The sequence below is a fragment of the Megalobrama amblycephala genome, linkage group LG4 (genome assembly GCF_018812025.1).
Source record: "Megalobrama amblycephala isolate DHTTF-2021 linkage group LG4, ASM1881202v1, whole genome shotgun sequence".
Classification (NCBI taxonomy): Eukaryota; Metazoa; Chordata; class Actinopteri; order Cypriniformes; family Xenocyprididae; genus Megalobrama; species Megalobrama amblycephala.
This window is the reverse complement of record NC_063047.1, coordinates 55461866-55533954: the sequence shown is the minus strand read 5'-3', so window position 1 is coordinate 55533954 and position 72089 is coordinate 55461866. Positions and strand designations below refer to the sequence as shown.

Genomic DNA, 72089 nt, shown 5'->3' with positions numbered 1-72089 from the left:
GCATTGTTTAAGAATTGAGATATGCTGCAAACTTGTAGCTCAACTGACCGCCCCAGCATATTATAAGTGGCTAATGCACAATAAATACAACATAACATCACAAACAAATGTCATAACCTATTAAAAGATTTTTCAAATTATTATAGACATTTTCATATCATTTTATATATTTTTATTTCACCGCGTGTATTTATGAAAATTAGTAGCCTTAGTGTTACATGCTTTGTCAATGTTAAGATTATTTTTTATATTCCAATAAAAATACTGCAGGCTTTCTTCAGGTTATCACTTTATTAAAATTAAGCAAAACGAACGGTTTACTTTCATGAGCCGTCACGTATTTGCGAGCTTGTAGCGGGAATCTCAAGTGAGAACGAGAACTTTAAAGCTTACGGCTGTTTCTCAATTCCAAGAACGCAGAGAACGGACTTGCGTTCTCGTGGAGTCCGGACTTGCCAGGCGACCTTGAAAGAACGAACTCGGAAGGACACAAGGACACAGAACACATCATTTGAGAATTGAGATGTGCTGCGATTTTGTTGCTCAACTGACCGTCCCAGCTTATTATAAGTGGCTAATGCACAATAAATACAACATAACATCACAAACAAATGTCATGACCTATTAAAAGATTTCTTTATTATTATAGACATTGTTTTCATATAATTTTATATCCGTTTATTTCACCGCGTGTATTTATGAAATGAGTAGCCTTTGTGTTACATGCTTTGTCAATCTTAAGATTATTTGTTTATATTCCAATAAAAATACTGCAGGCTTTCTTCAGGTCACTTTATTAAAATTAAGCAAAACAAACGGTTTACTTTCACGAGCCGTCGCGTTTTTGCGAGCTTGTAGCGGGAATCTCATAAGTGAGAATGATAACTTTAAAGCTTGCAGGCTTCCGTATGTCGACCACCCGCAGCGTCTTCTGGGATTTTTAACGGTTCGATTCTCAAGTTTGCATTTGATGCATCCTCAATATCAAGAACACATCTGGGTACTTTCATGTGTTCTCTGTTCTTGCGTTCTTGAGTATTGGAACGAACTTCGACTGTTGATGATGACGTAGAGCAAGAACACAAGGACGCAAGATCGCTGAAGAACGCATATTGAGAAACAGCTACAGCTTCCGTATTATGGCGTTCGGACGAGGTCAATAATATGATGTTGTAACATGCACTAAGACGCAGATGAGGCGTAGACGTCGCGCAGACGTCACGTAAATCACGTGTGGCAGTGAAGTGTCGAGTCAGACGTTCACGCGTGATTCACGTGTAGCAGTGAAGTTATTTATTTATTTTTCTGCTAACACGTATCAGAACACGGTCCTCACACGGCTGCGTCTGACTTTTTTTTTTTTTTTTTTTTTTTTGTCAGTTTTTAGTGCAACTTTTTCCCGGCAAACTCAGGCTACGTCCACACGAAGCCGGAGCTTACCCTAAACCGATATTTTTTTTTCCTCATCTCAAAAAATATCTGCGTCCACATGAAACCACTGAAACGACTCAAAACGATGTAGTATACATGCCAGACCATTATGTGGCGCTGTAATTCTGCCGCAGAAATGCACTTAAAGCAGCGAAGAAGACTTGGAGCATGCGCATAAACCTTGCGCGCTGAATACAAACTTTAGCAAAGCTTAGAAATAACACTTTATTTTGGTTCAGTAGCTTCTGCAGCATGAACGCAAGCATGTAGAGTCTGCTATTGCTGTTGTTGGTGCTGTTTTGTGGTGTTAGCGCGCCTGACTAGGGTCGACACGTGGGGTGATGACATCATTGTTTCAGAAAATATACGGATTGCCCCGTCCACACGACAACGCCAAGCCGGCGTTTTCAAATTTTTCCACTCTGGGACCCGGTTTCAAAAAATACCAGTTTCACCTTTCGAAAACGCCGGATCCGTGTGGACGAAACGCCTATCCGATAAAAAATTTGTGCGGTTTCACCGAAACGCATCTCCATGTGGACGGGGCCTCAATATACATTAATTATGTGCATATTAAATATACATATATTAATATATAACAATTTAGACTTTTTTTTTTTTTTTTTGTAAAATTGTAAAAGTATAAAGATAACATAAAAAGTATAAAGCCTAAAAGCAATGTTTTAGCGAAGTTTGTGTTGCTTATAGGTATACTCATGTCGTTTAGTTTTATGAAATCCATTTTGAAATTTTTTACATTTGGGGGTTATTGTGTTTTTATCTTTTTACATTTTTAATGTAGCCTACACGCTTGATGGCCAACCCATCGATCGCAATCAGCTGCTAGATCTGAGACTTTTGCTGTAAAATAATAATAAAATACATGGAAAAATGCATTATGCCTGATAAATGTTCAGTTTTTCAAGCACCTCTCTTCTTATATTTTACATTTAAAATATAAATTAGGATTCTAATATTATTTTATCATGTTTTCCTTTCTTTTTTAAAAAGAAAATGTTAACTTTTATTCAGCAATAATGTTAAATTGATAAGATTTCTATATTTTGAATAATAATCTGCCAGTATTCATCAATCAATCCTGTAAAAATATCACAGAAAAATATTAAGCAGCACAATTTTTTCCGACGTTGACACTGAAGGATCATGCATCAAAGAAGACTGGAGTAATGATGCTGAGAACTCAGCTTTGCATCTCAGAAATAAATATAAAGTATATTAAAATAGAAAACCATTATTTTAAATTGTAACAATATTATAATAACAATATTAACCAGATCCCGCCCCTTCAATATATAAATAAATAAAACCTTATATAAATGATTCACCAATTTTATTTGTTTGTTTATTTATTTATTTGTCGTGTCCTCGATCCTTATCGTTGCGTGAAATGAATCGTTAATGGATGCGTGAAATGAAAATAGAGCTAAACAACGACGCTGGCACTCGCTCACCAATAGATGGCGTCGTTGGCCCATGTTTAATTCATTTTATCCGACAACAGAAATAAATGATTGGGTGCTTATAAAAGTATGTAAATAAATAAATAGTTTCAGTAGCCACAAGAAGAAAAGAAAACAGATAAGTTAACAAAGAAGTCATGAATAGAAGTAAAAACTACTGGCAAGAATTCTAGCAGCTGCATTATGGACTAACTTTAACTTGTTTATTGAAGATGCAGGACAACCAGATATCGTTGAGAAAACCTAAGATAAGTTTTTTTTTAAGCTTTATGATCAGTGGATTGTGTACCAAACAAGCAAAGATTAATTAAATAGGCTAGAGCCAAAGACACAAGCAGCACGTGAAGTGATCCATCATCTCTTTTAGTTAGAGCACATGAATGAATATGAAAGGTTATTTTGTTTATGTGTGATGTTAATGATGTTAAAACATGGAAGAATTGAAAGAGAACCCCTGGCTCTAAAATTTTAATTCTCAACAGGTGTCCTGACATTTTATCCTACCATTCAGATTTTCCGACCAGGGTTTACTGCGCATGCGCACATTAATATCGCGTCCTTTTTCTGATGCTAAACAACAATGTATCTGCATTACTGTGAGGGAAGGGTTGGGGTAGGTGTAAACTTCAATAAAAACGCAATTGGTATAAAAAAATATTTATTGTTGCTTCCATGTACCAGAAAGACAATAATGAGATGTTCTATTTTCTTCCACCACATTCTCAGTTTTAACTCTTTTTCTCTCAGATATTTCTAATGTCTCATTTGTGTCTATTCTTATTTCTCCTAAGGAATTTTAGGAGAAACATCTGAAACAGTTTTGATTCTAAAATGAGAGATACATGAAGTCCTTGTGTGTTGATGGTGATTGGCCTGGTGACAGTCTTCAGAGTGTTGAATGATTTGAGAGTGAGTTAGGTAACAACAAGTATTATTTAGTATTTTATTTATTTATATGTATGAAGGTAGTTGTTTTCATGAAGGTTTGTTTTGTAGGTTTCTTTTAAAGAAGAACCATCTGGTTGATTATTCTTCTCTTTCTTAAATCCAGTTAATTTAAATGTATTTTATTAGATGTAAATGTTCATTCAAGTAATTAATAAAGGGTTTTTATTTTGCAGGACTAGCATGATTATTGTTGCTATTTATTTTTATTTTGTGGTGAATTACCCTAATTTTCATTTGGATATTGTGTATTCATATTATTGTATATTTTTGACTGATATTGTTTTCTTCTTTTCCTTTAGTTGTTTTCCATCTTGCTTCCATGACAGCTGCAGGGTCTCCTCCATGGGTGTGACTGGCACTGGTGAGATGGTGGGGATTATTCTTTGGTTCCTGGTGATTTGTTTATCCTTTTGCGTACTGTGAATTTTGTGCTGCATTTGGCTGCATTGCAAATAGTGGCTATATATTTTTCTATACACGTATAGTTGTGCCCTGTTGGAGCCCTGTGGCTTGTCATGAATTTGTTTTGTTTTTTTCTCTCCTTTGCTGAATAAGATTTGTACTCGTGATTTTTAAACATGAATTGCTTTTATATAAAATTTGGTATTTATGAATGTGAATAAAACTGCTTCTACAAGCAATAACATTTTCACTACAGTCTGTGACCAGTTACACTGGTATTTCCTGGTTTTTGTACCTACAATTGAGATTAGCAATTAAAGCCCATGGAGTCCCTTGGGATTCTCCCCTGCCTGTTCACCCGCTGAATCTGTGGATTAATCCAGGAACGTCATGCACTGGACTGGTACCTAGAATATATGCACAATTAATCTCAATACATGATAAAGCTCTGGGAGTGATTGAATAATGGAATCATGACCTTAAGGAGAGAGGCATGGAATGGGACTGGGGGGATGTATGGAACAATCCCTGCGTTCCATTCGGAAGGGCTCATCCCTATGAAAGCTTCGAAGGGATGAAGGGTGTAGGGGTCAACAAAACTCTTCTTTTGGAACGCACTTCAGTGTCATCTTAACGAGACAATCAAAGAGGAGTAGATTGTGCAAGCTGTGCCCTTTGTTTAACGTTAGTTTGTTTATTTATTTATTTTAGGTTTATCGCACCATGTATATTGTACATTTGTATTTTAAACATTTGAATGGACTGATAAAGGGAGCTGTAAAGTATTTTTGTTGAAGTACAATGTCGTTTTGACCATAATAATATACCAAATCTAACTCGTATAAATATTACAGTAGTATAGAAAAATATATACATTTATAGGTAAAATCGAACTCAAACTCCGAACCTCCTGTACCCATTCTGTGACGTCAAACAACTTCCCTGTGCAAAGGATCATGGGTGTCACGATCACCTGTGAGAGTGCCCTTTAGCCAGTAGAAGGCACTCCGTCCCGGACTGTCATTTCCACCTGCCTCATGGACTACATTCCCCATACACACTTCCCGGACTAATCACCACTCATCATTGCACCCAGCTGTTGTGTATTTGGTCATTAGTGTCTGTCTATTTATACCTGCTTTGTCTCTGCCTTTGTTATGGTGTCTTCACGAATGTTCCTGATTTCTCTGTTTTGGTTTTCTTTGTGTTTTTCTTGTTTTGTGTTCGGACTGTTACTGTGGATTTTGACCCTTGCCTGTTTCTGGATTTACGCTTTGGATTACCCCATTAAATTACTGCAAATGGATCTTGCCGTTTCGTTTCTGTGATTTTACGTGACAGAAGACACCATCACATTAAGGATCCAGCAGGATGGGAATCCAGATCACTCCCCCGGCTACTATAAAGGAGCGAATGGATCGCCTAGAAAATTTGATCACCCTTAAACAACGGGGGAATCAGGTGGGTGGATTGGCACAATTATTTTGGACCCTGGCGGTAGGGCTGGGTTACAATGATGCGGCTTTAATCGACCTTTTTAATGATTGTCTGGACAACTCATTACCTCTGTGGGAGATGGAGAGACTGGGAGACCTGGACTTTTGGGGGTTCGTCCACTATCTTGAATGTCGGAGTGAGGGGCCCGCACCGAGTCAACTAGAGCATGCTCCAGCCAGTGAATCCCTCCCTGAAGTCACAGAGGAGGTGGGCACTGAGCCTCTGCTTCACCCCGGTAAAGGGAGGAGGAGGAGAAGGAAGAAGGCTTCCTTCATCCCTCAAGGCCCGGAGGCCTCTCCAGCCATTGAGTCCGCTCCAGAGCCCGCTCCAGTCAGTGAGTCCACTCCAGAGCCCGCTCCAGTCAGTGAGTCCACTCCAGAGTCCGCTCCAGCCCGTGAATCTGCTCCAGAGCCCGCTCCAGCCTGTGAGGTCGCTCCAGAGTCCACAGAGGAGGTGGGAACAGGTTCACCGCCTAACTCACGGAGAAGGAAGAGGAGGAGGAGAAAGGCTTCAGTCAGTTCTCAAGGCCTGGAGGTCTTCCCGGAGCCCGCTCCAGTCAGTGAGTCCACTCCAGAGCCCTCTCCAGCCAGTGAGTCCACTCCAGAGCCCGCTCCAGCCAGTGAGTCCGCTCCAGAGCCCGCTCCAGCCAGTGAGTCCGCTCCAGAGCCCGCTCCAGCCAGTGAGTCCGCTCCAGAGCCCGCTCCAGCCAGTGAGTACGCTCCAGAGCCCGCTCCAGCCAGTGAGTACACTCCAGAGCCCGCTCCAGCCAGTGAGTACACTCCAGAGCCCGCTCCAGCCAGTGAGTACACTCCAGAGCCCGCTCCAGCCAGTGAGTCCACTCCAGAGCCCGCTCCAGCCAGTGAATCCACTCCAGAGCCCGCTCCAGTCAGAGAGTCCACTCCAGAGCCCGCTCCAGTCAGTGAATCCACTCCAGAGGCCGCTTCAGTTAGTGAGTCCACTCCAGAGCCTGCTTCAGTTAGTGAGTCCACTTCAGAGCCTGCTCCAGTCAGTGAGTCCGCTCCAGTCAGTGAGTCCGCTCCAGCCAGTGGGTCTACTACAGAGCCCGCTCCAGTCAGTGAGTCCGCTCCAGTCAGTGAGTCTACTACAGAGCCCGCTCCAGCCAGTGAGTCCGCTCCAGCCAGTGAGTCCGCTCCAGTACGGCATGCTCTCCCTATCAGTCCGGTGATGGCCAAGAGGGCTGTCCTCACGTTCTATGTTTTGGCGGTCTTGCGTGCCTGGAGGATGCTCTCAGAACAGCCTCAGCCTGAGCCCGCTGCCGTCCCAGAGCAGCCCCAGCCTGAGCCCGCTGCCGTCCCAGAGCAGCCCCAGCCTGAGCCCGCTGCCGTCCCAGAGCAGCCCCAGCCTGAGCCCGCTGCCGTCCCAGAGCAGCCCCAGCCTGAGCCCGCTGCCGTCCCAGAGCAGCCCCAGCCTGAGCACGCTGCCGTCCCAGAGCAGCCCCAGCCTGAGCACGCTGCCGTCCCAGAGCAGCCCCAGCCTGAGCACGCTGCCGTCCCAGAGCAGCCCCAGCCTGAGCACGCTGCCGTCCCAGAGCAGCCCCAGCCTGAGCACGCTGCCGTCCCAGAGCAGCCCCAGCCTGAGCACGCTGCCGTCCCAGAGCAGCCCCAGCCTGAGCACGCTGCCGTCCCAGAGCAGCCCCAGCCTGAGCACGCTGCCGTCCCTGAGCAGCTCCAGTCTGAACACGTTGCCGTCCCAGAGCAGTTCCAGTCTGAGCCCGCTGCCGTCCCTGAGTCCTCCGCTCTCCCTGATACGGCCACGGAGACCATTATCGAGCTGTCCGCTCCCCTTGATACGGCCACGGAGGCCGTCACTGAGCTGGTCGCTCTCCCTGATACGGCCACGGAGGCCGTCACCGAGCTGCTCGTTCTCCCTGATACGGCCACGAAGCACCCTTGGCCAGCCCTGTCGCCGCCGTCCAAGCCTACTGCCCTGCCGCCGCCCAAGCCTTCTGCCCTGCCGCCACCGCCCAGATCTTCTGTCCTGCCGCCATCATCCAAGCCGTCTGCCCTGCCGCCGTCGTCCAGGCTTCCTGCCCTGCTGCCACTGCCCCGGCCGTTGGAACCGCTGAAACCCGCCTGGTCAGTTCCTCCAGCGCCGCCCTGGCAACCAGCCAGGACTCCAGACCCCAGGGAACCCGCCTGGTCAGTTCCTCCAGTGCCGCCCTGGCATTCAGCCAGGACCCCGACCCTCTGGTCCTGGCCCACCATCCCTCCCCCTGATCCTCCTCCGGTCCACCTCCCTCCTGAGTTTTGGGAGTTTTTTTGTGTTTTTGTTTTGTTTGTCTGGTGGAGCGTCTGGTAGCCGCTCCTTTGAGGGGGGGTAATGTCACGATCACCTGTGAGAGTGCCCTTTAGCCAGTAGAGGGCACTCCGTCCCGGACTGTCATTTCCACCTGCCTCATGGACTACATTCCCCATACACACTTCCCGGACTAATCACCACTCATCATTGCACCCAGCTGTTGTGTATTTGGTCATTAGTGTCTGTCTATTTATACCTGCTTTGTCTCTGCCTTTGTTATGGTGTCTTCACGAATGTTCCTGATTTCTCTGTTTTGGTTTTCTTTGTGTTTTTCTTGTTTTGTGTTCGGACTGTTACTGTGGATTTTGACCCTTGCCTGTTTCTGGATTTACGCTTTGGATTACCCCATTAAATTACTGCAAATGGATCTTGCCGTTTCGTTTCTGTGATTTTACGTGACAATGGGAGCCCGAAGTGTCCATCAGTTGTACCCTTTGAAATCCTTCATTCCGAAGGGCCCTTTGAAGTGGCCCGTTTTGAGCACTTTGGTTTGGAACGACCCTTCAATATGGCAGCCATGACTGTTTTCACTATGAAGTGCCCTTCGGAGGGCGATATATCCTGTTTGGAACGCACCGAAAGTATTTCTTTCTTCAAAGAATCCTGTGCATCAGTTGATTCGTTTTAAGTTTGTGCAGAAATGTTATCATTCCCCATACAGATGTTTTGATTTGAAGCTCACAGATACCCCAGTTTGTACAAAATGTAATTTGAATACGGTTGGCACTTACCTGCATATATTCTGGGATTGCCCAGATGTCTCTAATCTTTGGTCCCAAGTGGCAGTATTTCTTTAAGATATTTTGGAGTTTCCAATTCCTAAACTGCTTACCCTATTTTTATTTAATAATGATTCTTCATTTAGAATTAATACTAATTTGGCTTCTAAGAAAATTATATTTGCAGGTTTAACTGCCGCAAAAAAAAAAAAAAAAAAAAAAACTATAATGCATTCTCCTGGACCCCCTTCAATAAAAGAAGGGTTTAACTATTTCAGAGATATTGTTCTTATAGAAAGATGATTGGCTGTCATTCATAAAGCACGTAGCTCCACTTTAGATGTTTGGGATAAAATTGTTGTTGCACTCTTGAAACCACCTGTTTTTTTCACAGGTTTAGTATATAATCTAAATGGGTCTTAACAACAACATTATTGCAATTGTATTTTATCTATGTATTTATGTAATTATCTTTTTTTATATATATTTATGTAATTGTTTTCTTTTTTCAAGGCTTTGGCAATTGTATATAGTTTGAAAAGTGATGTTTATTTTATATACGTGAGTATACCATTTGGTCACCAGGGCACCATACAGACTTTATCAAAAAATTTACTGATTTTCTATCGGAGTTAGTACTGGCTGTGAATAAAGTCTATTGGAGTTAGACAACACGTGTCAGGTCCCACTCATTGTCGTAATCATACTTTAGAGCTAAGATTGTCACATGGAATTGATATTGATGCCATTGAAATTCTGCAGCAGAGTGACGACATCTCAGATCATTATCTAGTCTCATGTATACTACATTTAGCCAAGGCTGCAAAACCACCTCTCTGCCACAAATATGGTAGAACTATCACTTCTACCACAAAAGATTGCTTTATAAATGATTTTCCTGATCAATTTCATCTCCTTAACATACCAGATAGCTTAGAAGAACTCAATGTTAAAACAGAAACTATTGACTCTCTCTTTTCCAGCACACTAGACTCAGTTGCTCCTTTGCGCTTAAAGAAGATTAAGGAAATTAGTCCAATGCCATGGTACAACGAGCACACTCAGGCCCTGAAGAGAGTAGCCAGAAAAATGGAGCGCGGCTGGAAGAAAACAAAACTAGAGGTTTTTCGCATTTTGTGGAGAGAGAGAGAGAGAGAGAGAGAGAGAGCATGATTACATACAGAAAGGCCTTAAAAACAGCTAGATTTGTTTATTTTTCAAATATCTTAGAAGAAAACAAACACAACCCTAAGTATTTATTTGATACAGAGGCTAAATTAACGAGTAATAAAGCTTCAATTTCTGATGTTTACAAATAGCACAGCAGTAATGACTTTATGAACTTCTTTACTTGCAAGATTGATCAAATTTGAGAGAAAATTATAACCAAGCAAACCGTCTACTACAGTATCGCCTCAGACAGTGCATTGTAGTATCCCTGAGGAAAAATTCCATTAATTCGTTGCTATAGGAGAGGAAGATTTGTCTAAACTTGTTAAATCATCAAACTACTAAACTACTAAAATACACGACAACATGTATGTTAGACCCTGTACCGACTAAGCTATTGAAAGAGATGCTTCCAGAGGTCATAGATCCTCTTCTTAATATCGCTAATTCATCTTTGTCACTAGGATACATACCAAAAGCTTTTAAGCTGGCTATTATCAAACTTCTTGTTTAAAAACCACAACTTGATCCTAGAGAATACAGGCTGATCTCGAATCTACCCTTTCTGTCAAAAATACTAGAAAAGGCAGTATCATCACAACTATCTTCCTTCTTAGAAAGAAATGGTATCTGTGAGGATTTCCAGTCAGGATTTAGACCGTACCATAGTACTGAGACGGCTCTCATTAGAGTTACAAATGATTTACTCTTATCATCAGATCACGGTTGCATCGCTCTACTAGTGTTACTATATCTCAGTGCTGCTTTTGACACTATCGACCACAACATTCTTTTGAATAGACTCGAAAATTATGTTGGCATTAGTGGAATTGAATTGGCATGGTTCGAATCATACTTATCTGACCGTTATCAGTTTGTATCAGTAACGAATAGATGTCACATCGATCACAAGTTCAGTATGGAGTACCGCAAGGCTCAGTACTAGGACCGTTGCTTTTCACTCTGTACATGCTACTCTTGGGTGCTCTATATTTCTTCGCACCCTGACGAAACCTACCAATTCATAAAACGAATGGAATGCATAGCTGATATAAAAAATTGGGTGACTACTAATTTCCTACTGAATTCAGAAAAAAAACAGAGATTCTAATTATTGGACCAAAAACCTCTTGTACGTAATAACCTAGAATACAGTCTAACACTTGATGGCTGTTCTGTATTATACTTTTTTTAAATTCTTTTTTTAAAATTGAGTTTTCCAAAATAATTAGCATAGACAAAAGTGAATAAGTGAAGCACTGACAAAATAAAATGTAAAAAATATGTAGTAATAATAATAATAATAATATATATATATATATATATATATATATATATATATATATATATATAGCTCAAGAAGACAACTTTATATATATATATATATATATATATATATATATATATATATATATATATATATATATAAGTTGTCTTCTTGAGCAGTGTGGTCAAGTTCAGAATTACAATATAATCATGTGAGCATTTAAGGATTCATAGCAGACTTTTAGTCAATACCAAGACAGTTCAAGATTGTCCACAACTTCTGGAATGATTTAGATTTACCTTTTAACATATTCCCAATCTTTTCCAGCAATATAGTTTCTTTCTTAGGATTATCCAGTCCTTAATTAGGGGTGGTTCAGTACCTACCCATTTATTCATAATTAATTATCTCCCTAACATCACTAAAGTTTTAAAGAAATCTGAGTATTCCAAACAAGAGAAGGTAAATCCTGACTGAAGCACATCCATTCTGCGTCTGCGTAAGATGAAATGCCTTTCCGTACCAGCAGGTGGCAGTAGCTGAACAACCAATCAGAATGATCAGATGGGCTGACGGACCGACGAGCTCCGACGCCAATTCAACATGTCGAATCGGCCAAAAAAAAAACTGACGAGGACCAACTTCAGCCGGCTTGGTGTGTTCCTGCCTTAAGAAAATCTGAGCAAAAATTAAAGAAGAAATCAGAGCTATTCAGTGTAAGATTAGCATGTCTAGTCTGGACAAAATGTCTTATCTGCAAGTATTTAAAAAAATCATATTATACTTTAAGTGTAACTCATTAAACGAAATGAAGACACCCTTGTGGAATAAGTCGTATATCCTGCATATTCCCACATGACTCCAGTTACTTAATTGAGAGCCCATATTAGTATGATGAAATTTTGTGTTACCAGTCTGTGTGGATATGATGGGCAAGCTCTGATTATACTTGAGAGTTCTGATCTGTGTCCATGTTTTGACAACTCTAATAATGAGTGGGTTTCCTTTTACCTTGTCAGGGATTAGCGTTTCCTGGTCTAACAAATTAACCAGAGACTGGATTACAGAATTGTTGTTCTACATCTACCCACAGAGCATCTTCAGGTTGTATGTATCCAACCTAGGAGGATCCTAGCCTGTATTGCCAATACATAGTATTTAAAGTTTGGAAGTGACCATCCACCTGTATCAGTGGGCAATTGTAAAGTTTGTAGTTTAACTTTAGGCCGCTTACTGGCCCAAATAAATTTAGACATAGCGGTAACACTTTATAATAACGTTCAGTTATAAGTCATTTATAAATTATTAGTTAATGATTAACAAATCATTTACAAAACATGAATAAACATTTATAAATGATTGATAAGTGATATACTAATATTTTATGAATGTTTTATAAATTCAGTTATAAGTCATTTATAAATTATTTGTTAATTATGAACAAATCATTTACAAAACGGCTATACGTTCATAAATGATTAATAAATGATATGTTAACATTTTATGAATGTTTTATTAGTTCAGTTATGAGACACTTATAAGTTATTAGTTATTGATGAACAAATCATTTACAAAACATTACAATATACGTTCATAAATGATTAACAAGTGTTATGCTAACAATTTACAAATGTGTTGTAAGTTATCTTAAATAAATCAAACAGATCATTATGGTTTATAAGTTATTAGTCAAGACATTATTTATAACTTATAATAACTGAAGTATTTATGACAAAATTGTTTTAGTATCATTATCTCAATAAACAATTGTTAATCATGAACAAATTAAGAACAAACCATTAGTAAATGCTCAGTATATGATTTATTGATGAAGTTGTAAGCTGGTCTGTGTTCAAAAGCACAAACATGCAGGTATGCTAAAGCACTATTTTTAAGAAGAGTAATTTATTTGTTTTGAAGTGGATAAACATTTATAAATGCCTTACAGTCAGGTGATTCCAGTGGATTATATTAAATCCTTTCACTCATCAGCACAGACTTGTGTTTTGTGTGGAGTGTGTGGGGTCTAGTGATGAAGTCAACCTCTGATCCAGATTTACCTTTCACTGAAGCTCACATCAGGTGCACAGAGTTAAACACTCCATGTGTGTCAGAGAAGACAGCTGTTTATACCCTCACCAGTCAGCACTTACACTGCTGTACACACTACAAAGTGTTCAACACCTGTTATAGATGATGTGTAAACGCATGAATAAATCATTTACAAAGTTTTCTGCATCCCCTATTCTAAAGTGTAAACTATTCTTCACTTGTAAATGTGTTATATATCATTTATAGACCTTTCTTACCTGTTACAAATTATTTGTATATGTATACAAGTCATTTATAACACTTTCTGCATACCCTATTCTAAAGTGTAAACTACTCATCACTTGTAAATGTGTTACACATCATTTGCAGATGTTCCTGTTACATTATCATCTCACTCCATCACTTTACCCAAGCCTAAAATGTACATTATTTAAAAAATAAAAAAATAAAAAAATCAACACTCTGCCACCGTTTAACCAGCATTTAATCATTTAATTTTTATCTTGCTTTTCATGGAACAGCTCCTCACCATAACATGAAAACGCAACATAAACTGATAATAAACGTAGTCCATTATTTCGTGCATTATTTTCATTAGTCTTCAGAAGTCGTACGATGCCATCGTGTCAAGTCAAGTCAAGTCACCTTTATTTATATAGCACTTTTTACAATGCAGATTGTGTCAAAGCAGCTTTACATTGATAACTGGTACATAATTTGGCTGCACAGCAGCTCTTAAATAATAGTGTCAATGCAGGCAGATCAGAAGCACTGTTGAATAAATGTCAAGAATTCTATTGAATAACAAATGCCAAGTGTCCCCAACTAAGCAAGCCAAAGGCGACAGCGGCAAGGAACCCAAACTCCATCAGGTGACATCAGGTGGCAAACAAGTGGCAAATAGGTGTTAAAATGGAGAAAAAAAAACCTTGGGAGAAACCAGGCTTAGTCGGGGGGCCAGTTCTCCTCTGGCGAACAGTGCTTTGTTACAATCAGGTTGCTATCATAAGTCTGATAGGATTGCAACAATCAAAGTATTTATTTCAGTTCCATCCAGTTGAGGATCGTATTCATCACGCCGGTATGGAAGGTCTGTTGAGGAACTGTGCTACTGGCTGTCGTGTCGATGAGGCCTTCACAATGGATGATCCAGTTGACTCGATCTCTGCTGATACTTCAGGGCTGCGTTGTGGTCGTGTCCAGTTGAGGATCGTATTCATCACGCCGGTATGGACGGTCTGTTGAGGAACTGTGGCACTGGCTGTCGTGTTGATGAGGCCTTCACAATGGATGATCTCATTGACTCGATCTCTGCTGATACTTCAGGGCTGCGTTGTGGTCGTGTCAAGGCGCAGGTCCTTGGTCTCAGCTGGATACGGCCCAGATCCGGTTGACTACGGTAAACCTTGGGATAAACAGAAAGACTAATATTAGCGTAGATGCCATTCTTTTTCTGATGTAACGAGTACATCTGGTGTTATAGGAAGTGTTCCCGGTTCCGGCTGACCTAATTTATGCAGCCTAATAATCCTTTAACGGATTTGAAAATATAAATTGATAATGTGTTATGTGTATGCCAGGTTAAAGAGATGTGTTTTTAGTCTAGATTTAAACTGACAGAGTGTGTCTGCTTCCCGAACAATGCTAGGAAGATTGTTCCAGAGTTTAGGTGCCAAATAGGAGAAGGATCTACCGCCTGCAGTTGATTTTGATATTCTAGGTATTATCAGCTGGCCTGAATTCTGAGATCGCAATAAACATGAAGGACTATAATGTATTAAGAGCTCACTTAGGTACTGGGGAGCTAAACCATTTAGTGCTTTGTAAGTAATTAGCAAGATTTTAAAATCTATACGATGTTTAACAGGAAGCCAATGCAGTGATGACAGAACTGGGCTAATATGGTCATACTTCCTAGTTCTAGTAAGAACTCTAGCTGCTGCATTTTGTACGAGCTGTAGTTTATTTATCAAGCGAGCAGAACAACCACCCAGTAGAGCGTTACAGTAGTCTAGCCTTGAGGTCATAAACGCATGAACTAACTGTTCTGCATTTTTCATTGAGAGCATATGTCATAGTTTAGATATATTTTTCAGATGGAAGAATGCAGTTTTACAAATGCTAGTAACATGGCCTTCAAATGAAAGATTGGTATCAAAGAGCACACCCAGGTTCCTAGCTGACAACGAAGACTTAACAGAGCAGCCATCAAGTGTTAGACAGTATTCTAGATTATTGCGTGAAGAAGTTTTCGGTCCAAAAATTAGAATCTCTGTTTTTCCTGAATTTAGTAGTAGGAAATTACTGGTCATCCAGTTTTTTATATCAGATATACATTCTGTTAATTTAGCGAATTGGTGATTTTCATCAGGGCGCAAAGAAATATAGAGCTGAGTATCATCAGCGTAACAATGAAAACTAATGCCATGCTTCCTAATGATATCTCCCAAGGGTAGCATGTACAGAGTAAAAAGCAACGGTCCTAGTACTGAGCCTTGCGGTACTCCATATTTAACTTGTGATTGATATGACATCTCATCGTTTACTACTACAAACTGATAACGGTCAGATAAGTATGATTTGAACCATGCCAATGCAATTCCACTAATGCCAACATAATTTTCGAGTCTGTTTAGAAGAATATTGTGATCAATAGTGTCAAATGCAGCACTAAGATCCAGTAACACTAATAGAGAGATACAACCACGATCTGATGATAAGAGCAAATCATTAGTAACTCTAATGAGAGCAGTCTCAGTACTATGGTATGGTCTAAATCCTGACTGGAAATCTTCACAGATACTATTTCTTTCTAAAAAGGAACATAGTTGTGATGAAACTGCCTTTTCTGGTATTTTTGACAGGAAAGTGAGATTTGAGATCGGCCTGTAATTGACTAATTCTCTAGGATCAAGTTGTGGTTTTTTAATAAGAGGTTTAATAACAGCCAGCTTAAAGGTTTTTGGTACGTATCCTAGTGATAAAGATGAATTAACAATATTAAGAAGAGGATCTATGACCCCTGGAAGCATCTCTTTCAATAGCTTAGTCGGTATAGGGTCTAACATACATGTGGATGATTTTGATGATTTAACAAGTTTAGACAATTCTTCCTCTCCTAAAGCAGTAAATGAATTGAATTTTTCTTTAGGGACACTACAATGCACTGTCTGACACAAGACTGTAGTAGACGGTTGCATGGTTATAATTTTTTCTCTAATATTATCAATCTTGCAAGTAAAGAAGTTCATAAAGTCATTACTGTTGTGCTCTTTGGAAACATCAGAAGTTGAAGCTTTATTTCTTGTTAATTTAGCCACTGTATCAAATAAATACCTAGAGTTGTGTTTATTTTCTTCTAAAAGTTTTGAAAAATAGGCAGATCTAGCAGTTTTTAAGGCCTTTCTGTACTCAGTCATTTTCTCTCTCCACGAAATGCGAAATACTTCTAGTTTTGTTTTCTTCCAGCTATGCTCCATTTTTCTAACTGCTGTTTTTAGGGCCCGAGTGTGCTCATTGTACCATGGTGTTGGATTAATTTCCTTAATCTTTTTTAAACACAAAGGAGCAACTGAGTCTAATGTGCTGGAAAAGAGAGAGTCAATAGTTTCTGTTGCAATATCGAGGTCTTCTAAGCTGTCTGGTATGCTAAGGCGATGAAACTGATCAGGAAGATTATTTATAAAGCAATCTTTAGTGGTAGAAGTGATGGTTCTACCATATTTATGGCAGGGAGGCAGTTTAGCCACTTTCACTAAATGTAATATACACGAGACTAGATAATGATCTGAGATGTCGTCACTCTGCTGCAGAATTTCAACGGCATCAATATCGATTCCATGTGACAATATTAGATCTAAAGTATGATTACGACAATGAGTGGGTCCTGACACGTGTTGTCTAACACCAATAGAGTTTAGAATGTCTGTAAATGCCAATCCTAATGAGTCTTTTTTATTATCTACATGGATATTAAAATCACCAACAACAAGGACTTTATCTGCAGCTAGTACTAATTCTGATAGAAAATCTGCAATCTCTTTGATAAAGTCTGTATTGTGCCCTGGTGGCCTGTAAACAGTAGCCAACACAAATGTCAACTTACATAATGTTACGTAAAGCACCATCACTTCGAAGAAATTATATTTGAAAGACTTCTGTCTGATACTGTAAATATTACTATAAATTACAGCAAATTAGACCCTTTTCCTTTCTGTCGAGGATTGTGTCGATAATCATAACCTTGAGGACTAGACTCATTTAAAGTAGTGTAATCGTCCGGTTTTAGCCAGGTTTCTGTCAAACACAGCACATCTAGATTATTGTCTGTGATAATATCGTTTACAATAAGTGCTTTTGAAGAGAGTGATCTAATATTTAACAACCCAAGCTTTATCATTTGTTTATCATTATTATTTCGATTTTTTATTTGTTGAATATCAATTAAATTTTTACCATTAAATGGGTTTGGAAGTTTTTTGTTTTTATTAATTCGGGGTACAGACACAGTCTCTATTTGATAATATCTAGGTTCTATGTGTTGGGAATTATCTGACTTCTGTAACGTGAGGCAGCTAGCAGACGGTCGGTTTAGCCAGTCTGTCTGCTTCCTGTCCTGGGCCCCAGTTTGTCATGTTTTAATTCTGAGACTATGTGCCATATTACTAGAGAGAAGAGTAGCACCATCCCGGGACGGATACCATCTCGTTTCAACAGGTCAGGTCTGCCCCAAAAGCTTTTCCAATTGTCTATGAAACCTATATTATTCTGCGGACACCACTTAGACAGCCAGCCATTGAGTGATGATAATCTGCTAACTATCTCATCACTCCTACGAACAGGAAGGGGACCAGAGCAAATTACTTCTCCTGACATTGTATTTGCGAGTTCACACACCTCTTTAATGTTAATTTTAGTGATCTCCGACTGGCGAAGTCGAACATCATTTGTGCCGACGTGAATAATAATTTTAGAATATTTACGATTAGCATTAGCCAGCACTTTTAAATTTGCTTTGATGTCAGGTGCTCTGGCTCCCGGCAAACATGTGACTATGGTGGCTGGTGTCTCTATTTTCACGTTCCGTGTAATAGAATCGCTAATAACTAGGGCACTTTCAACAGGATTCTCAGTGGGTGCGTCACTGAGTGGGGAGAACCTGTTTGAAGTTCTTAATGGAACAGAAGAGTGGTGTTTTCCGCGGCTAGGCCGCCTCACCGTTACCCAAGTGCCCTGCTGCGCGGGCTTTACAGCCGGAACCGAACAATGTACAGAGTTCACTAAGCTAGTCGCATCCAAAACAGTATCTGAAGCCCCTGCATTCTTACTATCCTCGATTAAAGTTTGGATGCGTGTCTCTAATTCTGAGATTCTCTCTGTCAGCCTGACTATTTCCCTACATTTATGACATGTAAATCCCTCGTCGCTGACAGAGAGAGCTACACTGAACATGTGACAGACTGAACACGAGATAACAGTGGGAAAGGATGACATGACTCACCGTGTTTGTAGACTGATCCGAGTTACCACTGTAGACTGATCCGAGTTACCACAGCTGTTTGATGAACGAGTTGAAAAGGAGCGCGCGAGACTAAGTTAACAAGCGAGATGCAAACGCGTTGTGACAGCGATTTAGATTCAAAGATTACAGGCTAGCGACGTCAGATTAATGTGGTAGGCAATAATAATAATATAAGCAACAATGAATAAAAGTAAGAGATTCAATAAAAGTAAGAGAAAACAAAGCTATACGGAGACGCAAACACCAGCAGCGAGGCAGAGGCAGCGAGGCAGACAGGAGCAATCGAGCCAAGCAACACTTGGGTCTTGGGGGGCAGCAGCTGACGAAGCGGAGGAAAAGATTCTTATAACGTAATATAACCATTATACATTAATAATCATATCAATCCGCCGTTTCATAACTTTCAATTAAAAATTGGCGCGTCTAACAATACGACAGGTTTGCGGCAGTAACGTCAAACCTCGCTCCTTATTGGCTGTCACATGTGATTTGCGACTACCATAGAGTGTTTGCGACATGCCGAATTTGAGTTGCTGTGTTGAGTTAGATCAGCGCGACGCTTAAAAGGATGGAAATGCAGATCAGAGGAATGTTTGCAGCGATTAAACACTTTAATTTCATTCTGTTACTCACACAAAATTATGATTTGCTGTCATTTCGCTGGTAATGTAGCACACGTGTCGTTTTGTCTGTTCTGTATACTGCTTTTTGTAATGTTTTAAATAAATTATTGTGACTAACGTACATTTATCTACCTGTTACACTAACGTTACGTATATTGTCAAAATGGTTATGCTTAAGGTAATAGGGTGGAATAGGGAGCTTAAAATTATACTTTTTATACAACAGTATATTAACTAAGATAACAGTCACTGTAAATATATCTGTATTGCGTTTTTATTTTTGTGAAGTGGCTAAAAAGTGGTCATGTTTAGGTATAAGGGGTGAGTTAGGGGCTCAAAGTAAAATATAGTATATAGTAATAGTAAAATATATTTGCATAAAATATCATAATTTTAATATAAAAATATATAATTTAAATATCGGGATTCGTATAGATTTTTTATGTAGCACACATGGTTAAAATGAAAACACCCTAGACATGTTTGTTAAGATCTTTATTTTGTTTGTTTTACTTAGAAGCAGTAACATGGAAGGTGCAAATTCCATGGTGACTGCTGGTAATGTGGAACACTCAATAAGGTGGTGAAATCAAGAAATGTGTGAATATTAATGTATGTGTTTCGTTTCTGTGTCTTACCGGTTCCTGGAAAGCCCAAAAAGGAGTGGCCCGTGAACAGGAAACCAGCTTTATGGCATCCTGAAGGGGAGGAGTTAGTCAATCAAGGATGTGTGGATTACAATGTCTTTTACATGTATACTTTGATGAATTATTATGGAGAGAAGCCTTTTGTTAAAGGAAAACTTTATCTTGGGTGTGACTTGTGATGTTGAAAGTCTATGTGAAGTGTGAAATGTCCTGATTAACAAATGGAGTGTTGGGATTGGTCCATTTGAATACTAAGGGAGGGGGCCAAGAGTATAAAAGACGAGGGGAAATGCTTGAACAAGAGGACTGGTGTTTGTTGGGACTGTAGCCAACGGTTTAGTCTTTTGTTTTTTGTTATGTCTTGAGTTGTACTTTAAGTAGTTTTTTTTTATTATTTGTTTTTTGTTGTTGTTTATTTTTCCCCCCTGTGTTAAACTTGCCCAATCCATTGGACATGTTGCCTTGGCTTCTGCTGTGTATAGACACTTGAAACTTGTGGATCCTGAAAATAAAAGAACTTTCCATGGATTTTTTCTGGAGTTTTGCCACTTCTTTTGCTGTCAGTTAGCCACTGTATCGACCATCTTACCACATTTTTATATCCTGTAACTGAAAGATATACTTTGCATATGGCAAATAAATGGTAAATTTACAAATTGCAGTTTGTACATAATTTATAAAGAAGGGTATGCAGAAAGTGTTATAAATGACTAATAATTTATAACAGGTAAGAAAGGTCTATAAATGATATGTAACACATTTACATGTGAAGAATAGTTTACACTAGAATAGGGGATGCAGAAAGCTTTGTAAATGATTTATTCATGCGTTTACACATCATCTATAACAGGTGTTGAACACTTTGTAGTGTGTACAGCAGTGTAAGTGCTGACTGGTGAGGGTATAGACAGCTGTCTTCTCTGACACACATGGAGGGTTTAACTCTGTGCACCTGATGTGAGCTTCAGTGAAAGGTAAATCTGGATCAGAGGTTGACTTCATCACTAGACCCCACACACTCCACACAAAACACAAGTCTGTGCTGATGAGTGAGAGGATTTAATATAATCGACTAGAATCACCTGACTGTAAGGTATTTATAAATGTTTATCCACTTCAAAACAAATAAATTACTCTTCTTAAAAATAGTGCTTTAGCATACCTGCATGTTTGTGGTTTTGAACACAGACCAGCTTACAACTTCATCAATAAATCATATACTGATCATTTACTAATGATAATTTACTAATAATCATTAACTAATCACTGATCATTAACTAATAAATTATAAATGACTTATAGCCAAATTAATAAAACATTCATAAAACGTTAGTATATCACTTATTAATCATATATGAATGTATATTCATGTTTTGTAAATGATTTGTTGAACAGTATCTAATAATTTATAAATGACCTATAACGGAATTAATAAAGCATTCATAAAATATTAACATATCACTTATCAATCATTTATAAACATATAATCATGTTTTGTAAATGATTAGTTCACCATTAACTAATAATTTACAAGTGACTTATAACTGAACGTTATTATAAAGTGTTACCCATTTTTGGGAAGATAATCATTTTCATAAGGTTTATTCTTCTTGAGAAAGAAACGTACTCGGTTACATACGTAACCTCAGTTCCCTGAGATACGAGAAAGAGTACTGCATCTCTAGACACATATGGGGAAATCTCCTTTTTCTCCGATTACTGAAGCCTTATTTCATTACGCAGTGAAACTGCATGTCCATTGGTTCAGGCAGTGGAATAAAACAAACCAATGGCGGCGCGGCGGAGCAGCCCACCAGAGCCCGCCAAAATGGGCAGGGTATCTAGCTATATAAGCAGGCATTCTGGCATAGGATCCTCAGGTCATTTAGACTGAAGCAATGACTCTGAGCCGTGCAGTGTCATAACACAGCTGGCTACAAAGTACTTGTTTCCGTATCTCAGGGAACCAAGGTTACGTACGTAACCAAGTATGTTCCCTTTCGATACTACACTCAATAAGGGCCCAGAAAGATCAAGCCTAAGGGCGAAACCACATAAAAAGGGGCTTGGACAATGTTGGAGTCCCTGTGGACAATCAGGCTGAACTTAAGGTTGAGTCGTGCCCTGTACGATCGTTCCTATAGGAAGCTACACAGCCTGGGCACCAGGGGGATCCAGAATGCGTAACAGTAGGGCTGATGCCCCAGAAGGGCAACCCGGAGTGTTCAGGTTGGCGCAGATATGGGAGAGCTAGCTCCTCTGAAGTAAAACTACATATGAGACGGGCTCAGCTGAGGTTGTCTTCAATTATGCAGAAAGGACCCATGCATGCACTGCAGGGACATCTAGGTTATAGAACCTAGCGAAAGTGAACGGCGAGGACCAACCGGCCACCGCACAGATATCGCCAATGGAAACACCACTGGACCAAGCCCAAGATGAGGCCATACCTCTAATGGAATGGGCTTGTACTCCAATGGGACATTGCAGCCCATAGAAGAGTAACAAGGAGCGATTGCGTCAACAATCCAACAAAAGAGTCTTTGCTTTGTGACCAGAAGCCCTTTAATGTGGCCGCCGAAGCACACAGAGTTGTTCTGACTGTCTGAAGGAGGCGGAATGCTCTATATAAGTTGTCAATGCCCTGACTGAGAGTGTTATAACCTGTGCTCTGAACAAAGTAGAGAGCACTTTGGGTACGTAGCCATGTCTTGGTTTCAAGTCAACCTTGGAGTCATTGGGCCCAAACTCAAGGCAGGTTGAGCTCAAAGAGAGCCTGTAAGTCGCCTACTTGCTTAACCGATGCTAAAGCTAGCAGAAGTGCGGTCTTAAGCAACAGGGCCCGAAGGTCAGCAGATTGCAGTGGCTTGAAGGGAGGGCCCTTGAGAGCCCTTAGGACCAGGGAAAGGTCCCAGGTAGGAATGGTAAGAGGGCGAAGCGGGTTGAGCCTCCTGGAACCTCTCAGAAACCGAACAACTGAGATGTTCCTTCCTACTGACTGGCCGGCAATGGGAGCATGAAATACTGCTATGGCTGCCACGTACACTTTGAGCGTGGAGGGGGTGAGGCTCTTATCCAAATGCTCCTGAAGGAAAGACAGTATCGACGAATCGTCACAAGAGGTTGGGTCTTCATTCCGAGCTGTGCACCAGGCGGAGAAGACCGAACTTTTAAGGGCATATAGGCATCTTGTAGATGGACCTCTAGCCTGAGAGATAGTGTTTAGTATGCTCTCGGGGAGGTCCACAGGCTCCCATCGAGAGACCAAAGATCCTGCCTCAGGGGAATGGACCACGGGGCTGCTACAAGCAGCTGAGATAGCTCCGAGAACTAAGGTTGGTTCCTCCAAAGCGGGGCCACAAGAAGCACTTTGTGCTTGTGTTCCCTGATGCGTCTGATGACCTGAGGGATCAGAGCGATCGGGGAAAGGCATAAAGGAGGAGGCTTGGCCAATCGTGGGCCAAGTGAGAGTGAGAGTTGTCTTCTGAAGCGAAGAGGTTGACCTCTGCCTTCCCGAAGATTTTGCAAATTTCGTGAACCGTTTGGGGGTGAAGTGTCCACTCCTCTGAGGGGACATTGCTCCGGGACAGCATGTCTGCTCCCTGGTTCAGTTTTCCCAGAACATGCGATGCTCTCAGTGAACGCAGGTTGAGCTGTGCCCATTCCAAGAGGTGCTTCACCAGGGTGAAGAGGCACTTCGATGATAAGCCCCCCTTGGCGATTTATGTAGGACACCACTGTCATGCTGTCCGACCAGACTAAGACGTGGTGACCTCTCAGGTCTGGCAGGAAGGTCTGAAAGGTTGACAAACTGCTAGCATTTCTAGTCAGTTGATGTATAGCTGACTTTCCTCGTCCGACCAGGAGCCGAAGTCCGGTCTGCCCTCTCACAGAGCTCCCCAACCCATGTTGGACGCACCTGTCGAGACCACCTTCTTTCTGGAGACTGTTCCTAGGCACACCTCAGTTGAACCAGTTGTGGTTCTTCCAGGGGGCCAGGGCCGCTAAGGTCTGGCTCACCCTGATGCCCAGAAGGCCGTGCCGCCAAGCATGAGATGGAACCTGAGGATTCAGCCAGTACTGTAGAGACAGAGGCCATAATGCTGAATGGACAGAGTGTACTCTGGTGAGACTGTAGCCTTCATCTGTGTGTTATTAGCTTAGCCTCTGACTGGACTAAGACAAGCCAGTTGTTGAGGTAATTCAGGATGCAGATTTCCATCTGTCTCAGAGAAGAAAGAGCCGTGTTCATACACTCCGTACATTGATACGCTACTCCCTCGAAGGCAAATCTCAAGAATTGTCTGTGATGGGGGGTTATCAGGATGGGAAAGTATGCGTCTTTCAGATCCAGTGAGGATCTGTTTCAGTGTAGTCATCCTGAAAGTCCGGATGGGACTGAGGCCGCCATCCTTTTTGGGGATGAGGAAGTAGCGGCTGTAGAAGCCTGACTCGCTCTGGGCTGAGGGAACCATTTCTATGGCTCCTTTCGCCAGCAAAGTCATCACTTCAGAGTGGAGGAAGTGTGCAACCTTTGCTCTCACTGAGGTGAGAACCATGGTGTGGAGTGCTGAAGCTGTTTGGCCGGCCGATGAGTAGGTCCGTCCAGTGAGAGCTGAGATGGTCCTACACGGCTTGGATGGGAGGGTGGTCTTCGCTTTCCATCCGATGGCAGCAGGCGGGCAGAGGTGCGCGGTCACTGATTTACCAGTGAAGGCCGAGCTCCTCAACAGCCTTGAAGAGGATGCAAATAGATTGGCATCCATCCCAGCTCTGGCGTCGATGGGCTCTAAGGACCGTAAGGGGGCGGGATCTTCAGCAGGGCCCGTGCACTCCTCTATGTCGGAAGCTGCTAGTGACATGCTGTCAACTACAGGGTCATCCTCCGATCTGCCGAATGAGAAAAGGACAGGCGATGGCTCTCTTTGTGGAGAGAGTGAGGCACACTGGAGCTGGGCTGATGTGAGCTCACTCATATCCAGGTGCTGAGTGCCTCTGAGAAAACTTACGGAAAAAAATTAAACTGGCGCCACGTTCGTTCCGTAAGTTAAATAGGGAAGGCGTAGGACATACAGCGTAAGCTTTTTGAAGAATGCGGAAAGTGGAAGCACATGCAAGACAATAATTTGTATTTATAAAGCATATACAGTTGTATTTTTTTTCGAAAATGACCGATCGTTTCGATAGATAAGACCCTTATTCCTCGCCTGGTATTGTTTAAAGCCCTTTGAAGCTGTACTGAAACTGTAATTTTGACCTTCAACTGTCTAGAGGCCATTGAAGTCCACTATAAGGAGAATAATCCTGGAATGTTTTCATCAAAAACCTTAATTTCTTTTCAAATGAAGAAAGACATGAACATCTTGGATGACGTGGGGGTGAGTAAATTATCAGGAAAATTTTATTTAAAAGTGGACTAATCCTTTAAGTTTCCATATCCATGATAATTATGAAATATCCATGGTAATTAGGTCGAGCTGGTAACATAGTAACAATTACAGGTGCATGGTCTAATTTCTCAGCTAATCTTATCATCTGATTTGAAAAGAATATATAATCAATGCGTGAAGCAGTTTGATGTGAGTAGGAATAAAAATGTATAAGCCTTAACAGTAGGATTTAAAAATCTCCATGTATCATTCAGACCAAGCTCCTGACATGAGGTTTTAATAATATTAGCAGTTTTAGGGGCTATGTTAGCTGCTGGTGATTTATCCATATCTGGGTTAAGCTAACAGTTAAAGCCCCCTCAGGATTACATTGTTTAGGCACGCTATTTTATTATAAACCTGGGAAAAATAATCTTCATCGTATGTATTTGGAGCGTATATATTTGTAAATATAAATGTATATAGGAATTGTTTCATCTTTCTCTTAATAGATTTATTATATCTCTCAGCTTTTGGCATGGAACATCAGCTGATAAGCTGGATAAATGTGGGTTATTTGACGTCTTTGTACGTAAACTTAGTCTTCTCTTTTGTTGTGCTGTATGGGTAGGAATGGGAATAGGATGTGAAGAGTTTAAAACTTGTACCAATTTTTTGTAACTTTTTTACCAATTTATTGTAATTTTTTTCAAACTTTCAATAAATAGAGTATTTAAAAAAAAAAGTTCTCATAAACACAGTCGGTTATGTCTTAAGTGAACAAAAACAGTTGCCAAAGAAAACACATGACTTGATCCTTGCAGCTCTTAAAGTGACAGCAGCCTTTAATTCCTGCTGCCATCTCTAAAATAACATTAATAAAACAACAAAAGACAGAGAGAAAATTTAACCCTGTTCTTGACTGAATAACTTTTGTAACTATATTTGTATTTTATTTGTAAAGTGCAGTGTAATTTTACATTTGATTACAGTTTCTGTACCTGAATCTTAAAACGCTGTTTATTTCAATTTTATCTTTGATCAGTTGTAATTTATTTGCGTGATTGCTAATTTGTTTATTTGTTCATTTTTAATTATTGAGTGTTTACTTGTCTTTAATAATGCTTGAACTTTATATTAGTTAGGCTAGTTGTTTTTACAATGATATATTTAAACCACAGGCAAAAGTTCCTTGTGTACTGTAAGTGTTTAGCCTGTTGATTTTTGTTCATGGTATTCAGCTACAAATGGTGCACTTATGGCAAGCCATTTTAACATTTAACAGCTAGACTGGATATGTGTTGCATATATTTGTATTTCAGTTTTGCCTCGTCAAAAAGAACATTTCAGATATCCGCAACTACATTCTTCCTATCCATAATTGTCATTTCAGATATTCACAAAGACATTTTTTCTAGGACAAATGACATCACTTTTGCCATTCATTTGTATGGGGTTTATCATTACAGATATCTACAATTCAGTTGCAGATATCTGTTACAACACAGAAGGGACGGAGACAGGAGATCACAGGTATTGATGTTTATTGAAACCAGTATGGTGAAACAGCAGTGCAGGTAAGTGATAAGTGTTGTAAGTGATAAGTGTTGGATACTTGAAGTGCAGAGTGATAATACTGTCCTTTGTTGATTGTAGATGCTATGGGTCTTGGAGATGATGGAGACGGAGATCGCTGGAGACGAGGAACACTCACACACAGACTGGGAATCACACAAGGAGAACTGGAGACACTGGAGACAGGTAAGTAGATCGCTTGGAGGTAAGTATAAAGGTAAGTCTAGATGCAAACGAGACCGGACATTGGAGTGATGTGTGTGAGTGCTCTTTATACTGGTGTTGATGAGGTGCAGGTGTCGGTGATCAGTACTCGGGTGATTGAGTGTGCTGTGATTGGTGGATGGTGAAGCCTGACTTGTCTGTGACAGTACCCCCCCCCCCTCCACGGCCCGCTCCTGAGGGCCAAGGACCCGGACGTTGTGGTGGCCGTCCTCTTCCACGTGGGGCAGGTCTGTCAGGATGATTGGTGTGGAAGTTCTGAAGCAGGTTGGGATCGAGTATGTCGTTTCTGGGGACCCAAGAGCGTTCCTCAGGGCCATAGCCTTCCCAGTCCACAAGATATTCCAGCTGGCCACCACGGCACCGGGAGTCCAAGATCTCGTGAACCTCGTAAGCTGTACCATCCTCGAGGATGAGTGGAAGGGGGGGTTCGGCGGCTGCCACGTCAGGCCCTGTGGAGACAGAAACAGAGGGGTGGTGAGGCTTCAGGAGTGAAACATGGAAAGTAGGGTGAATACGATACTGTGGAGGGAGTTGGAGCTGATACGTGACGGGGTTGATCTGCTTGGTGATGGTGAACGGGCCAATGAACCTGGGACTCAGCTTCTTGCAGGGCAGACGCAGTCTGATGTCTTGGGTAGACAGCCAAACCTTCTGTCCGGGTTGATAGGAGGGAGCATTGGAACGACGAAGGTTGGCTGTCATCCTGCATCTGTGCAGTGCTCGCTGCAGTTGGTGGTGTGCCGAGTCCCAGACCCTCTCGCTCTCTCGGAACCAGTAATTCACAGCTGGAACATCCGATGGTCCCTGTTCCAGGGGAACAGTGGGGGTTGGTAGCCGAGCACGCACTGGAATGGAGGGAGTCCTGTAGATGGTTGACACAGGGAGTTTGGTTGATGCAGGGAGTTGACGCCGGCCCAATCCAGATACTGGTTCCAAGAGTCCTGGTGGTTGTGATAGAAGGTACGGAGGAAGCGGCCGATCTCCTGGATCTTCCTCTCTGTCTGCCCATTCGACTGGGGATGGTAGCCAGATGACAAACTGATGGTCACACCTAGGAGCGAGTGGAAGGCCTTCCATACCCAGGAGATGAACTGAGGACCTCTGTCTGACACAATATCTTCAGGTATTCCGAAGTATCTGAACATGTGATTAAACATTAGCTCAGCAGTCTCCATGGCAGTGGGTAAACCTCCCAGTGGGATCAGACGACATGACTTGGAGAAGCGATCGATGACAACGAGGATGCAGGTATAGCCATTGGATGCTGGCAGGTCGGTGATAAAGTCCACTCCTAGGTGTGACCAGGGTCGGTTAGGAACGGCCAGAGGAAAGAGCTTGCCGGATGGAAGATGGCGTGGGCGTGGGCAGTGGAGTGTGTCGTGCCCTGGTGATGTAGAGCAAGCCAGGTGGGCAACCCGGCGGAGCGTTCGTGGAGGCATTGGAGGAGGTTAATGTCTCTTCAGACCAAGAGATAGGGCTTACAATGATGGAGCTTGGGAGGATGGTCTCTGATTCTTCGGGTTTCTCCTGGAGGCGAGATAGAGCATCCGCTTTCACATTTTTAGAGCCTGGACGGTAGGAAATGAAGTCGAAATGGGAGAAGAATAGGGCCCAGCATGCTTGTCTTGGGTTCAGTCTTTTAGCAGCTCATAGGTACTCCAAGTTCTTGTGGTCAGTAAGGACAAGGAATGGATGTTTAGCTCCCTCCAGCCAATGCCTCCATTCTTCCAATGCCAGCTTCACGAGTTGAGCTTGCGGGAGAAGAAGGCGCATGGATGGAGTCTACTTGGGGTCCCTTGCTGCTGAGACAAGACCGCTCCCACTCCTGTGAAGGAAGCGTTGGAGTTCTTTAATGGAACACTTTTCAGCCGTCTTTGATATATTCCTCCATGGCTCTTCTATGGACAGGGGATAGATCCTTCCCCTGGGTACTGACTCACCCGGAAGCAGATCGATGGCACAGTCCCATGGCCGATGTGGAAGCAGCTTTGAAGCTCTTTGCGGGCAGAAGATGTCACTGAAGGGGGCGTAACAGGCTGGAATATCGACGGAACGCTTCTCAACTGGGCTCTCGATGGAGGTAGTGCAGATGGAGAGGTCTTTGGAAGATGGAGATCGAGGAACTGGCAGCTCAGAGAAACAGTTGGAGAAGCAAGTTTCGCCCCACTTCAGGATCTCAGATGGTGGGAGAAGGCGAGGTCTTGAGCTTGAGTTGCCGACAGAGGGCGCCGGAGATGAAATTGCCTGCTGACCCTGAATCGAGGAGCACCACCACTGGAATAGAGACATCAGCAGCAGTAAGGTTGACAACAGTGGTGATTGGTTCATCTTAATTAAGGAGGGAATGATAGCACTCTGATGGAATCCTCGTATGCAGCAAGATGCAACCGCACCCGAGGGTCCAATCCTTGCCGGTAGGTGGTGATGAGAGCTTGCTCGTTCCATCCGCTTGATGCAGTTAGCGTTCTGAATTGCAAGGCATATTCATTAACAGACTTGGAACCTTGTTTTAAATTATACAGTTTCTCACCAATGGAGGAGTCTGAAGCAGGCTTGCTGAAAACTTCCCGGAAATGGGAAACGAAGGAGGAATATGATTGTGTAACAGGATCTTTCTGGGACCAGATGGAGTCTGCCCACTGCAGAGCTTTGCCTTGTAATTGTGAGATTCTGAACGCTACTTTCGTGGTGTCGTTGGGATAGAGGTGCGGTTGCATCTCCAGGACCAGCTCACATTGCAGGAGGAAACCGCTGCAGTCCTCCGCTGATCCTGAGTAGGGCGCTGGTTTGGCCATGTGACTGGCGAGAACTGGCAGTGGAGAGGTGATGGTGTTTGCGGAAGTGATGGCAGGTGACGGTGAAGATGCGCTGGTGGTGAGAGTTTGGCATAGAACATCCACGAGCTCTTGGAACGGATCCGGGTGACTCATACTGGTTTCTAGCTGTTATGGTCCGGTCTTCTGTTACAACACAGAAGGGATGGAGACAGGAGATCAGGAGGTAAGTATAAAGGTAAGTCTAGATGCAAACGAGACCGGACATTGGAGTGATGTGTGTGAGTGCTCTTTATACTGGTGTTAATGAGGTGCTTGATGAGGTGCAGGTGTCGGCGATCAGTACTCGGGTGATTGAGTGCGCTGTGATTGGTGGATGGTGGAGCCTGACGTGTCTGTGACAATATCCACTATGTGAATTACAGATATCTGTAACTGAATTGTAGATATCTGTAATTCCAGTTTGAGATCTACAATTTGATTCTGACTAGTCATAACTCCAGTTCAAGATATCTTTAATTCAACTCAATTCAAGATATCTACATGTTCCTTTTCAGATATCTTAAATTAAGTTTTGACTAGGCAGAATGACGTTGTAGATATCTGTAAATGAAATTATGACTAGTCAAAATGGCGTTGTAGATATCTTAAACTGGAGTTAGGGATAGTCATAATTTAATTGTAGATATCTATTATCAAGTTATAGATATCTTGAAATGAATTTTGATTTGAGATATCTGAAATTTGAGATATCTGTAACTTTCATTCCGCCTAGTAAAAATGTAATTACAGATATCTTGAATTAGAGTTTTGCAAATTAGGCCCGCATTGCACTTTAGGCGGGAGCAGAGCGTGTTGTTGTTCTAATCATTCAAATCACACATGTTAACTTGATGATGATTCAACCTTACTTTCCACAACAAGACGACTATTTCGCCGGCGAGTTCATCGAGTTCGGCTAATGTGCTATCAGAAGTTCAGGGTAGTTGTTTAATAACTTAAAGCAAAACAGTTGCCAAAATGCATTCTAGGGTCTTTTTGTGAATGTACTGGAGTCAAACGTTCGTTTAAAATGATATTGACGACAAAAACTGCACTTTTAAGATTGACTGTTGTTAGGGTCTAATGGCTTTTTAAATGGGTTCGCTAGGGGCACTACTAGCAGCTAGAACTACTGCAAATACACATCAAAATAGCTATTTTTTAAATATCAAGAAAGCTCGACAACATGACACTTTGCTTGTAGTATTATAAAGGTCCCTACACATGAACTCGAGCATTGAGAACATTGTTCGTGTAAAAAGAGTTTGCCTAAAAGACGTTTTTGTTAGCACAGGACGTGTCTACCCCATGTTTTTTACAGAATACAGAACCATGAACATGTGGGGATACAGAGAAAAGGAAAAACTAAAAATTACATTTATAAAACGTAAAGCTTTTTTATTGGAGAGGATTTTTTTGAAGTGATGACAATAATAACTGTAAATCATAAGGAAATACTTTGCAGTTAGGTTTAATTTTAAGGTATCTTGCTTTGTGAATATGATATCATACAAAAAAAGTTTAATATATCATCTAGCTTTTTATTTTCAGAGACATCCGAGTGAAAAAGAACCTTACTGACAGAAATATTACACAACTTATGAAATGCAAGAAATATGGAAGCTGAAATGTGAAGCCAAAGTTGTTTAGTATAAGAACAGAAGTAGAATAAGTGTAAAATAGATTCTTCCTCCTCTTGGCAAAAAGAGCATAGTTGGGGAAATATTATGGTAAAATTTACTTAAATATTTGTTACAAGGGAAATAATGATAAATAATTTTTAAATGGACTTATTTTATTGTGAAACAAAAATTTGTTTGGCACTGTCCATACCTAATGAAATGTGATATTTGGGGAAAAGTGCAAACCATTTACCATAAGCCTTAATAATTGAACTCTTACTATCAGTTATAAAGTTTCTTTAAAAAAATTTACATTTAACATCCAGGATATTTATCCCTTGTATAAATAGTTGAGGGACATTCATATTCAAATAGTCTTTGTAAGCTTTAAGTAGTTCTGTTTTGATACATTTAAACGATATACGGTGGGTACGGAAAGTATTCAGACCCCCTTAAATTTTTCACTCTTTGTTATATTGCAGCCATTTGTTAAAATCATTTAAGTTCATTTTTTTCCTCATTAATGTACACACAGCACCCCATATTGACAGAAAAACACAGAATTGTTGACATTTTTGCAGATTTATTAAAAAAGAAAAACTGAAGTATCACATCGTCCTAAGTATTCAGACCCTTTGCTCAGTATTTAGTAGAAGCACCCCTTTGATCTAATACAGCCATGTGTCTTTTTGGGAAAGATGCAACAAGTTTTTCACACCTGAATTTGGGGATCCTCTGCCATTCCTCCTTGCAGATCCTCTCAACTTCTGTCAGGTTGGATGGTAAACGTTGGTGGACAGCCATTTTTAGGTCTCTCCAGGGGTTTAGGCCTCTCTCAATTGGGTTTAAGTCAGGGCTCTGGCTGGGCCATTCAAGAACAGTCACGGAGTTGTTGTGAAGCCACTCCTTCGTTATTTTAGCTGTGTGTTTAGGGTCATTGTCTTGTTGGAAGGTAAACCTTTGGCCCAATCTGAGGTCCTGAGCACTCTGGAGAAGGTTTTCATCCAGGATATCCCTGTACTTGGCCGCATTCATCTTTCCCTCGATTGCAACCAGTCGTCCTGTCCCTGCAGCTGAAAAACACCCCCACAGCATGATGCTGCCACCACCATGCTTCACTGTTGGGAATGTATTGGACAGGTGATGAGCAGTGCCTGGTTTTCTCTACACATACCACTTAGAATTAAGGCCAAAAAGTTCTATCTTGGTCTCATCAGACCAGAGAATCTTATTTCTCACCATCTTGGAGTCCTTCAGGTGTTTTTTTAACAAACTCCATGCAGGCTTTCATGTGTCTTGCACTGCGGAGAGGCTTTCCGTCGGGCCACTCTGCCATAAAGTCCCGACTGGTGGAGGGCTGCAGTGATGGTTGACTTTCTACAACTTTCTCCCATCTCCCGACTGCATCTCTGGAGCTCAGCCACAATGATCTTTGGGTTCTTCTTTACCTCTCTCACCAAGGCTCTTCTCCCCCAATAGCTCAGTTTGGCCAGACGGCCAGCTCTAGGAAGGGTTCTGGTCATCCCAAACGTCTTCCATTTAAGGATTATGGAGGCCACTGTGCTCTTAGGAACCTTAAGTGCAGCAGAATTTTTTTTGTAACCTTGGTCAGATCTGTGCCTTGCCACAATTCTGTCTCTGAGCTCTTCAGGCAGTTCCTTTGACCTCATGATTCTCATTTGCTCTGACATGCACTGTGAGCTGTAAGGTCTTATATAGACAGGTGTGTGGCTTTCCTAATCAAGTCCAATCAGTATAATCAAACACAGCTGGACTCAAATGAAGGTGTAGAACCATCTCAAGGATGATCAGAAGAAATGGACAGCACCTGAGTTAAATATATGAGTGTCACAGCAAAGGGTCTGAATACTTAGGACCATGTGATATTTAAGTTTTTCTTTTTTAATAAATCTGCAAAAATGTCAACAATTCTGTGTTTTTCTATCAATATGGGGTGCTGTGTGTACATTAATGAGGAAAAAAAAATGAACTTAAATGATTTTAGCAAATGGCTGCAATATAACAAAGAGTGAAAAAATTAAGGGGGTCTGAATACTTTCCGTACCCACTGTAGTTCAATAACATCTTCATAAGAATAAAAGTTTCCCCTATTGTTTACTAAGTCTGAAACAAAAAAAACAATGCCCTTATTAAACCAATAAGGGAAGAAAAATGATTTACGGGCTGATAATATTGATTGTTCCATATGATATGAGGAGAAAAATTGTGTTCAAAGATCAGCTTCCATGACATAATAACATGGAAAGTTTCATAGGTAGTCTTGTACATTTAAAATCACAAGAAAGCAACAATTTTTAATTTCCACATCTTTTAAAAATCAAATTAGGAATCCAGAACCAGACTGAATTCCCCTTTAAACATTTTTTTCAACCAGCTTATTTTAAAAACCTGGTTCAAGGTAAAAAAAAGTCTAAAACATTCAAACCTTCCTCTGAGTACAGTTGAGTTAAAGATTTCCTGCTGACATGTTCCCCTTTATTTTTCCATATAAATTTAAAATTAGGAGAGTCAATAGATTTACAGATGACTGAATCAACATAAAGGGATATAGAAGGATAAACAAAGCGTGAAATTCCTTCAGCTTTAGATGGAGTTCTGCCATATATTGTAAGGTCTCTTTGTAACCATAAGCTAAAGATCTTTTTGGCAGAATCTAATTTAGGGAAATTCAGAGAAATTAGCTACCTCACATTGTCTTCTGGTTTCTGCCATATGTAAGTCCAACTCCTTGTACACAAACAATGTTCCCAATGCTCCTCGAGTTCAAGTGCAGCTTTTGTTGTCAATATCCTTTTAAACGAACGTTTGACTCATTAATTTACCTGTTAGCTACTGTTTCAACCTGAAATCAATACCTACAGGCTATCATGGCTTTTTACTGTGGAAAAAAAAGAACTAATCTGAACTAAGAACTTTTTTTTCTGATCTAAGGAAGTTAGTGTTATTGCATTTTCATTGCAAGAATAGCATGCATGTCAGCATCTTTATTAAAGTGTATTAGTGTGAATCTCTCTCATAAATATTATGTCAACAATAACCTACAGTAATTTTAAGCATGAACACCCCCCCCCCCAAACACACACACACACACACACACACACACACACACACAGGAACATTTTAGCCAAGAATTACTGCTGACCGTTATGTATTTGTGTTTACAGGAGGATCTGGTGGCCGCAGGGTAAACCCTATTTGGCAAGCAAAACTTTTCTTCCTTCCAGGGCCAGATAATGGTTTTCTGCCCCGAACCCTACACTCCTAAGTAAATTGCATATGACAGAAGAAAGAGCCTGGTCTCACTCACAAGGCCATCACACATTTGACCATATGTGAAAGAACATTAACATACAATATATGGTGTAGCTTAGCGTCTGAATGCACCACCCAGATCCTCAGACTAACCATAACCACCACTGACTAACTTCAGATAGCTGATGCAAAAGGATTGATTGGGAGGTATTCCTGGACACTTTCAAAGTGATGCCTTGGCATGAGAAAGTGTTGCATAGGTGTAACTATTAAAATGGCTACATGGAAACTGTTATGGAAATGCATCAAAGAGTAAACTACTCTGCAATATTTCGTTAAAACAAATGCTAAATGTATTAACCCTCAGGGGTCTGAGGATTTTTGGGACCCTGGAGAAGTTTTGACATGCCCTGACATTTGTGCTTTTTTCAGTTGTTCATAAACATATTAATGGAAAAAGTGTCATTACACTGTATTCAGCACAAACTAGGCTACAATAATATGTGAGGAACATGTATGTACATGTTTGTGTTTTTGAAGGAATAACTTTTATGCGTGGTTATTGAAAAAACAAAAAACTTAAGTCACTGAAATAAAGCCAAAAAATATATATTAAATCTTTGTTCACAAGACTTCTGGGTATTTGAGGTTGTAGACTAGAGTTCCCATTCAGTCAGTCACGTTCGACGTTACGTCGATACTGACGTAATGGGGTCTCGCTAGGGAGCCCAATCACCTCCAAGGATACAAAACAAGCCAATGGGAATTGGCCTGTGAGATTTACATGCCGGGCCCCTCCCCCGGCATCCGGGTATAAATAGGGCCGGCATACTCACCTTCATTCATACTTTTGCTTCGGAGCCGATCGGCTGATCATCCTTTCACCTCCTCAAAGAGTGAATTTCTGAACTAAGAGAGCAAACAGCAATTTTAATTGCTAAGGACTCGGTCCTGAAAACAGCAATTTTAATTGCTTTTACTGTCTGTTCTCTGGTGGCTGCTCGTATCTCTCCAGCTGGTTGGGAAGGCACGCTCAGCGGTGGGTGTGACGGTGCGCTGCCCACAGGACGGTGCTGCACTCATCCCTGTGTGCTTCGGTTGGTGAGGTATTCTATTCAATAATTAGGTCGGCCGGAACCGAGAACATTTCCTATAACACTAGATATACCTGTACATCAGAATAAGAATGGCATCTACGCTAATATCTGTCTCTCTGCTTATCCTGAGGTTTGCCGGGTGCTGGATCCAGGCCGTATCCAGATCAGATGGAGAACCTGTGTCTGGACCTGACTACAACGTAGCCCAGGAGACAATGGGCCTACAGATCCAGTTCTGGCTGCATCTATAATTCAGATTTTTAATCCCCGTATCCGCTTACATATATTTATATATAATCTATTTTTAATCTCTATAATAAAAATGTATAATTCAGATTTTGATCTCCATATCCATTTACATATATTATATATATCTTCCAAGGGGTTTTTTCCCTCCTAGGACTTTTTTCCCAGTGTTAGCACGCTGGGTTTTTCTCCTGGGGGGTTTTTTCCACCCCTGGGAGTCAGCCGACATTGGCTTAATGTAGCACCATCTTGTATATGTTACATATTACCACGCTTGTTTGTACAGCTTATTTTTAACCACTTCCCTTTTTTCTGTGCTTCTAATATGTAAAGCTGCTTTGAAACAATTACCAATTGTAAAAGCGCTATATAAATAAATTTGACTTGACTTGACTTGACTTCTAAAAGAGCAAGCACGGGCGATCAGCGTCTTTTTCAAGATGTCTTTTCGTCCGTGTGTTTCTGGATGCGGACGTTTCCTGACTTCCTCTGACGGCCACGATCACTGTCTCACGTGTTTGGGGAAACCCCACGCTGAGGCAGCGCTCGTGGATGGTACATGCCCTCATTGCGAGAGCATGTCCATGTTGGCATTGAGATCGCGACTCTCTTTCTTTAACACAGAAATGAGAGTCCCCTCTGTTACTATCCCAGCGCCAGCGGCTGTAGCGGCCGCTGGCCAGGTTAGTACTCTGGGAGATCTGAGGGTTACAGTGGGAGCTACTTTGTCGGGTCCGTCCCCACAAACCTCCCACTCCTCTGCAATGCCATGTGCCGTCGAGCTGCCGGCTGCTGCCGCGGGGCCCTCCTCGGGGGTGCCTCGTGTCACTTTCGGCGCTCCGGAGGAGGATCAGATGTCGCTCGCTGCATCGGGGAGTGGGTTTGCTGGTTCAGAGGAAGACGAAGACTTCGAGCTTCCACCCTCAGGGGCGGTCGCTCAGTCTGAGGCAGACTCTGAATTGGCGGCCATGCTTGCCCGGGCCGCCGCAGGCATCGGTCTCGTGTGGAACCCTCCACCGTGTCCCGAGCGCTCGCGGTTGGATGATTGGTTTCTGGGCTCGGGGCGCGGTTCTCAGCCGCGTCCCGCCCCAGTGCCTTTCTTCCCGGAGGTGCATGAGGAGCTCCAGAAGACGTGGATGGCCCCTCACACGGCCAGAAACCGTTCTTCTGCCTCCTCCGCTCTCACTACCCTCGATGGTGGGGCTGCCAAGGGGTACGCGGAGGTCCCGCAGGTGGAACGTGCGATTGCGGTGCACTTGTGCCCGCAGTCCGCGGCCACCTGGCGGAACCGTCCGCGTCTCCCGTCCAAGGCGGGTAAGACCACGGCCGCTCTCGCGGCCAAGGCTTACTCAGCTGCTGGACAGGCAGCCTCCGCCCTGCACGCCATGGCCATCTTGCAGGTCCATCAGGCGAAAGCTCTTAAGGAGCTGCACGAGGGTAGTGCTGATCCAGGGTTGCTGCAAGAGCTACGCACGGCGACCGACCTCGCCCTCCGGGTGACGAAGGTCACGGCGTGCGCCCTGGGTCAAACGATGTCCACCCTGGTGGTCCAGGAACGACATCTTTGGTTGGACCTGGCTGAGATGAGGGAGGTCGACAAAGCTCGCTTTCTTGATGCCCCCATCCTCCAGGCCGGCCTCTTCGGCGACACTGTCGAGGACTTCGCTCAGCAGTTCTCGGCAGTGCAAAGGCAGACAGAGGCCATAAAACACATCCTGCCCCGGCGTGATGATGCCACCAATCCGCCACGGGCTGCGCCTCCGTCTGCTCCTCGCCGAGGGCGTCCTCCTGCGGCTAAGGCTTCCGGGAGATCGGACTCGTCCCTTCCTCCCCGAGCTTCCCGCAGGAAGGCCACGCCCCCCGCCCAGACCGCCAAGCCTTCTTCTAAGAAGAAGAAAGGCAAGAAGCGGCCCTGAGACGGGAGACCCGGTGGTTTTGGAGACTGCTCTGTGGGAGACGGTGACCGCACCGCTCCTTCCCCCGGGAGAGGGCCCGGGGGAGAATCCTGTGTTCTGTTCCGCCGCTGGCCCCAGTGCCAGCGGTACCCACATTTTCACAAGAGCAATTTCCAAAACCTCTGGGTCATATAAGAAGGTCTGCGCTGGGGGTGAGCGAGCTTTCGCTCCCTCTCTCTCAGCCACTCCTTCCTTCGCCAGGGGCAGGGTCTTGGCGCCCCGGGAACGCACTGCCTTCCCACGCCACCCTGCCCACTCGGAGCCATGTAAGTGGCCCTCACTCACAGCCTCAACTTCGGGACGCACTGCCTCCCGAGTTGGGCCGCAGTGCTCCATGCTGCCCCCCCGTGGGTACTTCGGTTGTTCGGATGGTTCCACTCGTACGGAGCTTGGGGGCGTGGCTACACCTTCCCAACCCGTCCTGTTGGCTCATTCGGACAATCAGACTCGGCTACGCGATTCAGTTCGCCAGGCGTCCCCCCAGGTTCAGCGGCGTTCTGTTCACCTCAGTGACAGGTCCCAACGCCTCTGTCCTGCGGGCGGAAATTGCAGTTCTTTTGGTGAAGGACGCAATAGAGCCTGTCCCTCCAGCCGAGATGAAGTCTGGGTTTTACAGCCCTTACTTCATAGTACCCAAGAAAGGCGGGGGGTTACGGCCAATCCTGGACTTGCGCGTCTTGAATCGGGCCCTTCACAGGCTCCCGTTCAAGATGCTCACGGTGAAACGCATTCTCACGTATGTTCACACCCAGGATTGGTTTGCAGCTATCGACCTGAAGGACGCATACTTTCATGTCTCGAGCCTTCCTCGACACAGACCGTTCCTACGGTTTGCGTTCGAGGGGCGGGCATATCAGTACAAGGTCCTACCCTTTGGGCACCTCAGCCAGTTGGGGCTTCGGGTCAACTGGGAGAAGAGCAAGCTCTGCCCCGTGCAGAGCATCTCTTTTCTCGGTGTGGAGCTGGACTCGGTCAACATAAAAAGAAAAAGACAGCACGTCTCACTAACGAGCGTGCACAGTCGGTGCTGACCTGCCTGAATTCGTTCTCGCGAAAGACAGCGGTCCCACTGAAACTATTTCAGAGGCTCCTGGGGCATATGGCATCCGCAGCCGCGGTCACGCCGCTCGGATTGCTTCATATGAGACCGCTTCAGCACTGGCTTCACGACCGAGTCCCGAGGTGGGCATGGCGCCGTGGCTCACTCCGTGTGATCATCACACCAGAGTGTCGCCGCACATTCAGCCCGTGGTCGGACCTTGCTTTCCTACGGGCCGGGGTGCCCCTAGTACAAGTGTCCAGGCATGTTGTGGTCACAACAGATGCCTCCACCACCGGCTGGGGTGCCATATGCAGTGGTCAGTCGGCGTCAGGTTCCTGGACAGGACCCCAGCGCCACTGGCACATCAACTGCCTCGAGTTGCTAGCAGTACTCCTTGCTCTGCGCCGGTTTCGACCGTTGCTGCACGGCAAGCATGTACTGGTCCGGACGGACAACACATCGACGGTAGCGTATATCAACCACCAAGGTGGTTTGCGCTCCCGTCGCAAGTCGCAACTCGCCCGCCATCTCCTCCTGTGGAGTCAGCGCCGACTCAGGTCACTGCGCGCCTCCTACATCCCGGGCGAGCTCAATCGTGCGGCCGACGCGCTCTCACGACAGCTCACGCTCCTGGGGGAATGGAGACTCCACCCCCAGGTGGTCCAGCTGTTATGGAGCCGGTTCGGGGAGGCACAGGTGGACCTGTTCGCTTCTCGGGAATCCGCCCATTGCCAGTTGTTCTATTCGCTGACCGAGGGGACCCTCGGCACGGATGCACTGGCACACAGCTGGCCCCGGGGCCTACGCAAGTATGCGTTTCCCCCAGTGAGCCTCCTTGCGCAGACACTGTGCAAGGTCAGGGAGGACGAGGAGCAGGTCTTGCTAGTTGCGCCGTACTGGCCCAACCGGACCTGGTTCCCGGAACTCATGCTCCTCGCGACAGCCCATCCCTGGCGCATCCCCCTGAGGAAGGACCTCCTCTCTCAGGGGCAGGGCACCATATGGCACCCGCGGCCCGATCTGTGGAACCTCCACGTGTGGTTCCTGGACGGGACGCGGCAGACTTGAGTGGACTACCGTCCGCGGTAGTCGACACCATCACTTCGGCCAGAGCCCCCTCTACGAGGCGCGCCTATGCCATGAAGTGGAGTCTGTTCGTTGAGTGGTGTTCCTCCCGCCGGGAGGACCCCCGGAAATGCCCGGTCGGTGTTGTGCTTTCCTTCCTTCAAGAGGGTTTGGAACGGAGGCTGTCCCCTTCCACCCTGAAGGTCTATGTGGCCGCCATCGCAGCGCATCACGATGTGCTTGATGGCAAGTCACTAGGAAAGCACGACCTGATCATCAGGTTCCTCAGAGGCGCCAGGAGGTTAAATCCCCCTAGGCCTCGCCTCATTCCCTCCTGGGATCTCTCCATCGCCCTCTCGGGCCTTCGGAGAGCTCCCTTCGAGCCCCTCGAGTCAGCTGAGCTGAAACATCTGTCTCTTAAGACAGTGCTCCTGACCGCGCTCGCCTCCTTCAAGAGGGTTGGGGACCTGCAAGCATTTTCGGTCAGCGATTCGTGCCTGGAATTCGGGCCGGCCTACTCTCACGTGATCTTGAGACCCCGGCCTGGATATGTGCCCAAGGTTCCCACCACTCCCTTCAGGGACCAGGTGGTGAACCTGCAAGCACTGCCCCCGGAGGAGGCAGACCCAGCCCTTGCGTTGCTGTGTCCCGTTCGTGCCCTGCGCGTTTACGTGGACCGCATGCAGAGCTTCAGAAGAGTGAAAAAGAGGGATTGAGTTCCGAAGCACTCTTCCCCGTGGGGTAGGAACAGCAGCTTCGACTTCTCCACGGTAACGCCCTGTCCTCTCCATCCCACCGGTATGGAAGACATTCCTGGGCTTGCTCTGGGCGCTGGAGGGTTGCGAGTATGGGCCGCATTTGCATTTGGCACGCCTCAGCCTGCCAGCACCTGCCTCCCTAACACTCGTAACGTGGTTTAGTTGCTATGACGTTTTCCACGGGACCCCATTACGTCAGTATCGACGTAACGTCGAACGTGACTGACTGAATGGGAACGTCTAGGTTACTAGTGTAACCCCCGTTCCCAGAAGGAGGGAACGGAGACGTTACGTTCCCCTGCCATAGCTTTGAGCCACCGCTGAGCGGCCAGATACCTGTCTCGGCTCCTCAGCAAAAATATGAATGAAGGTGAGTATGCCGGCCCTATTTATACCCGGATGCCGGGGGAGGGGCCCGGCATGTAAATCTCACAGGCCAATTCCCATTGGCTTGTTTTGTATCCTTGGAGGTGATTGGGCTCCCTAGCGAGACCCCATTACGTCAGTATCGACGTAACGTCTCCGTTCCCTCCTTCTGGGAACGGGGGTTACACTAGTAACCTAGACGTTTTTGCTTCAAAATGAGGTAAAAATGATGCTGCCTGCTTGTTCATATAAAACAATAGAGAGATTTAAATTTTCTAAAACATCTTTGGTGAAGAAACACAGTATGCGTGGAGGCGTGAATCCTCATGTATAATGGGTGATTCTCACCTGAGAAGACAAAAGAATCACATAATAATGACCTGAAATGACTTGCATATTAATGAGGCCTTCAGTCAGGTAGGCTGTGAAAAACCCCTCTGTGATCATGATTCAAATCTCATCATGGTGTAAATCAAACATACAGAAAAAACAGCAATACTGTGAAATATTATTACAATTTAAAATAGTGGTATTCTATTATATTCTTTAAAATATAATGTATTTCTGTGATGCAAAGTGTCTGAACATTTATGTTACCTCTATGACATTTCATATAGGCTTTTAGCTTAAAAGCATGCACATTTGGAGAAATATTGATGGATTCTCATATGTTTGTCAATTTTCTATACAGAAGAGGATTTATTGTCATTACTATGAGTGCTGGATACTGTCAATTCATACTTGCAGCCGGAGGGCGCTCTGTACACCTTTAGTCCACAAATGCCTGAGCACTAAAGAAGAATAGGCAATCCAGGAACTAACCAAACTAACAGAGGACAGAGATCGCTAACTATGGCTATTCAAAACACTTTTCAAGACGATAAATACACGATTGAGACGATGAATGCATGTATTGACTCAGAATTTGCGTCTGAATAGCGCTCCCTCCGTGGGCGTGGCCGCATTAGCAGATAATGAGCTGAATCACGGATTTCTGACATGGCTCTCTTTTCATACAGATTACATAAACACAGAATGTTTGTTTTCGATTTGACTTACACGATTTAAAACCTGACATTTCAACGTTTTTTTAGACATAAGTCTAATTTTTTTGTGATTAGTATTCACTAAGTTACAGTTCATTTTCTGAGAACTATCAGATTGGACTTCCTTCAGAGGGAGACGAGAGATCACGCATCATGTTAGTTTTCTTTATTTTACAAAAAGCACAACATTTTGTTTTTACTCTGAGTGTACACAAATAAAAGAAGATATTCCACAGATTAAAATGGTGTATAACTCTTAATTGTATGTGCAACATTAACGGAGTATTTTGAGTCTCTTTCACACTGGTAAGAAAAAAACCGCGGTGGTATCGCCGGCGATACCCTCAGACCTCAGAGTGTTAAGACCACCCTCAGATGCTGCATATGGTGCTGCCAGTCATTACTAAATATGATAATATCTTCTAGATAGGCAGCAGCATATGCAGCATGGGGCCGTAACACCCTGTCCATCAGCTGCTGAAAGGTAGCCGATGCCCCAAACAGCCTGAACGGAAGTGTAACAAATTGGTGTAATCCAAACGGCGTTGTGAAAGCTGTTTTCTCTCTGGATAATGGAGACAAGGGGATCTGCCAATAACCCTTTGTTAAGTCCAATGTCGAATAAAAACGAGCCGTACCGAGCCAGTCAAGCAATTCGTCAACCCGTGGCATTGGATATGCGTCGAACTTCGACACAGCATTCACCTTGCGATAATCCACACAGAACCGCACTGAGCCGTCCGTTTTGGGAACCAAAACTATCGGGCTTGCCCAGTTACTGTTGAATTCTTCTATTACCCCCATTTCAAGCATCGCACCAGCATCACTGATTCTACCTCATTCCACTTTTTCAGGAGATTGAGGTGGTAAATTTTACATGCTCCCCTCCTATCTGAGCGTATTACCTCATAATCGAGCTCTCCAACCTGCCATGTGACCTCAAACAGTCCTTGCCACTTTGCAAGTAATTTTGAACTTGACGTTGGGAGCAATACAAGCACTTTATCTCCCGGTGCAAATTTACGCAAATTGGCCCCCCTATTATACAGCCGGCTCTGTCTGTCCTGGGCCTGTAACAAATTCTCCATAGACAGCCGCCCCAATGTGTGGAGTTTTGTTCTCAGGTCCAGCACATACTGAATTTCATTTTTAGACTGAGAAGGTCCATCCTCCCAAGTTTCTCTTATGATGTCTAACACCCCCCTGGGCTGACGACCATAGAGCAACTCGAAGGGGGAAAACCCCGTGGAGGCTTGCGGGACCTCTCGTACAGCGAGCAACAGGGGTTCCAACCATCTTTCCCAATTTTTAGCATCTTCCTGAACGAATTTACGAATCATTGTTTTAAGCATGCGATTAAAACGTTCGACCAGCCCGTCCGTTTGTGGGTGAAAGACGCTGGTCCGAATCGATTTAATGCCCAATAATTCGTAAAGTTCGCGTAATGTCCATGACATAAACGCCGTGCCCTGATCAGTGAGGATTTCCTTGGGAATCCCCACTCGGGAGATTAAAGAAAACAGTGTGTCAGCAACACTCTTAGCGGAAATGTTGCGGAGAGCCACTGCTTCTGGATATCGTGTTGCATAATCCACAATGACTAATGCAAAACGATGTCCTCTTGCTGATCGCTCTAATGGCCCGATGAGGTCCATGCCAATTCTCTCGAAGGGGACCTGCATTAATGGGAGGGGGCGCAAAGGCACTTTTGGGGTGGCCGGTGGGTTTACCAACTGACATTCACGACAAGCCGGGCATTCTCGTGAATGCCCAGCCAAAAAAATCGGGTCATGAGGCGATTTAGTGTCGTTACCTGTCCTAAATGACCAGCCATTGGATTAGAATGAGCCGCTTGAAAAAGCATTTCCCTGTGGCTCCTAGGAACTAACAACTGGGTTGTATCCTCTTTTGTCTGAGCGTCTTGGGTCACTCGATACAACCTATTTTTTATAATTGCAAAATATGGATAGGTAAGCGGTTGTCCAGGATGGAGAGGCTGACCGGTACTGACCTGTTCAAACGCATGTTTCAGCGTCTCATCCTGAGACTGCTCCAGGGGAAAATCATCGCGCTCCGAGAGAATAAGTCTCTTGATTTTGCTCTGTTCCCCTGAAGCAGTACTCAGTGGTCCCGGTTCAGTCTCTCCCGCCTGTACACTCACGTTCCCCTCCGGTGCATTTTTTCCCCAAGAAGCATCCGTACATAAAGCCCCCAATAATTCTGTAAACGCTGGCCAATTCGTTCCCAAAATTAACGGATGCCGGAGGTGCGGGTTAACTGCCACCTCAACACTATGCTTTTGACACCTGAATTGAATAATGACTGGCACAATAGGATACTCTACCACATCCCTGTGCACACACCGCACCTTAACCACATGGCTGGTATCCAATGCCCCGGATTGTATTAGATTTTGATGGATCGAGGTTTGGTTACATCCTGAATCCACCAATGCCTGATAGGTACCCCCCTTGATACTCACAGGTATTTGGTACCACCCAGCTTGACCGGGGGCAGCCTGAGGGACATCCGGGACCCGGACCATTGTCCCCACCTCCATAACGGGACACTTGTCCACAAAATGGTCCGGGTCCCCGCAACGCCAGCAGGCCGGCTCAGACCTCCCCTCCGCTCCAGTGGCAGAGAGTGGATTAGGCGGCTGACGTGGAGAGAGCGGAGAAACAGGAGCGGTGTCCAACCAGGCCGATGCCAGTCCCGACCCCCTGACTCCAGCGACCATGGGGCGGTGGCACTGTACCCACTCGGCCGTTCTTCTTGGAAGCCGGGTGATGAATTGTTCCAGTACCACTCGGTCGATGATCATGATCTCCACGTTGCTTCCGTCGGCCAGCAACCATTTGCGGCAGGAGTCCCGGAGCTGTTGGGCCATCACAAAGGGCCGGCCGGACTCGCCTAGCTCCAGGGAGCAGAAGCGCTGGCGATGCTGTTGTAACGAATGTAGCGGTTATTACTAAATTTATGAATGAAATATGAATATAATAATTCATAAGGTTATGAATAAATTATGATTCATATATCGACCCAACGGGGAATTAAACATATATTGTGAATCAATTACAACGAATTATAATCAATTACATATATGATTAGTTCTGGTTTAATAATTATTTAGAGAAACTGTTCGTTTGTCCAGCAAACTAAGTCCCTCACAGAATATTATAAACAGAGTTATTCTCTGGCCATGAAAATAACTAAAGCATAAAGCGATCGAAAAAACGTTAAAGTGACTTGGTCTTCAGTTGAAAGAACGAACAGAACAATCGAGCATGAATTAAAGTGTTTAATATATGCAGCTATGACTGAGATTATACGTCTAAAATATATACAGAAGGTATACACATATATATACACAAGAGTGAAAATGAAGAAAAGACATGGAAAGAAAGATGATCAAAGGATGGCAAATTCTTTGTTAAACCTTTTTGAGAGAGAGCCAGCACAGAAATCAGTTTAGACAAATTCAGATAAATGATAATACTTGCTTATTGGTTCAAGTCCGTGTGTAGCAGTTTCAATGCGCCTGGCTGGGTTGGTCCTTTCAGAGAGGGTTTCTCCGGCGGGGTTTTCAAAAGAGGTTTAAGCTTAAGTAACTTAGCCGAAGAGAGAGAAAGTCTAAAGAAGTGGTCCTCCCGAGCTGCGCGTGTGGTTGGGAAGCGCGGTCACCTGAGGCGTCCGTGCACGAGGTGCTCGTGAGTCAGTCGGGAGACAAAGGAGAAGAAGAAGAGAGGGGCGAGCGAAGGTGTGTGTCGTTGTCTTTATGGAAACCCAAGCTAACACACCTCCTGAATTGTAGCGACCAATAGATGCGCAGCACTATTTGGCGGGCAAAGTTGCTTTGTTTGGTCTCCTAGCTGAATTTGCATACTTGATGACTATCAGCCCGGATTTCGAGATCGAGTGCTTTCTTCACAGTATCATTAAACACATAGAAAAATGCATATGTCAGCCATGTGACCCACCTCAGTGAATAGCTCGAGTCCAGAGCTTTACGGAGAGATCAAACTCAACAGATCAGAAAGGCATAGACAAGAAGTTATGGTTTACAGACAGGATTCCCCTATTAAAATGCACACTAGCACAAATACACTCATTTAAACACTAGGAAACATGCATAGGCTCTAAAATATATCATATATATATTCCAGCATAGTGGTAGTTCACATATACAGTTAAAAATGTATGATTGTGTGTTTCTGTATGTGTCTGTGTGTGTGTTTTTGTGTGTCCCTGTGTGTGTGGGGTGTTGGAATGTGGATCTGGTCAGTCTCTGGGGGGGGTGCTCCTTTTGAAGTCACCAAAGTGAGGAAGTTGGACTTTTCTGTTTACCATCGCAGGCCCACAAACCTGCCGAAAGTCACAGCCGTCCGGCGCCGATTTAGTGATTTATGAACAAAGTTCACCAGGTTAAAAGCGTTCTGAAAACTCCAAAGTTTATTGACTCTGAACGGATCCATCCAGGCGTTACACTGTTCAGGACTCCGCCCCACCCGCTGGATGACGGCCCTCTTGAAGTCGTCGAAGACCAGGAGATTCCGCACCGGAAGCTGCTGTGCTGCTACCTGGGACTCCCCGGAGAACAATGGGACCAGGCGCATTGGCCACTGGTCAGCGTGTTGGACCGTGGCTTCCGGCCGAACCTCCCGGTCCATCCAGCTCCGGAACCTCTCGCGGTCTTCTTGCTGGGCTTGGAGGATGGCCTGGAACCGCCTCTCCTGATCTTGCCGTAAGTCCAGCAGGGCCTGGTGTTGATCATGCTGCATGACCGCGAGGGATGTAATAATCTCCACAAATGGTGCACCGGAGGACTCTGGCATGGCGGCGGCATCCATCTTCCTTCCCTGGTTTCGACACCAGTGTAACAGGGTTCAAATATGAGGAAGGAAGAGGACAGGGTTGGCTTTGACTACTGGCTGTTTATTAAATAACGTGCAGACAACAGAAAGGTGTGCAGACCGGCACAAAACAGTCAAATTCAATAACAGTTCACTCCAACATGAACAGGCAGGCATCCAGGGGTGTTGAACAGCCAGTAGTCCTTTTCTCTCTCGCTGGCTCCTGCTTCTCCTGGCGTTTAATACTCTCTCCACGCCAATTACTGAAACGAGACAGGTGTTTGTTATTTGCGCCTAATCCACTCACTCACCGTGCGTCTCCTGCCTCTCTCTCCCTCTGCAGACTTTGCTGAACCACGCCCCCCTTGCCACAGTGAGAAAGGCTTTTTTTTTTTTTTTTTTTTAATGCTTTACTATGTGGTTTTTTAATAGGAGAGGAAGAAACTAGTCTATCAGGCTTGTGAGGAAAGATGTCAAAAGGTTTGTGTTTATAATAAATTAGTTTGATAAACTAGCTGAAGGTTTTTTTTTTTTTTTTAAATGAGAGATCACATTTCAGGCTATTGAGGCAAGACGTCAGCGAATGTCTGCATGTGAGGAACCCTCAGATGGGGTGTTGATCAAATTTAAATTTTCGAAATGGAAGATGGACACACCAATATGAGAAAATTCAGCTTGTCGGAGCCAATCCAGGTGATGTGTGTTCAGCTTGAGAAAATATCAAGTGTCTTCACAGTGGTTCAGTGGGTTGTAAAACTTGACTGTTTCACATCTTTTTAGATCTTGTTTGACTTTGTGGGACAAAATGATATTGCCAGTGAAATCTTTGTGGTGCAAGAAGCCGCATCATCAAGATCAGTTTAGAGCAGTTTCTCCGGGTCAATAATGGATCATGGCATGAAAACATCCTCAACTCTATATGTGCTTTGGTTTTCAAATAAGGATGTACAGGTAAATGTGTTGCATTTTATTTCCTGGTCAGCAAAGTTGATGGAAGCTTCTATCCAAAATGCAACCAAATAAATGTGTGCAGGGATAATGTTTTACTGTGTAGCCTGCAGGCATTCAAGAGTAGGTTCTTCAACCCTGAAGCAAAATTGGATGTTGTGTTTGAAGCTGACAATGGTGAAGGGGCAGTTGATGAAGGCGGCCCAACAAGAGAGTACCTAAGGCTGTTGATGAGGGCCGTCCACCAGTCAAATATCTTTGAGGGACATGAGAAAGATCGGCAGTTGTCTCTTGATACTCAAGGTAGGGAAGCCCAAATTCTTAGAACTGTCCTCATTCAACTGGCAGAATTCTAGAAATGTATACACGGAAACCCATTTAAAAATGATTGCTCCCTTATTTCTCCTGTCTGATTTATTGTTTATTCTGTTTGTTTTTTATGTGTTGGGCAGGTTTCATCCTGTGTTTATTGTCTGTATCATCTTTTATTTGTTTAGTTATTTTGCCTTAATTTGTTAACTCTTGGTTAGGATTTTTCCATGATTCTTCGTTTCTTTAATGTACTGAAACACCTTTTTGAAACATGTTTTGAAAGGTGCAATAAAAGGTTATTTGTAGTAGCACTAATATTAATCATAGCATTTTAAGGTATTAAATTAACAAGCATTACAGCAGAGCAAGATTTTACTGTTATTTCTTTAATTTTAGCTTTGCAGACTAAACTTTACATGTGGGTGGCAAAAATGATTGCTGTGTGTGTGGTCCATTGAGGAGTCGGTCCACATTTCTTTTCCGAATAGCTTTTCCATCAAATCTGTGGTATACCAACACACCCGGCCATGGTGGATGAAGTTGGTGACCATACTTTCAGGGAACAGTTAATAAAAGTAAGCAGGAGAAAGGTGTTATACATTGAATGTACAGTACTGTGACACAGCCCTATTTTCTATTAACTTTCTATTATTTATGAATCGCTTCAAACGTGTTCAGGTTACCTGCATCACTCGGCCTTCGGCCTCGTGGCTGCGGCCGAACCACAGCCGTGAGGATATCCACGAACATTCTCATGAACACGAGTGCTATATTGCTTAAACATCTAGTTTATATAGGAAAGGTATCTTTACAAGCCAATTTTGGACTCACTCACTCACTGACTCACTATCTCTTTCTTTTTTTTTCTTTCTGTCTTTCTTTTTAGATACAGGAAGCAACAACAGTCCGAGAGGCGAACGGTGCAATTGCAGAGGCAGCAGATAGTCTCAGGATTATAGGTGCCTTAAGACATGTGTCCAGCCTGGAGGAGAAGGACTCCCATGTCCAGTCAGCTGGAGACTTCTTCGTCAATGGAAGATTGGCGACTGCCCTGGATCAGTAAGTGCCTCACCTGACTTATCTGTCCGAAAAATGAAACTGTCATTGGCCCAGGATGATTCACACATTGTAACATGTTTTTATAGGTTTGTTGAGGGGTTAAACACCATTGGTTTACTGGAGGAGCTGAGGAAGAATCCGGCAGTGTTCTACAACATGTTTGTCAGTGAGGAGATTCAACTACAGGCGAAGGACCTATGCACTTTATTTGACATGGACTTCTCTGTGCAAGGCAGCAACAGGATAGACTGAGAAAACATGACAATATGCTTTTGGCGTGACTGGTTAATTGATATTGAAGGTATACTATTTATTGTACAAGTTATAATAACATGGACTTCATAAGTACAATTATTAGTGGTCATTTTGTTGTCCTGGTTGGCAGGAAAATAAATGCTGATAATGCCATAGTTGAAGTGACATTGTGAAGTCTGGTTGTATGAACATGGGTAGCTCCCTTAAACTTGTTCAAATTGTGTTGTAATATTTTACCAAAAATGTACTTGACTGAGGCTTTTGTGGTTGATATTCACCACAAAAAATCCTCGATGTCAGCATGCAACTTCCAAATTGCTCCAAAGTAACGCATACAAAAGGTTAGGGTTTGGCGATATGGCCTAAAAATAAAATCAACATATGTGTTTTAAGGGGCCTGAATTACTGTTTCTCACCACTTTCTTGTGTTACAGAAAGAGAATGCAGTCCAGTCACCCTAGAGAAGGTATTGGAGTTTACATCTGGAGCTTCAACAGTGCCTCCACTGGGATTTCCACACCGTCCACAAATTCAGTTCCTTCATGAGGGCAACAGAATATTCCCAGAAGCAAATTCTTGTATTCTTGTACTCCGCCTGCCGCTGCACTCTTCCTACGAAGCCTTCAAACAATACATGATGGAGGGAATTTTGGAAGCTCCAACCTTTGAACTTGCATGATGTCACTATGTGTGTAAAACTTATTAATGGAAATTCAGTTTTCACTTGAGCTATATTTGTGCTTAGAAGTTATTGAATAGAATGCTGTTGAAGCAAGTCACTGGTTCAGATGTTAATTTTAGAATCTCATGCACTTAATCCTGTTCATTTTGAATGAGTAACAGTTCACTTCAGTTGATTGGCGGTTATTCAATATTGAGTTTTTCAGCTAACTCAAACTTGTGTAGTTTTTTTGCTTTAAATTATTTTTGTTAATAATTTTATAAGTTATAAATTTATATATTTTATTTGTTTTGAAAATGTATATTTTCTTTAGGTTTTACGAGACATATATTGGGCTTATTGTTCATGGTTACTATGATGACACTGAGGTTGATCTAATGAATTAGATATCCTTTATATAAACCAACTGTAAGGAATTATTGGGCTTATAATTCAATGAGTTTGATGAAATCACACATAACAGCCAATATGTTTGGTTTATGTACATGTTGATGAATACACAGTGAATACAGAGAAGGCAAACAAAAAGTCTGGCTGGTTTGCTGGATGTCAACCTCAACAGCTTATCATAGTAACCTGTCCCCATCATGACTCAGTCTCTGTTCCGATTAGTGGATTGATGTTAAGGTATTTTTGGCAGTTAAACCTCTCTCCTCAACTGTTAATCTAAAATTCTCATTCAAGCCATTAAACATTCTATGTTTTTTCATACATTACCAGTTTATTCATATTTTCAATCCCATTCAAAATAGTTAGATCCTTCTCCACTTTTCCAAGGATTCATATTGAATTTTCTTTTTCATGCATTTTCAAATCTTGTATATTGATTCATATTCCATTTAAACCTTAAGATGTTTCACATTTTTCATACATTAAGAGTTTTATTCAACATTTAAATCTCATTCATACTAATTAGATGCATTTCCACTTTTTCTACAAATTATAACCCAATGGGAGTAGAAAGGAACAATACAAATATTGTCAGCCAACAGTACTACACACACACACACACACACACACACACACACAAAAAAAGACAATAAAACATAACACAGCACCAACAGTGTTGTTAGCTACTGCCAAATCTAGCACACCTGGCATTAGCTCCATCAGCTGCAGCTGCACTGCCCATACTGCCTTATTTTAACAGAAAATTTAACTTAAAGCTGTTGAAACTAAAAATGTCGGTAACACTTTAGAATAACTCACGCTATGAAGCATTAGTTAAGCATTAGTAAATAGTTAATTCATCATTTATAAAACATTAATAGACATTAGTAAGCCATTTATAAATACAGCTATAAATGCTTTGTTCTTGATTTATAAGCATATCTATAATGAGTTTAATAATTGTATTTTCATACTTTATTAATGATCAATTTATCATTTCTACATTATTCACAAACCAGTAATTTAGGAGTTGTCAGTGGTTCATAAGATCATTTAGGAAGTGAAAGTAAATGATTAATAAAATATTTAAATGTACATGTATGCATCTTATTATTTAGACATATAGTATTAGTTACTCAGTGTGTTAATAAATGCTTTATTAACATATTCCCAGTGTCAAAACTATCTTGGTACTAACTTTAAAACATTAGAGAACAGCAGTGCAGAAGATCACTGAACCTTTAAATCTCATTTATAAAAGCTTTACAAAGCATAAATCGTCCTCACTTTAGATGAGCTCACAAAAATAGTTAACTGACTACTTCTAAATGTTTTATAACTACCTGAATTAATCATGAATTGCAGTAGGAATATGTGTTAATAAAACATTTACTAACACACTAAGTAACTATTACTGTGTCTAAATAATAAGATGTATAAATTAATGTTTAAATAGTTTATTAATCATTTACTTACACTTACTAAATGAACTACTGACAACTCCTAAATAACTGGTTTGTAAATAATGTAATACTTAATTTAGAAATGATACATTGATTATTAATAAAGTATGAAAATACAATTATTAAACACATTATAGATATGCTTATAAATCAAGAATAAAGCAATTATAGCTGTATTTATAAACTACTTACTAATGTCTATTAATGCTTTATAAGTGATGAAATAACTATTAACTAATGCTTAACTAATGCTTCATAGTGTGCAGTTATTATAAAGTGTTACCAAAATGTCTTTCAGTCCTGGATAATATATGCAGCCAATAAACTTTTGTCTCTGGGCTTGGAATTGAACTATATCTGAGTTTGCAAAATACTGATAATTGCAGTACAGCAAGCCTGATATTTTATCTTTAGATCAGAAAGGTGTTGGATTGCATTGTGTACAGACGTCTGTTGTTGCTGAGTGAGGATGACTTGAGGTGGCTCTACATTAAAAGCTGGGAACTCTTCCTCATCAAGTGTAGGCAGTGTTTGAATTCCATACTGTGCTAGGATGGCATCAATGTTTTGGTCGCTGTAGGGATTTTCCCCAAACACATTGTTGACAGCTGTGCTGTCTGTTGCAATGTTTTTGAGCATGCCCTCTGTCCAGAGTTGAGCTGGTGTTTAGACAGGTTTCATGTGACCAACTGGGCGGCAACGTCATCAGAACACAAAGAATTATGGGTATGTTTGGCCCGTTTACATGGGCTGGCATAGCAGGCTAGTGTTCTGGCATGAAAATAATTAAAAATTAGCGTGAAAAACAGAATATAATCCTACAAAATGCAGCGGGCTAAAGAAAACATTGTCGGGCCATACCGCCTAAAACTAAATCCTAATGCAAAGATGAGATATGATGAGAAAATAAAGGGAATCAAAGGACTGGATCCTTAAGAGCAGAGCAACTGGTCAAGGGACGTCAAACTGTTGCCCAACATCCAGCAACCATATTTTATATATATATATATATATATATATTTATATTTATATTTATTTTTATTTATTTTAATACACACACCTACATGATATTAAGTGTTAGTGCATACACACACAAAGTTTTCAGTAACTTCAAGTCGCTGCAGCAGGCCCAGGTCTTTTTTTTTTTACAGATGGATGGGTCCAGGACCCGAACTGTCGTCCGTTCAAAGGTACACTCTTAACCCGAATTAGTTGACATTACTAGAAATTTGCGTGGAAACCCGTTGCACTAATCCATTTTAGTTTTTACACAAGATGAAACTAAACAGGTTACGTTTTATAAAATAACTATTAAGTTAAACAAATTATTTTAAGTAGAAATAAATATTATATTTAAGTAATGTATTATAATTTTAAAAAAAATTAAATACAAAAAAAATCTAAATTTAAGAAAAACAACAAGAACATTTCAATGTTTTATTTATTTATTGACAAAAAAAAAAACACCACAAAAAAAAGGAAACACTTCAATGTACTCAATTTGTCAACCAAATAGACAAATCTTTTTGCTTAACAATTGTAAATTGTTTAGAGGAGGAAAATGAACAGTATTCAACAATATGCAGACAAGCATAAAGATGAATGAAAATTAAAGATTAAATAAAAAGACCACACATGCACACTGTTACGTACAGAGACACGGAGACAGATGTAAAAGCAAACCAGGTGAGTTTATTGCACAATAAGCAGAGCACTGAGTGATAGTAAGCAGATATGTGGTTCTTGAGAGATGAATGGAATGTAATACTGTCCTTTTCAAACTTGCAGAAGCTGAAGCAGAGATGCACTGGAGGGAGACGGTGGAGACACTCACACACACAGGCAGGTAGGCACACGAGGAGAACAGGAGACGAAGGGGATCGCTGGAGCAGGTAAGTATGTCGTTGGGAGTCCTTAAGGTAAGCATACATGTGCTGTAGTGCAAACGAGACCGGACAGTGAGTGTGTGTGAGTGTGGTGGCTTTATAGTGGTGGTGATAATGGTGCTGATGATCTTCAGGTGGCGGTGATTAGTATGCTGGTGATTGAGTGCGTGGGTAAGGAAGTGAGGTGGAACCTGACGTGTCTGTGACAGTACCCCCCCTCCCACGGCCCGCTCCTGAGGGCCGCGGACCCCGACGTCGTGGTGGTCTTCCTCTGGGGCGTGGAGCAGGTCTGTCTGGGTGGTTGGTGTGGAAGGTCTGTAACAGAATAGGATCAAGGATATCATTCTTGGGGACCCAAGAGCGTTCCTCGGGGCCATAGCCTTCCCAGTCGACGAGATACTCGAGTCGACCACCACGGCGCCGGGAGTCCAGGATCTCTCGAACCACGTAAGCTGTGCCGTCCTCCAGGATGAGTGGAAGGGGGGGCTCGGCGGCTGTCACGTCAGGTTCTGTGGAGGGAACAACAGAAGGGGTGGAGGGGTGGTGAGGTTTCAGCAGTGATACATGAAATGTGGGGTGAATCCTACTGTACTGTGGAGGGAGCTGGAGTCGGTAGGTGACGGGGTTGATCTGCCGAAGGATGGTGAACGGGCCAATGAAGCGGGGACTCAGCTTCTTGCAGGGCAGACGCATCCTGATGTCCCTGGTGGACAGCCAGACCTTCTGCCCCGGTTGGTATACTGGAGCGTCGGAGCGCCGAAGGTCGGCTGCCATCTTGCGTCTGCGCAGGGCTCTCTGCAGTTGGTGGTGAGCTGAGTCCCAAACCCTCTCGCTCTCCCGGAACCAGTAGTCGACTGCAGGGACGTTGGAGGGTTCCCCATCCCAGGGGAACAGTGGGGGTTGGTAGCCGAGTACGCACTGGAAGGGTGTTAGTCCAGTTGTGGCTTGGCGGAGGGAGTTCTGTGCGTACTCGGCCCAACCCAGGTACTGGTTCCAGGAGTTCTGGTGGCCGTGACAGAAGGTACGCAGGAAGCGGCCTATTTCCTGAATCTTCTGTTCCGTCTGCCCGTTCGACTGAGGGTGGTACCCAGATGACAGGCTGACGGTCACACCCAGGAGGGAGAAGAAGGCCTTCCAAACGTGAGACAAACTGGGGTCCTCTGTCGGAGACTATGTCTTCAGGAATTCCATAATAGCGAAACACATGGTTAAACATCAACTCAGCAGTGGCCATGGCGGTAGGCAGACCCTCCAGGGGTATCAGACGGCAGGACTTTGAGAAGCGGTCTACTACCACCAGGATGCATGTGTGACCGTCAGACTCAGGGAGGTCAGTGACGAAGTCCACTCCCAGGTGTGACCAGGGTCTCTCAGGAACAGGCGGAGGAAGAAGCTTGCCGGTGGGAAGATGGCGTGGGCTCTTTGAAATGGCGCACTCCCTGCAGCCCTGCACGTACCTCCTGACATCGTTGGCCATGTTGGGCCACCAGAAGCGTTGTTTAAGCAACGAGAGGGTCTCATTGGCCCCCGGGTGGCCAGTGCCAAGTGAAGAGTGGGTATTGTGCAGGAGTGGAGTGCGACGTGCCCGTGTGACGTATTGCAAGCCTTGGGGGCAACCCGGCGGAGTGCGTGTGGAGGCATTGGAGGAGGGCATGGTTTCCTCGGACCACTGGATCGGGTTTACGAAGATGGACTCCGGTAGAATTGTTTCAGGAACTTCAGGCCTTTCTTCAGGGGAGTAGAGACGCGACAAGGCGTCAGCTTTGGTATTCTTAGAACCAGGGCGATAAGAGATTGAGAAGTTGAACCTTGAGAAGAACATGGCCCAGCGAGCTTGACGAGGGTTGAGCCTTTTGGCAGCTTTAAGATATTCTAGGTTCTTATGATCAGTGAGAACTTGAAAGGGATGAGTAGCCCCCTCCAACCAATGCCTCCACTCCTCAAGGGCAAGTTTGACGGCCAGGAGTTCGCGGTCACCGATGTCATAGTTGACCTCCGCCGGGTTGAGCTTGCGGGAGAAGGAGGCGCATGGATGGAGTCTACTTGGTGTCCCCTGCTGCTGTGAAAGAACCGCTCCCACTCCGGTGGTGGAGGCGTCCACTTCCACGACGAATGGGAGATCTGGGTTAGGGTGGACGAGGAGGGGAGCGGTTGTGAAGGCTCTTTTAAGGGTCTCGAAGGCGTTGGTGGCTTGTGGGGACCAGGACAGAGACTTGGGCTGATGACGGAGTAGGTTGGTGAGTGGACTGACGATGGTACTGTAGTTCTTGATAAATCGGCGGTAGAAGTTGGAGAAACCTAGGAAGCGTTGGAGTTCTTTGATAGTTGATGGAATGGGCCAGGACTGGATAGCGGAGACCTTCCCCTCGTCCATCCGGATGCCACTGTGATCAATTATATACCCCAGGAAATGGACAGAGGGCTGGTGGAAGGAGCATTTTTCCGCTTTAAGGAAGAGATGGAATTGCCGTAAGCGTTGGAGGACCTCCGCAACGTGGTGGCGATGTTCGGCCAAGCTCCGGGAGTAGATGAGGATGTCATCAATATATACCAGTACGAACTAGTGGAGAAACTCCCGGAGCACCTCGTGTATGAAGTCCTGGAATAAGGAGGGGGCGTTGACCAGGCCATACGGCATGACGAGATACTCGTAGTGTCCGGTGGGCGTGACAAAGGCGGTCTTCCACTCGTCCCCCTCACGTATCCGGACGAGGTTGTACGCGCTGCGGAGTTCCAACTTAGTGAACACAGTGGCACCGCGGAGATGTTCCAGGGCCGCTGGGACGAGGGGAAGTGGGTAGCGGAATTTGACAGTGATCTTGTTGAGGGCACGGTAGTCAATGCAGGGCCTCAAGCCTCCGTCCTTCTTAGCCACAAAAAAGAAGCTTGAAGCAGCAGGGGAAGTAGACGGGCGGATGTAACCTTGTTCGAGTGCCTCCTTGATGTATTCCTCCATGGCCTTCTCCTCCGGTAGTGAAAGGGGGTAGATGCGTCCCCTGGGCACTGGCTCACCCGGTAGCAGATCGATGGCACAGTCCCATGGCCGGTGTGGAGGAAGCTTGGAGGCGCGTTGCGGGCAGAAGACGTCACTGAAGGGGGCGTAGTCCGGGGGAACATCCACAGAGCGCTTCTCTACAGGGCTTTCGATGGACGTGGCATTGATGGCGAGAGACTTGGAGCGTGGAGATTTCGGAACGGGAAGCGCTGGGAAACAGTCTGGGAAGCAGTGGTCGCCCCACTTCAGGACTTCGCCCGTGCGCCAAGAGATGGTGGGGTTGTGTTGTTCCAGCCACGGTCGCCCTAGAACCACGTCAGCGGTGGATTCCTCCAGAACCAGCAGATGTATATTCTCCGTATGCAGAATGCCGACACAGAGTTGAAGAGGTCCCACACAATGACGGATGTTCTTACGGCTCAGGGGTTTGCCCGTGATGGAGTGGATTTGATAGCTAGTCGGAGACGGGGAGATCTTGAGCTGACGACAGAGGGTTCCTGAGATGAAATTTCCTGCTGACCCTGAGTCGAGGAGCGCCACCACTGGAATAGAGGCATTTGCAGCAGTAAGAATTACAATAGTAGTGAGTGGTTTCATTTTCTGAATGGAGGGAAAAAAAAAAAAAAAAAAAAAAAAAAAAAAAAAAAACACACACTCACCACGGGCCGAGGAGGACGAGATGGGCATGTGGAGATAGCATGCCCTAGAGATCCACAATATAAACATAGGTTCAGGGTCAGCCTTCTTTGTCTTTCCTTAGGTGTGAGACGTGAATGATCTATTTGCATGGGTTCGGTGGCTGGTTCTGGAGGGCTGACGGGCTCGGACCGACGGAGGAGGTTGGTGGTGGATGACTGGCCCTGGTGCTCTAAGAGACACGACTGCATACGAGAACCCACGCGGATGGCGAGTTGGATGAAGCGTTCTAGTCCCATCGAGTCCTCGTATGCAGCGAGATGCAGCCGCACGTTGGGTTCCAACCCCTGACGGAAAGTAGTGATGAGGGCTTGTTCATTCCATCCGCTGGTGGCAGCAAGCGTTCGGAACTGCAAGGCATAATCGTTAACAGATAGATTTCTTTGCTTCAGATTATAGAGTTTCTCACCAGTCGAAGAGTCCGCCAGAGGTTTCCCGAAGACCTCACGGAAGTGAGAGACGAACGCCGTGTAAGACTTGACAACAGGGCCCTTCTGTGTCCACAGGGAGTCTGCCCATTGCAGGGCCTTACCTTGCAGTTGCGAAATGATAAATGCTATTTTTGCTGTGTCGGTAGTGTAGAGGTGCGGCTGCATCTCCAGGACCAGTTCGCATTGGAGAAGGAATCCGCTGCATTCCTCCGCCGATCCACTGTAGGGCGCCGGTTTGGCCATGGGACTGGCAGTGAATGCTGGGGAAGAAGCGGTGATGGTGGGTGCGGAAGCAGCCGCGTTGATGGATGACGATGATGATGGCTGTGGTGTGAGTGCTCGGCGCAGCGCGTCCACGAGCTCTTGAAATGGATCGTTGGTGCTCATGCTGTGAAGTTGTTATGGTCCGGTCTTCTGTTACGTACAGAGACACGGAGACAGATGTAAAAGCAAACCAGGTGAGTTTATTGCACAATAAGCAGAGCACTGAGTGATAGTAAGCAGATATGTGGTTCTTGAGAGATGAATGGAATGTAATACTGTCCTTTTCAAACTTGCAGAAGCTGAAGCAGAGATGCACTGGAGGGAGACGGTGGAGACACTCACACACACAGGCAGGTAGGCACACAAGGAGAACAGGAGACGAAGGAGATGAAGGGGATCGCTGGAGCAGGTAAGTATGTCGTTGGGAGTCCTTAAGGTAAGCATACATGTGCTGTAGTGCAAACAAGACCGGACAGTGAGTGTGTGTGAGTGTGGTGGCTTTATAGTGGTGGTGATAATGGTGCTGATGATCTTCAGGTGGCGGTGATTAGTATGCTGGTGATTGAGTGCGTGGGTAAGGAAGTGAGGTGGAACCTGACGTGTCTGTGACACACACCCACCCGCACGCACACACACACGCACTCACACACTCCAACTGTTGACAACATTTCTCTTATCAATAGAGCAACAATAAGCCATTTAAATATACAGTACACTTTTAGCGCAGAACACTGGTAAACTTTAGAGCACTTACTGCAGTGACTGGACTATCTGAACAAGAATCTTCACCCTTCTAGAGAACAAAAAACTCATGGTAACTTCTTATAATTCATTTGTGAATATCAAATTGTAAGTTGTGTTTTTTAAATGTTTGTAAGCTGGGTTTTAGTTCACTGTGGCCCAATATGAGAAGTACTTGTTGGGTGAACTGGAATGTGTTGATTTGGGGTAGCTGAGATACAGTGCATATGCAAGTCCAAAGAGAATGCACGCATCTGTTGGCAAGTCTTTAATACCTTCCATCACAACTTCTCCCTCAATGATGATCTTAATTGAAGCTTGATTGAGATGAAGGGAAGATGGTAGCACAGCACCTTCATGCTCAACAAGGGGGATCCCAAAGTCAAGGTGGCAAAATGAGTGATCACCATCAGAGTCCTAACAACAGAGAACATTCATGACATTTCTCATTACATAACCATAAATAATGTTAAACAATATAGTCTTGTAATGAGACAGAAACATGAGGGAATGTGTGAATTGGTTGGAGAATATGACTATAGATAAATAGTAGCAATTATGAATATAGAAATTGATTAGAAAGACCTTTTAGTTGCGTTAGTTGACCCAAAAATGTAATTCCTGTCATTTATTACTCACCCTCATGTTGTTCCAAACCGGTAAGACCTTCATTCATCTTTGGAACACAAATTAAGATATTTTTTCTGATCCACACATAGGCAGCCAAGTCATTGCAACTTTTGACATCCAGAAAGGTACTAAAGACATTGTTAAAAACGTGACTGCAGTGATTCAACCTTAATGTTATGAAGAGACGAGAATACTTTTTGTGTGCACAAACAAAACAAAAACAACAACTTTATTCAACAATTTCTTCTCTTCTATGTCAGTCTCCTGCACAGTTGACAAAGTGAACGCAGTGCTTCCAGGTTCTACGTCAGAACGCTGACTCAGTATTGGCCAGCTCCTGTGTCAGCATCACACGCATGCATTGTGATGATCACGTGTACACGGAAGTGCTGTAATGCGTTTCCTACATCAACAGCATGAGAAACTGACAGGGTAGAGAAGAAATTGTTGAATAAAGTCCTTATTTTTGTTTTGGCGCATAAAAAGTATTCTTGTCGTTTCATAATATTAAGGTTGAACCACTGTCACGTGGACTATTGTAACGTCTTTTGTCACGATATCCTGTTGGAGTACCCTGGTTGGCCACCAGAGGGCACTCCAGCACGGACTACGTCACCAGTTTTCACTTCATTTCCCATAATTCACCCCTTGGACTTATCAGCCTCATGTCATTGCACTCAGGTGTTTTGTGTTTACTGTTTCGTGCACTTTGTTTCTGGTTTCTGTTTTTGTGGACTGTTTATTCCCTGGACTTACATCATTAAACTGCACGTGGATCTTATCATTTCGTGTCTGTGCATTCCGTGACAGAACGAACCACCAATTAAGATCCAGCAGCATGAGGACTATTTTGTCAGGCACATGCAGGGAGCGTGTGGCTCTGCTTGGGGCGCAGATGGGAGTTTTACTTACTCAAACATGTTCTAAGGGCAGAAAGAAAATGATTGGTTTACAGATTCAACCAATGAAATTGAAGCAGAGGCGGGGCGGGGTGGGGTCAAGCCGTTTGAAATTTTAGAGGGAACACTTCAAACTGATGTTACTGGGAGAGCGCATGTAATGTAAGGTAAGTAAATTTTGCTATATATTTTGTTAAAATTCAGATAACTGATAAACATTAAAATGCAAAGAAACACTCATCTTATAGTATGAATTTTGATTCGGCTCCATTATCCACGTCGACTGCACCAATGCTGCTTTTGTGAAAATGGGGTAAATAGGCTTCATTTTAATGCTTGCATTAAAAAAAGGATCTATGAGGCCAATATGCTACGACAGAACTGGCTCAGATCTCCGTGACATTATACATCTCCCGCTGCATGCAAGAAGTGGTTGTGCTGTTATTTTTGGTAACGTTAAACTATGCGCGTCGCTGCTCAGGGCTGCAGTGTTATGCATCGCTGTTATTTTTAGTGAACTATGGCTGCTGTCAGGGAAAGAACTACTCAAGTTGTGTTGCTGTGTAAATTTCGCTACTCCTTGCTCTTGAACGAACACACATACACACACACCGAATGATAATAAAATACCCGTCTCGATCTATACAAATTTCAGATGTTTCATCATAATGGTTCCGTGCTTTCCTGCATTAGTTCCGTGTGTTTACTGACCGCAGCTTAAAAATATCAATGTCACTATTTGTAAAACAACAAAACAGAAATACGGAAAAACTCTCTCCGAGCTGGAGTCAATAGGTTCCATAATATCTCAATAGATTCATATCGCTGTTATTTTAGTGTACTATATGCTGCTCTCAGGGCTGCAGTTCTCAATAGATTCATTTTACTGTGTTATTTTAGTGTATTATATGCTGCTCTCAGGGCTGCAGTTCTCAATAGATTCATTTTACTGTTATTTTAGTGTACTATATGCTGCTCTCAGGGCTGCAGTACTCAATAGATTCATTTTACTGTGTTATTTTAGTGTACTATATGCTGGTCTCAGGGCTGCAGTTCTCAATAGATTCATTTTACTGTTATTTTAGTGTATTATATGCTGCTCTCAGGGCTGCAGTTCTCAATAGATTCATTTTACGGTGTTATTTTAGTGTACTATGTGCTGCTCTCAGGGCTGCAGTACTCAATAGATTCATTTTACAGTGTTATTTTAGTGTACTATATGCTGCTCTCAGGGCTGCAGTACTCAATAGATTCATATCGCTGTTATTTTAGTGTAACGTTACTATATGCTGCTCTCAGGGCTGCAGTACTCAATAGATTCATTTTACTGTGTTATTTTAGTGTACTATGTGCTGCTCTCAGGGCTGCAGTACTCAATAGATTCATTTTACTGTGTTATTTTAGTGTACTATATGCTGCTCTCAGGGCTGCAGTACTCAATAGATTCATATCGCTGTTATTTAAGTGTACTATATGCTGCTCTCAGGGCTGCAGTACTTAATAGATTCATTTTACTGTGTTATTTTAGTGTACTATGTGCTGCTCTCAGGGCTGCAGTACTCCATAGATTAATTTTACTGTGTTATTTTAGTGTACTATATGCTGCTCTCAGGGCTGCAGTTCTCAATAGATTCATATCGCTGTTATTTTAGTGTACTATATGCTGCTCTCAGGGCTGCAGTACTCAATAGATTCATTTTACTGTGTTATTTTAGTGTACTATATGCTGCTCTCAGGGCTGCAGTACTCAATAGATTCATTTTACTGTGTTATTTTAGTGTACTATATGCTGCTCTCAGGGCTGCAGTTCTCAATAGATTCATTTTACTGTGTTATTTTAGTGTACTATGTGCTGCTCTCAGGGCTGCAGTACTCCATAGATTAATTTTACTGTGTTATTTTAGTGTACTATATGCTGCTCTCAGGGCTGCAGTTCTCAATAGATTCATATCGCTGTTATTTTAGTGTACTATATGCTGCTCTCAGGGCTGCAGTACTCAATAGATTCATTTTACTGTTATTTTAGTGTACTATATGCTGCTCTCAGGGCTGCAGTACTCAATAGATTCATTTTACTGTGTTATTTTAGTGTACTATATGCTGCTCTCAGGGCTGCAGTACTCAATAGATTCATTTTACTGTGTTATTTTAGTGTACTATATGCTGCTCTCAGGGCTGCAGTTCTCAATAGATTCATTTTACTGTTATTTTAGTGTACTATATGCTGCTCTCAGGGCTGCAGTACTCCAATAGATTAATTTTACTGTGTTATTTTAGTGTACTATATGCTGCTCTCAGGGCTGCAGTACTCAATAGATTCATATCGCTGTTATTTTAGTGTACTATATGCTGCTCTCAGGGCTGCAGTACTCAATAGATTCATATCGCTGTTATTTTAGTGTACTATATGCTGCTCCGCCTCTCAGGGCTGCAGTACTCAATAGATTCATATCGCTGTTATTTTAGTGTACTATGTGCTGCTCTCAGGGCTGCAGTACTCAATAGATTCATTTTACGGTGTTATTTTAGTGTACTATATGCTGCTCTCAGGGCTGCAGTACTCAATAGATTCATTTTACTGTTATTTTAGTGTACTATATGCTGCTCTCAGGGCTGCAGTACTCAATAGATTCATTTTTCTGTGTTATTTTAGTGTACTATATGCTGCTCTCAGGGCTGCAGTACTCAATAGATTCATTTTACTGTGTTATTTTAGTGTACTATATGCTGCTCTCAGGGCTGCAGTACTCAATAGATTCATTTTACTGTGTTATTTTAGTGTACTATATGCTGCTCTCAGGGCTGCAGTACTCAATAGATTCATTTTACTGTGTTATTTTAGTGTACTATATGCTGCTCTCAGGGCTGCAGTACTCAATAGATTCATTTTACTGTTATTTTAGTGTATTATATGCTGCTCTCAGGGCTGCAGTTACTCAATAGATTCATATCGCTGTTATTTTAGTGTACTATATGCTGCTTTCAGGGCTGCAGTACTCAATAGATTCATTTTACTGTGTTATTTTAGTGTACTATGTGCTGCTCTCCGGGCTGCAGTACTCAATAGATTCATTTTACTGTGTTATTTTAGTGTACTATATGCTGCTCTCAGGGCTGCAGTACTCAATAGATTCATTTTACTGTGTTATTTTAGTGTACTATATGCTGCTCTCAGGGCTGCAGTACTCAATAGATTCATATCGCTGTTATTTTAGTGTACTATATGCTGCTCTCAGGGCTGCAGTACTCAATAGATTCATATCGCTGTTATTTTAGTGTACTATATGCTGCTCTCAGGGCTGCAGTACTCAATAGATTCATTTTACTGTGTTATTTTAGTGTACTATATGCTGCTCTCAGGGCTGCAGTTACTCAATAGATTCATATCGCTGTTATTTTAGTGTACTATATGCTGCTCTCAGGGCTGCAGTACTCAATAGATTCATTTTACTGTGTTATTTTAGTGTACTATATGCTGCTCTCAGGGCTGCAGTACTCAATAGATTCATTTTACTGTGTTATTTTAGTGTACTATATGCTGCTCTCAGGGCTGCAGTACTCCATAGATTCATTTTACTGTGTTATTTTAGTGTACTATATGCTGCTCTCAGGGCTGCAGTACTCAATAGATTCATATTGCTGTTATTTTAGTGTACTATATGCTGCTCTCAGGGCTGCAGTACTCAATAGATTCATATCGCTGTTATTTTAGTGTACTATATGCTGCTCTCAGGGCTGCAGTACTCAATAGATTCATATCGCTGTTATTTTAGTGTACTATATGCTGCTCTCAGGGCTGCAGTACTCAATAGATTCATTTTACTGTGTTATTTTAGTGTACTATATGCTGCTCTCAGGGCTGCAGTACTCAATAGATTCATTTTACTGTTATTTTAGTGTACTATATGCTGCTCTCAGGGCTGCAGTACTCAATAGATTCATTTTACTGTGTTATTTTAGTGTACTATATGCTGCTCTCAGGGCTGCAGTACTCAATAGATTCATTTTACTGTGTTATTTTAGTGTATTATATGCTGCTCTCAGGGCTGCAGTTACTCAATAGATTCATTTTACTGTGTTATTTTAGTGTATTATATGCTGCTCTCAGGGCTGCAGTTCTCAATAGATTCATATCGCTGTTATTTTAGTGTACTATATGCTGCTCTCAGGGCTGCAGTACTCAATAGATTCATTTTATGTGTTATTTTAGTGTACTATATGCTGCTCTCAGGGCTGCAGTACTCAATAGATTCATTTTACTGTGTTATTTTAGTGTACTATATGCTGCTCTCAGGGCTGCAGTACTCAATAGATTCATATCGCTGTTATTTTAGTGTACTATATGCTGCTCTCAGGGCTGCAGTACTCAATAGATTCATTTTACTGTGTTATTTTAGTGTACTATATGCTGCTCTCAGGGCTGCAGTACTCAATAGATTCATTTTACTGTTATTTTAGTGTACTATATGCTGCTCTCAGGGCTGCAGTACTCAATAGATTCATTTTACGTGTTATTTTAGTGTACTATATGCTGCTCTCAGGGCTGCAGTACTCAATAGATTCATTTTACTGTGTTATTTTAGTGTACTATATGCTGCTCTCAGGGCTGCAGTACTCAATAGATTCATATCGCTGTTATTTTAGTGTACTATATGCTGCTCTCAGGGCTGCAGTACTCAATAGATTCATTTACTGTGTTATTTTAGTGTACTATATGCTGCTCTCAGGGCTGCAGTACTCAATAGATTCATTTTACTGTGTTATTTTAGTGTACTATATGCTGCTCTCAGGGCTGCAGTACTCAATAGATTCATATCGCTGTTATTTTAGTGTACTATATGCTGCTCTCAGGGCTGCAGTACTCAATAGATTCATTTTACTGTGTTATTTTAGTGTACTATATGCTGCTCTCAGGGCTGCAGTACTCAATAGATTCATTTTACTGTGTTATTTTAGTGTACTATATGCTGCTCTCAGGGCTGCAGTACTCAATAGATTCATTTTACTGTTATTTTAGTGTACTATATGCTGCTCTCAGGGCTGCAGTACTCAATAGATTCATTTTACTGTGTTATTTTAGTGTACTATATGCTGCTCTCAGGGCTGCAGTACTCAATAGATTCATTTTACTGTGTTATTTTAGTGTACTATATGCTGCTCTCAGGGCTGCAGTACTCAATAGATTCATTTTACTGTGTTATTTTAGTGTACTATATGCTGCTCTCAGGGCTGCAGTACTCAATAGATTCATATCGCTGTTATTTTAGTGTACTATATGCTGCTCTCAGGGCTGCAGTACTCAATAGATTCATATCGCTGTTATTTTAGTGTACTATATGCTGCTCTCAGGGCTGCAGTACTCAATAGATTCATTTTACTGTGTTATTTTAGTGTACTATATGCTGCTCTCAGGGCTGCAGTACTCAATAGATTCATTTTACTGTGTTATTTTAGTGTACTATATGCTGCTCTCAGGGCTGCAGTACTCAATAGATTCATTTTATCGCTGTTATTTTAGTGTACTATATGCTGCTCTCAGGGCTGCAGTACTCAATAGATTCATTTTACTGTTATTTTAGTGTACTATATGCTGCTCTCAGGGCTGCAGTACTCAATAGATTCATTTTACTGTGTTATTTTAGTGTACTATATGCTGCTCTCAGGGCTGCAGTACTCAATAGATTCATACGCTGTTATTTTAGTGTACTATATGCTGCTCTCAGGGCTGCAGTACTCAATAGATTCATTTTACTGTGTTATTTTAGTGTACTATATGCTGCTCTCAGGGCTGCAGTACTCAATAGATTCATTTTACTGTGTTATTTTAGTGTACTATATGCTGCTCTCAGGGCTGCAGTACTCAATAGATTCATATCGCTGTTATTTTAGTGTACTATATGCTGCTCTCAGGGCTGCAGTACTCAATAGATTCATTTTACTGTGTTATTTTAGTGTACTATATGCTGCTCTCAGGGCTGCAGTACTCAATAGATTCATTTTACTGTTATTTTAGTGTACTATATGCTGCTCTCAGGGCTGCAGTACTCAATAGATTCATTTTACTGTGTTATTTTAGTGTACTATATGCTGCTCTCAGGGCTGCAGTACTCAATAGATTCATACGCTGTTATTTTAGTGTACTATATGCTGCTCTCAGGGCTGCAGTACTCAATAGATTCATTTTACGCTGTTATTTTAGTGTACTATATGCTGCTCTCAGGGCTGCAGTACTCAATAGATTCATTTACGTGTTATTTTAGTGTACTATATGCTGCTCTCAGGGCTGCAGTACTCAATAGATTCATATCGCTGTTATTTTAGTGTACTATATGCTGCTCTCAGGGCTGCAGTACTCAATAGATTCATATCGCTGTTATTTTAGTGTACTATATGCTGCTCTCAGGGCTGCAGTACTCAATAGATTCATTTTACTGTGTTATTTTAGTGTACTATATGCTGCTCTCAGGGCTGCAGTACTCAATAGATTCATTTTACTGTTATTTTAGTGTACTATATGCTGCTGTCAGGGCTGCAGTACTCAATAGATTCATTTTACTGTGTTATTTTAGTGTACTATATGCTGCTCTCAGGGCTGCAGTACTCAATAGATTCATTTCGCTGTTATTTTAGTGTACTATATGCTGCTCTCAGGGCTGCAGTACTCAATAGATTCATTTTACTCGCTGTTATTTTAGTGTACTATATGCTGCTCTCAGGGCTGCAGTACTCAATAGATTCATTTACTGTTATTTTAGTGTACTATATGCTGCTCTCAGGGCTGCAGTACTCAATAGATTCATACTGCTGTTATTTTAGTGTACTATATGCTGCTCTCAGGGCTGCAGTACTCAATAGATTCATTTTACTGTGTTATTTTAGTGTACTATATGCTGCTCTCAGGGCTGCAGTACTCAATAGATTCATTTTACGCTGTTATTTTAGTGTACTATATGCTGCTCTCAGGGCTGCAGTACTCAATAGATTCATAGATTCATTTTACTGTTATTTTAGTGTACTATATGCTGCTCTCAGGGCTGCAGTACTCAATAGATTCATATCGCTGTTATTTTAGTGTACTATATGCTGCTCTCAGGGCTGCAGTACTCAATAGATTCATTTTACTGTGTTATTTTAGTGTACTATATGCTGCTCTCAGGGCTGCAGTACTCAATAGATTCATTTTACTGTTATTTTAGTGTACTATATGCTGCTGTCAGGGCTGCAGTACTCAATAGATTCATACTGTTATTTTAGTGTACTATATGCTGCTCTCAGGGCTGCAGTACTCAATAGATTCATTTTACTGTGTTATTTTAGTGTACTATATGCTGCTCTCAGGGCTGCAGTACTCAATAGATTCATTTTACTGTTATTTTAGTGTACTATATGCTGCTGTCAGGGCTGCAGTACTCAATAGATTCATTTTACGCTGTTATTTTAGTGTACTATATGCTGCTCTCAGGGCTGCAGTACTCAATAGATTCATATCGCTGTTATTTTAGTGTACTATATGCTGCTCTCAGGGCTGCAGTACTCAATAGATTCATTTTACTGTGTTATTTTAGTGTACTATATGCTGCTCTCAGGGCTGCAGTACTCAATAGATTCATATCGCTGTTATTTTAGTGTACTATATGCTGCTCTCAGGGCTGCAGTACTCAATAGATTCATATCGCTGTTATTTTAGTGTACTATATGCTGCTCTCAGGGCTGCAGTACTCAATAGATTCATTTTACTGCTGTTATTTTAGTGTACTATATGCTGCTCTCAGGGCTGCAGTACTCAATAGATTCATTTTACGTGTTATTTTAGTGTACTATATGCTGCTCTCAGGGCTGCAGTACTCAATAGATTCATATCGCTGTTATTTTAGTGTACTATATGCTGCTCTCAGGGCTGCAGTACTCAATAGATTCATTATACTGTTATTTTAGTGTACTATATGCTGCTCTCAGGGCTGCAGTACTCAATAGATTCATTTTACGCTGTTATTTTAGTGTACTATATGCTGCTCTCAGGGCTGCAGTACTCAATAGATTCATTTTACGTGTTATTTTAGTGTACTATATGCTGCTCTCAGGGCTGCAGTACTCAATAGATTCATATCGCTGTTATTTTAGTGTACTATATGCTGCTCTCAGGGCTGCAGTACTCAATAGATTCATTTTACTGTGTTATTTTAGTGTACTATATGCTGCTCTCAGGGCTGCAGTACTCAATAGATTCATTTTACTGTTATTTTAGTGTACTATATGCTGCTCTCAGGGCTGCAGTACTCAATAGATTCATATCGCTGTTATTTTAGTGTACTATATGCTGCTCTCAGGGCTGCAGTACTCAATAGATTCATATCGCTGTTATTTTAGTGTACTATATGCTGCTCTCAGGGCTGCAGTACTCAATAGATTCATATTGCTGTTATTTTAGTGTACTATATGCTGCTCTCAGGGCTGCAGTACTCAATAGATTCATATCGCTGTTATTTTAGTGTACTATATGCTGCTCTCAGGGCTGCAGTACTCAATAGATTCATATCGCTGTTATTTTAGTGTACTATATGCTGCTCTCAGGGCTGCAGTACTCAATAGATTCATATCGCTGTTATTTTAGTGTACTATATGCTGCTCTCAGGGCTGCAGTACTCAATAGATTCATTTTACTGTTATTTTAGTGTACTATATGCTGCTCTCAGGGCTGCAGTACTCAATAGATTCATTTTACTGTGTTATTTTAGTGTACTATATGCTGCTCTCAGGGCTGCAGTACTCAATAGATTCATTTACTGTTATTTTAGTGTACTATATGCTGCTCTCAGGGCTGCAGTACTCAATAGATTCATTTTACTGTGTTATTTTAGTGTACTATATGCTGCTCTCAGGGCTGCAGTACTCAATAGATTCATACTGTGTTATTTTAGTGTACTATATGCTGCTCTCAGGGCTGCAGTACTCAATAGATTCATATCGCTGTTATTTTAGTGTACTATATGCTGCTCTCAGGGCTGCAGTACTCAATAGATTCATTTTACTGTTATTTTAGTGTACTATATGCTGCTCTCAGGGCTGCAGTACTCAATAGATTCATTTTACTGCTGTTATTTTAGTGTACTATATGCTGCTCTCAGGGCTGCAGTACTCAATAGATTCATTTTACGCTGTTATTTTAGTGTACTATATGCTGCTCTCAGGGCTGCAGTACTCAATAGATTCATTTTACTGTTATTTTAGTGTACTATATGCTGCTCTCAGGGCTGCAGTACTCAATAGATTCATTTCGCTGTTATTTTAGTGTACTATATGCTGCTCTCAGGGCTGCAGTACTCAATAGATTCATTTTACTGTGTTATTTTAGTGTACTATATGCTGCTCTCAGGGCTGCAGTACTCAATAGATTCATATACTGTTATTTTAGTGTACTATATGCTGCTCTCAGGGCTGCAGTACTCAATAGATTCATTTTACTGTTATTTTAGTGTACTATATGCTGCTCTCAGGGCTGCAGTACTCAATAGATTCATTTTACTGTTATTTTAGTGTACTATATGCTGCTCTCAGGGCTGCAGTACTCAATAGATTCATTTTACTGTTATTTTAGTGTACTATATGCTGCTCTCAGGGCTGCAGTACTCAATAGATTCATACTGTGTTATTTTAGTGTACTATATGCTGCTCTCAGGGCTGCAGTACTCAATAGATTCATTTTATCGCTGTTATTTTAGTGTACTATATGCTGCTCTCAGGGCTGCAGTACTCAATAGATTCATTTTACTGTGTTATTTTAGTGTACTATATGCTGCTCTCAGGGCTGCAGTACTCAATAGATTCATTTTACTGTTATTTTAGTGTACTATATGCTGCTCTCAGGGCTGCAGTACTCAATAGATTCATATCGCTGTTATTTTAGTGTACTATATGCTGCTCTCAGGGCTGCAGTACTCAATAGATTCATATCGCTGTTATTTTAGTGTACTATATGCTGCTCTCAGGGCTGCAGTACTCAATAGATTCATTTTACGCTGTTATTTTAGTGTACTATATGCTGCTCTCAGGGCTGCAGTACTCAATAGATTCATACTGTGTTATTTTAGTGTACTATATGCTGCTCTCAGGGCTGCAGTACTCAATAGATTCATTTTACTGTGTTATTTTAGTGTACTATATGCTGCTCTCAGGGCTGCAGTACTCAATAGATTCATATCGCTGTTATTTTAGTGTACTATATGCTGCTCTCAGGGCTGCAGTACTCAATAGATTCATCTGTGTTATTTTAGTGTACTATATGCTGCTCTCAGGGCTGCAGTACTCAATAGATTCATTTTACTGTTATTTTAGTGTACTATATGCTGCTCTCAGGGCTGCAGTACTCAATAGATTCATTTTCTGCTGTTATTTTAGTGTACTATATGCTGCTCTCAGGGCTGCAGTACTCAATAGATTCATATCGCTGTTATTTTAGTGTACTATATGCTGCTCTCAGGGCTGCAGTACTCAATAGATTCATTTTACTGTGTTATTTTAGTGTACTATATGCTGCTCTCAGGGCTGCAGTACTCAATAGATTCATTTTACTGTGTTATTTTAGTGTACTATATGCTGCTCTCAGGGCTGCAGTACTCAATAGATTCATTTTACTGTTATTTTAGTGTACTATATGCTGCTCTCAGGGCTGCAGTACTCAATAGATTCATATACTGTTATTTTAGTGTACTATATGCTGCTCTCAGGGCTGCAGTACTCAATAGATTCATTTTACTGTGTTATTTTAGTGTACTATATGCTGCTCTCAGGGCTGCAGTACTCAATAGATTCATTATTACTGTTATTTTAGTGTACTATATGCTGCTCTCAGGGCTGCAGTACTCAATAGATTCATATGCTGTTATTTTAGTGTACTATATGCTGCTCTCAGGGCTGCAGTACTCAATAGATTCATACTGTTATTTTAGTGTACTATATGCTGCTCTCAGGGCTGCAGTACTCAATAGATTCATATCGCTGTTATTTTAGTGTACTATATGCTGCTCTCAGGGCTGCAGTACTCAATAGATTCATT

The 72089-nt window shown here is 42.7% G+C and overlaps 1 long non-coding RNA gene across 1 annotated transcript; it reads left to right on the top strand.

Annotated features, from left to right (window-relative positions):
• The first annotated feature begins 49820 nt into the window (after positions 1 to 49820).
• LOC125267983 lies at positions 49821 to 50774 on the top strand. The gene is made up of 2 exons (XR_007184765.1): positions 49821 to 50005; positions 50394 to 50774. It is a non-coding gene; the product is annotated as an uncharacterized LOC125267983 (long non-coding RNA).
• Positions 50775 to 72089: the final 21315 nt, after the last annotated feature.